The sequence below is a fragment of the Mytilus californianus genome, unplaced genomic scaffold (assembly GCF_021869535.1).
Source record: "Mytilus californianus isolate M0D057914Y unplaced genomic scaffold, xbMytCali1.0.p SCAF_2, whole genome shotgun sequence".
NCBI classification, from domain to species: Eukaryota; Metazoa; Mollusca; class Bivalvia; order Mytilida; family Mytilidae; genus Mytilus; species Mytilus californianus.
This window is the reverse complement of record NW_026262668.1, coordinates 42,404,736-42,476,824: the sequence shown is the minus strand read 5'-3', so window position 1 is coordinate 42,476,824 and position 72,089 is coordinate 42,404,736. Positions and strand designations below refer to the sequence as shown.

The 72,089-nt window shown below is 32.8% G+C and overlaps 1 protein-coding gene across 1 annotated transcript; it reads right to left on the bottom strand.

Moving 5' to 3' along the window:
- Positions 1 to 17,636: 17,636 nt before the first annotated feature.
- LOC127729859 (uncharacterized) lies at positions 17,637 to 70,977 on the bottom strand. The gene is made up of 7 exons (XM_052237770.1): positions 70,885 to 70,977; positions 56,223 to 56,400; positions 54,888 to 55,111; positions 54,008 to 54,112; positions 28,119 to 28,223; positions 26,873 to 26,942; positions 17,637 to 20,084 (listed from the first exon to the last, which is right to left on the bottom strand). The coding sequence occupies exons 1-7, from the start codon at positions 70,943 to 70,945 to the stop codon at positions 18,659 to 18,661; spliced, it is 2,169 nt and encodes a 722-aa protein (XP_052093730.1). The 5' UTR covers positions 70,946 to 70,977; the 3' UTR covers positions 17,637 to 18,658.
- Positions 70,978 to 72,089: the final 1,112 nt, after the last annotated feature.

The window sequence follows — 72,089 nt, the reverse complement described above, 5'->3', positions numbered from 1 at the left end:
TAATTCTTCTTCTTCAAGAAATTTAGAATCAATAAAAATATTTTAAAAACATGGCAACTGATTGTAAAAAAACATATACTTTGCAGTGTTCTGTTGTTATTTGGGGTGATAATTCAATTTGTCATGCCTGGCAAGGCAATAGTAACTCGCAACACATTCTATATATCAACGATTTATTCCCGGGGTCGTCATATTTTAATGACTTGGAACAGCCCTGAAATAAAATAGGTAATGAAATGTCCATCTACCGAGTGCAGAAAACCTCCAACAAATTTAATAAAATATGCAAATTGATAGATACAATATTTGTTTCCTTTCCATATTCAAAACATTTCGCATTATTTTAGAAATTTCTTTGTATTAGAGACAAATTTAATGATACATTTTGTAAGAAATTAAAATTATATTTTTAGGGTGAAGAAGATATTGTTTTTCCTTTATTGCACAAACCACCACTGGACTAGAGAGATTGACCTGTTAGTTACTGCTGGAAAAGATTCAACGTTTATGAATCGGCATGTCCAACACTTTCAAGAGTAATTTCGGCAGTGTTTTTGAAAATAATTTCATCTTTTGTGAAAAATCATAATTCGCTGTTGTCCGATAATTCACCTTACAATGATTTACAGTTCAGTTGCTTGCCATACAACTATTGCCAGCAAAACTATTGCACAGAGAGGAAGTATTGTGACTGATATTTTGGACATAGGTGACGTTACAATTATTAATTAAATTTTATGTTCACAAGAAAGGTAAAAATTTTGTGTATCATTATTTTCACCGTGGGTTACTGCAACGTGACAGTTCTCCGGTCAATTAAAGATTATTTATTATCACCAATGTCAAAGTGACCTCTCTATTTTATATGGGACATTTAATTATACAACATTTTGACCTTATTTCGGACAATAACCATATTTGGTAATTTCTAATTTTATGCTGACAAAGAAAGTCACGTTGGCATACCATCAATGAAATGATTGCTATATAAGTAGAAATTCTGCTTTGAGACGTCAAAGTTTGAATTTTGAAACTTATAGGTGTCAGTCGATCCCGTCCTGCCTTTACATCGGCAGCAATGCCATACACCATCCTAGGCATTGTCAACAGCTAGTTTCCCCCAGCATGTAAAAACCCAGAATCATGTCTCACAGAAGTAATTCTTCTGTTGAGAATCTGCAGAGAAACAACTGGAACCACATAAATCTCATACAACAACTAAATGGACAGTAACATCCTATTTTCGTATTACAATAATTGGTGGAGGACCTTTAATAACTGTTTGACGACCTTTAAAAGCTGACACCAAACATCGACATCCAGGTTTTACAGCATGCCAGTGTTTCGACAATTTGAACCGGAATATTTACAGTTAAACATTATTTATGTACCTTTCGGACTATTCAATTTTATATCTGTTTCCAGTTAATGATTTATTTGTGACTTAATCAGAATACACAATTGTACAACGATATCAACTATAGAAAGGAAATCAGAATCAAAGAACATTATAATGCAATATTTTCAAAGAACCAAGAACTATTATCAACATCAGTGACATTAAGAACTTTAAAGTTATATTGTTGTGTATTTTTATTGTAAACATATTTTCATGAAACTGTGAGTACATCAAATGCTTATTTAAAATCTATTTTTAAGATCAAAATTTTTAATTTTAAACTTTCAGCTATGAAACAAAATGTTTATTTTCATTTCACAAATCGTATTGTGTTTCATGTCTGTCAATTTTTAAGCAAAAGTTAACTAAAACACTGTTAAAATAAGTTATCAATTATTTTGATAAAATGTTGTAAAATGTTATTCATTTAAATAATCCATTGAATAACTTTTCAGAATGATGTTAATTAGAACTTTGTTTGTATTTCAAGCGCTTGTCAATATTAACATTTGCAATCAGTAATCTTGAAGATTAGGTTCAACTTTCATTTAGGGTTACATAAAGTAAATCTCCTTGTTTGTTAGTTACCTATTAGGAACAAGTTAGTCAAATTCTTGTTGCCGTTTACTATTAGATAATCTTTAAAAAAGTTATGATAATTTAATATATAGGCAAGCATATTGCATAGGCTACCTGAATAACAGGGACGCCACAAATATTTAGCATAATGGGTTACCTCAAAAGCAGGAACGCCATAAAACATATATACGCATGGGCTACCTCGGGAGCAGGGACGCCACAAATAATTAATATAATGGGTTACCTCAGGAGCAGGAACGCCATAAAAACGATTAAACAGTAACTTAGAGACTGAAGTAAGCAAAATCAAATTCTGTTTAAAGATTTATTCAAGTGTATTTATCCTTCATATATTTTTGCAACATTTTGTTTAAACACTTTGCATATATTTTCAAATTTCATCAACTGTAAAGATAAACGTTCAATTGCTAGCATGCGGATAACAAAAATTCAAAAACAACGATTTAAAATTAATACCATAGTATTGTAGCATCATAAACATCACTTAATTTAAAAAGAATAAAAATAAAACCACCATTTAACAGTATGTTTAACATGAAGTCTAAAAATGAAAAAAAAAAATGGAAAAATATTTTAAAAAAATAAGTTCAAGTTTTTTTTTAGCGTTTTAAAATCAAAAATTAAAAACTATACTTTTATATATTGTTTGGCATCGCAATATTCTCAATTGCTTGTTTTCTATATTATTTTGAGGTTTAAAATATGGATATTGATTATTTACTTACATTAATAATTAAAAGTTATATATCCATTCTACAAATTGATATAGTAAACATAAAATTGTACACAATCTCTTTAAATATTCTGTTTTATTTATTTAATTTTGGAGTCCAAAATTTCTAAGGAGAGTGATATATTGTGACTGATATTGACTGATATTTGGACATAGGTGACGTTACAATTATTAATTTAATTTTATGTTCACAAGAAAGGTAAAAATTTTGTGTATCATTATTTTCACCGTGGGTTACTGCAACGTGACAGTTCTCCGGTCAATTAAAGATTATTTATTATCACCAATGTCAAAGTGAACTCTCTATTTTATATGGGACATTTAATTATACAACATTTTGACCTTATTTCGGACAATAACCATATTTGGTAATTTCTAATTTTATGCTGACAAACAAAAGTCACGCTGGCATACCATCAATGACATGATTGCTATATAAATATAAATTCTGCTTTGAGACGTCAAAGTTTGAATTTTGAAACTTATAGGTGTCAATCGATCCCGGCCTGCCTTTACATCGGCAACTACGCCCGGCCTGCCTTTACATCGGCAGCAATGCCATACACCATCCTAGGAATTGTCAACAGCTAGTTTCCCCCAGCAAAAACCCAGAATCATGTCTCACAGAAGTAATTCTTCTGTTGAGAGTCGGCAGAGAAACAACTGGAACCACATAAATCTCATACAACAACTAAATGGACAGTAACATCCTATTTTCCTATTACAATAGAAGAATATGCTGTATTTCGGAACAGAAAAGGAACTTAAAATATTTTTTGAAAAAGTGATAATTGTTAAAGCCCGTAAAATACATGTGTACATCAAATTAATTTTATAATGAAAATAGAAAACTGTGCACTCAGAATTGTGCATAGCAAATAGTGATGTTATCAGAACTATTTATTGTTTAAAGACAAATTTTCTTATGGTCTGAAATCAGAAAGCGGCATTGGCGATAACTTGAAATACAATTTTAGATTTTGTATTTTCTTTAAGAGCAATTTAGCTAGTGTAATAATTCTGTTTAAAAAGTTGATTTGTATTGCAAATTGTTTTTCCATGAAAAAAAATAGTTTTGGAAAGGCGGAATCTTCAAAAGTCTACTTGATACTAAGAATACTGATCTGGAAATATATCATCACTATGAAGGTACACACCTCTTTATCACGCATAGGCAAATGAAAATATTCATTCTTATTCTGATTGACTGTTAACTTTCCTTGTTATATTTGTCATTGTCAATATTTTATTTTTGGTCTGCACGATTGCATTGCATAATTAAATAGCTGTTTCTTTTATCTGTTCTTTTTGTTGTTCTCAAAGGTTAATTTTAATTCCTTCAACATGTGACCTCATCATTCTACATTTGGGCGCCCACTAACATATTTAGCCCCGCCTCATTATTTATGTGCATGTCCCTAGTCAGGAGATTGTAGTTTAGTCATATTTGTTATTCGTTTGTTGTTTTGTACATAATTCAGGCTTTTGTTTTCTCGTTTGGTATGCTTTACATTTTGTTATGTCTGGACCTTTTATGGCTTGTTATGCGGTATGGGTTTTGTTTATTGGTGAAGGCCGTACGGTGACCTATAGTTGCTATAACATCTACGTCATTTGGTCCCTGCTGGAAAGTTGTCTCATTGGCAATCATACCACATTAATTCCTACATCCCAACATCTGTTTGACCGATGCGAGTCAAACATATTTTTGTGCGTTATAAATTACACCACAGACTTTCTTTGTGCAAAAAATAAGTTCAAAAGTACATAATTACTACCAATTCACCATGATAAAGAAGGTTTATAATGTATAATGTCTTTCGGATTCAAATTAATTAAATTTGGTTAGCGTTGCAAAATTTTACAAAAACATGTAAAATTTGCAGTTTTGTAACAAAATATGTCTTTATCGGCGACAGATAATAATTTAGATTGGGAAACAATATCTAAGAAAATGATAAAGACTGTTTAATAATCAGTGTCCAGTAGGATTTTGCAACTTTTCGATATTTACCTTGCAAGTTAAAAAAAATACAGGGAAATCACATTTTTGTTCATAAAGGACATCGTGAGTTTTTAGTAAAGATTGACATTGAAGACTGGTGTGTGAAATGCATTGCCTCTTTTACAAATGTATATTCACGCACGTAGCGAAAATGTATAAATTTCAATCGACAAAGAGAGTCACGTTTTTACTGAATTTTATGCAAAAGAGAACTTTCCCTTTATACACAATATTTTCAAGCAAGTACAATGTAATCTTACAATCATACGACTGCTGATCACTTCTCTGTTTTCATATTTAAATAAAATCAATTGATCTCGTAAAATTTACGACTCCAGAATATCTTTTACAGTTGATTAGTATTTGAAACATCGGTACTAAATATATCATGCTGAAATTTTCTTTCCTATGTACCGATTTTTTCCTTTTTTGGAAGAGGGATGCATTTTTTTTTAATAAAATGTTTGACTAAATGTATTGAAAAATGCATTGCTTGTTTTGAAATGGAATGGGAAAAGTAGTTTATTTCTACTGTTAATTATTTTCAATTTAATAAATTTATTTTCAAAATGTTTTCATTTAGGTTGTCCCGAGATGACGTTCAAAAGACGGTTGTCAATCAATTTAAGAAGGCGGGGCAAACGGTCATTGGTATCCAATGAATGGTCCACTGTACAACGTGTTGAAGAATAAATGAATGACAATGTTGTTTAAACAACAAAAGGGGCTACTACATAATCACGATTGTGTAATCCAATTCAAAATTCAAAATAAAGTTGAAATTGACAAGTAGCTTTGCAACCACTGTCATGATGATGGGTGTATTGATTAAATTGGATTATTTACTGACGTTGCATGTGTTTTCTCGATAAGATTTCCTTCACGATCCTAATGACAGCCGTGAAGTTGCAACACCATCAGGGAGTACTTCTGAAAATGTTACCAAAACTGCAGTTTGGTAGATTTTGGAATTTTTAGTAGTAATCGCAAAAATGAGATATAAGACATAAAGCTTTATCTAAACTCGGTATATGCAATGCAATTACAAACATAAGCTCTGGAGAGCTTTTAAAACCGACAAAACAAAAGCACAATAAACAAAACATACATATCAAGTCATGCACACATACAACTAAACACAGAAAGCAAGAGTTCATATGATGCAAACATACAACACAAAATTTCTATCAAGCAGCGTAAACACACACACTGAAGCATGCACTTTTGGGGTTAAAAACACAAAAGCAAAGGTAAAAGGGCTGCAACATAAAAAAGCACATAGAATACAAGTTAAGTAACTAAAATAAGCACAAAATAGTAGAAGCACTATAAGTTAACAAGAAATTGGCCATGCTGAAAACAAACAATTGACAGAAATAACTGGTTTTGCAGCCGAAACATTGACATGAGCTGCCAGACAAAGAATTTATCAACTTCTTGAATTGATTTAAAAATGATTGCTTACGCAGCTCATCTGACAGCTCATTCCAAAGTTTAGCACCCGCTAACCTTAAAGATTGTAGGCCATATGCAGTTGGTCTGGATTTATGCGTGTAGATATCGAAGAGTCATTGCTACAATTGAATAGTTTAAGCCTATTGTTACTCCTAAAAGTTCAACCTCATTTTCGCATTCTATTTCAATACCTTCTAAAGCATTTTTACCTACAGCTATCGCCTAATTTTTTTTCTGGATTAGCTTTTATTTTACATATTAAGAACCAATTATTTTGCTTTCATCTTCTAGAGTATTAATCAATTTATATAGGCAAGTATCTGCGTAGGAAAGGGTGTTGTCATCTGAATAATTATAGAGTTCACTTTTATAAAAGTAGAAATTGTCTATTAAAAAATATTAAATTATGACTGCCCCAATATCCCTTGTGGCACCTCTTTAAACATTGATTGCCAGAAGCTTGAATTAGAACCTACTGCAACACGAGGATTTCTTGTTGTCGAGTAGCAAGTATCGAGTCATTAAAGTAAGTATTGAGTTGCAAAAAGTGAGTATCGAGTAACAAAAATGAGTATCGAGTAGCAAAAAGATAGTATCAAGTTGAAAAAGTGAGTATCGAGTTGTAAAAATTGAGTGTCGAGTTGTATAAAGAGAGTATCGAGTTATATCATTATAATTTGAATAATTGTTTTGTGAAACAACTGTTACACCTACAAAGAGACAAAAAAAAATCAACATCAAATAGCATATGGAATGAAGTTCATAACAGCGTGGATATGGACACCTGGTTTTTAAATCATTAATGTTATCGTGTGTGTCATTGGCTGTCGACAACGCTCGTACTTATCATGAAGAAAGGGATAATCATTCTCTTACAAACTTAGAATTTTGTAAAGTGTTCAAGGCTCAAATGATCTCTTGAATGGTCGTATTTAAGAACTAGTTTCATTGTCAGTGCAATGTTTGTAATTAATGCATGACTTCCTTTTTATGCATTTCATTCATTGATTAGTTTAAGTGATGTAAGGACTTTCTTATGATTTTGGAAAATATAATAGATTGTGTTTTAGACATTAGATGACACAACAGTACAATGAAATGGTAAGAAATGTTTCCTGATTGTGAGTATGAATGTAAATCATGTAATATTTTAGCGAGGAATTATCTTTTTGTTTATTTCCAGCTCAAATCAATAAATTCAAAATTTGAGTTACAACTAAATTTTATTTTACAGCCAATATTTTAGTCCAGCCCTTTACATCAAATACTACTTCATTATGCCAGGGACATGTTCAAATACAATGCCTTTAAAAGTTTAAAATACATTCAAAAGTTCCTTTTCTTTTAAAATTTTATCAGAATATTGGATATTACTATTCTCACCAACCGCGGATCCAGTAATCTGAGTTTTTGAAAGAGTATAAGCTCTAAAGATTTACGTTTTATCTAATTTTAAAACTTTTGCATTGCTTTGATATTGTTTATTCTTTTAGTAATTTGAAGTTATTAGTATTTTTATAATAAAGTTAGCGGTACCAATGTTACTGCACCAGTAAACTTCATCTTATTTTGATTTTTCTGTTTGTTTCAAAATCCAACTTACAGTCAGCTTTAATCACAAATTCTCTCAAGCTGATGCATGTGCTTCAGGGTAGTTGTAACTCAATTATAGAAACTCACTGTTTTGAACTGTAAATAGGCCTAAACAAAAGGATAATCCTTTACTAAGAACTTGATTTCATTCATTCTTCACAATTAGGAAACACCAAATACTACCATTTCATTGGTCGAGAGCACTTTGCTATATTCTAAATTATCATAATCCGATTACACGGGCGGATTCAGGCGTGGCGGGCGTGCGCCCCCCACCCTAAAATTTGAAAAGCATGGGTTGTCCTCAGCTTAATAAAGAATATTTCGATAATTTTAGTTAAAATCCTACAAGTCGCCCATTTCCCCGGTGACATATTATGTGAACGTTTGAGGGGATGGACATGTTTCTGGGTGTTACATACATATTACTCCTGACTTGGAAGCACTCAATGTGCCCTTTACGATTCAAACATAATATGAAGGGAATAAAGCAATACAAAAATTATATCCAACCATAATTTATTTTGTATTTTAACCGAAATATCTTAACAACTTGGTTTTTTTTCAAAGTTTTTAACAAATTTGTTAATATCATATTTTCAAGGTGTTGCTTTATGCAGACTTATAGCTAGTATATGTGGATAATGATGTTGTGAGGACAAAGTTACATGGACGTATTAGGGTGAAATATTGTTATATTATTATAATTTGAATAATTGTTTTGTGAACTTTTAGTCTGATAGTTGGTGTCGGGTTGGGTTGGGGTGGGGGTCAAATACCACAAAGAATATCAATCAGCGTGTCTTAAAATCGTTTCATATCAATAGAATTATTCTAAGGACTCAAACGCATATTCATTTATGGACTGTCGATACTTTCTGCAATTAATAGGATCAATTTTAGAAACTTTCCTGGGCGTAGAATTTTAATTGCTGCTCAAACAGACTTTGCTCATTTTTAATCACGCTAAAATGGTTGTTTTAAAACGCCCTATTCATTGACCGTCACTTAATCTGCAATGTGAACCAAGCTTGTAATTTAGAAAACTTAACATATACGACGCTAATTTAATTAACTACTGAATGTGGATATCAGTCCGCCTCGATTAACACTTATCTCTTTAGCAACTGTAAAACGCTTATACATATTCATTAGATCAATTAATTACCTATTACGCAGGTGGCCATAGAAAAGAACAGATGTATTTCGAAAAGACAGTAGGCATTTCCGGTATTCCGAAAGACTACAACATCAAGGGGTTCACGCAATAATCAGTTTATTCTGAGACATAATATATTGGTATACTATTCCCAGATTTATTATCACAATGCACAATAGCACGTTGTATTAAATACTACACACACAACGCGCACAGGGGTCGTATCAAAGCATGAATTTTCATAATTACGTTTTCATTATACTTAATCGATATTTAATAAACATTCTGATTATTTCGCATTATTAAAAACGCATATGTTCTGCCAAAAGGTGCCTATATATAAATAATTTTTTATTGCAATAGAGTCTTTATTTTTTTTCAATTTTCCGATCTACAAATGAACTTCGATTGTTGAACTATACAATGTCACGTGGTAGCCTATCCATAGAGGGACCGTATCAAAGACATAAACAACTACCTGTATATATCATCGAAACTTTTCGAGACGTTCCGAGAATCTTGTTTCCGAGGATATCGAATGGCCCATAGAAGCTTCCAAAACTCGCCTCAGGAGGTTCACGCAAAAAGACATGTTAATGTTCTTATTGAACACAAATCGCGGTTCGTAATTTTTAATGTGTTTCGTTGCAGTAATAACTATACAGTTTAGGGAAAGAACTAGGGTTCTGATTACTGTAGAATACAACTGAGGGAGAATGATTGATTGGTTGTTGCTTGCTTTACGTCCAGTGGCAAATATTTAATTTTTTGCATGTTCAGGACGATATTAAAGGAGATGTCGGGTATATTATGTATTATAATGAGCATGACAGCATCCCAGCGAGAAAAAATAATCAAACGAAATTCCATGAGAAAAATAAACAGAAAAATGAAATGTAAAAATAGTTAAAATGAAAAGATTTTGCTTCAAAAATGTCGATACCACAAGAATTTTGACGTCAGAATACATTTGCATAGTAATTTGAAAAATACAATAAATATATGCTGTGATATCGATCATATCTGAATAAACTTATTCTTTCAAAAGAAACTTTTTGTTGTGATTATATAAATCTATTCAAAACAAATTCCTAGAAACTTGCATGCATAAACTTTTATCTTATGAATGGACATGTGTAAAGATAGTAATTATGTACATCCCCATTGAGATGCCCCTAACATACTGTTATTGCGTGACATCTTTGTTGTTGTCAGCCAGTGACAGACACGATAACATTTAAAAACCAGGTGTCCATATCCACACTGTTATGAATTGTATAATATATAATAATATTGATTTCACATGGTATGGAAAGTTCCGACACGTGTTCTGTTTGGTGCTCGTTTTTTTACAAATAATAATGTCAAATATGTATGTATTTAACCCCGCCGCATTTATGCGCCTGTCCCAAGTCAGGAGCCTCTAGCCTTTGTCAGTCTTGTATTATTTTTAATTTTAGTTTCTTGTGTACAATTTGGAGTTTAGTATGGCGTTCATTATCACTGAACTAGTATATATATTTGTTTAGGGGCCAGCTGAAGGACGCCTCCGGGTGCGGGAATTTCTCGCTGCATTGAAGACCTGTTGGTGACCTTCTGCTGTTGTCTGTTCTATGGTCGGGTTGTTGTCTCTTTGACACATTCCCCATTTCCATTCTCAATTTTATGTTCTGTATCTTCCTCCTTTGATAGGAGCACCAACATGGGTCATTGTGTAAAGGAGGACATTTAACACTACAGATTTAATGTGAGCATTTGCCTACCCAGTTTCCCAGCCTGGCCGTGACGGGTCTTACTACCAGAACGTTAACCTTCCCCCAAAACAATAAATACAATGCAATACAACAGACGAACACACTCACCCGATTCGTTCATTCTCAAAATATATAAAATGCAAAATATAAAAACAATTATATACAAAATAAAGGATAAGGTCACACCGGATGCTGCACAAATGTCATGGCAACGAACGGGAAACCGGTGAGGACATACTTAGAGTCCAAACCGATACCGCTAAATGCCCAGCTGTTTCCTGGTAGAGGAAAGCCGAAAGTCCTACGATAAAAGATCTCGGAACGAAACTAACGATCCATTAGGGGAACAGCTAAAATCCTCAGACATCAATTAATTCATAATTAATCTACGATGAAAAGTCATTCATGTATAGCATTTTATAGTGCATGGAAAGCCACGTACTATGAAAAACAGAAGGCAAAATACTGAGTTTCCAGTGGACGAGAATGGGTGGATATATTCTAATTTCTCAATTAGAGACCTTAAAATCAATTTTGAGAAACGATGACTGTTGATACAATAAATCAAAGGAAGTTTTAAAAAAAACATTACATTCACCAATAAAAAAAGAAAGCATCTGATGTTGAAACGATTGTAGTTTTAAAATTTATTGATCATTTTTTGTTATTATAAAAAATTATCCAATTTTAGAAAAGCTGATTTATATAACATTGTTTGCTTTTTAAAATGAAGGAATTTTAGATATATAAGTATTAAATTGTACATGAAGCAGAAGAAAACTCCATGTTTAACCCTGTCACATTCTGTATGTATGTGCCTGTCCCAAGTCAGGAGCCTGTAATTCAGTGGTTGTCGTTTGTTTATGTGTTACATATTTGTTTTTCGTTCATTTTTTGTACATAGATTAGGCCGTTAGTTTTCTCGTTTGAATTGTTTTACATTGTCATTTCGGGGCCTTTTATAGCTGACTGTGCGGTATGGGCTTTGTTCATTGTTGAAGGCCGTACGGTGACCTATAGTTGTTAATTTCTGTGTCATTTGGTCTCTTGTGGAGAGTTGTCTCATTGGCAATCATACCACATCTTCTTTTTTATATTCACGACGGTACACTGCTAGATACACTTATGTTGACCTATTTCTGTGACAGCGGTCCTGAACAAGGATCCTGTAGACATTTAATACAGTGTACACGATTCATCCATCAGTAAAACATATACGTGGTTAGAGGGATGCCCAGCTGATCGACCTGGCCATAGAAATAGCCGTTTAGAAGAGCAGTATATCATACCAAAACCAAAATAGTAAAAAAACTAAATCGACCATTTATTAAATGGTTTTCCTCCAACACACTTTTAAGTAAATAATTTCTTAAAAGGCAGTGGCTATTTTGCCGGCTCCGGCAAAATGGAGATATCTACAGAGTTTTGCTATTTTGCCGGTCTTATTTCAGATTTCTTTTCAGACTAAATGAAATAATTTATTTATTGAAATCATTGACGTTCGAAAATGAAAGACAACACTTCGTTGTCAAAAAAAACTTGAAATAAACGCTATGTTCGACTCATATGAAGAGCTTTTCTTTATTGAATTTTACTTTTAATATCAAAACTTATGGGATATTTTTATCATGATTTTTAATTACAATATCAATTTTTGAATGCATGCTTTGCTTATGTATTATATTTAAAAAAAAAAGACATATTTTTTTGTATGGAAAGTTACTTTTAATTTCAAAGCTTATGGGATATTTTGATTAGAGTGTTAAAGTTACTATGCATGTTTTACTCGTGTATACATTTTTAAAGAAAACATATTTTTTTTAGAGATTTTTTTTAACATGTTAAAGTGTATGTTTTTACATTTCTTTCGATTCGTAATTAATATACAGAAAAATCTTAATTAAGACCGGTGTCATATGGTATTTTGAATCCCATGGAAAATTTTGCTTAGCCATGGTATTTTGACCCCTCTGCATTGGTATATTGAACCCCCTACTATACACCTCCAATTTCAAAATTCTAGCTATTCTAACTCCTTCACATAGTAATAATACTCCAATAAGTAGTTGTAATGTATTTAACAAGCTGGAAAAGATGTTTGAAAAATTTTACTTAGCAATGGTATTTTGACCCCCCTGCCATGGTATATTGAACCCCTTACTATACACCTCCAATTTCAAAAACTCTAGCTATTCTAACTCCTTTACATAATCATAATACTCAAGTTAGTAGTAGATATGTATTTAACATGCTGGAAAAGATAATTGGAAAAATTTCCTTGGCCATGGTATTTTGACCCCCCCCCCCTGCCATGGTATATTGAACACCCTACTATACACCTCCAATTTCAAAATTCTAGCTATTCTAACTCCTTTACATAGTAATAATACTCCAATAAGTAGTTGTTATGTATTTAACATGCTGGAAAAGGTGTTTGGAAAATTTAACTTAGCCATGGTATCTTGACCCCCCTGCCATGATATATTGACACCCCCCCTAATACACCTCTAATTTAAAAAAAACTCTAGCTATTCTAACTCCTTTACATAGTAATTATACTCCAAAAAGTAGTTGGCATGTATTTAACATGCTTGAAAAGATGTTTGGAAAAATTTACTTAGCCATGGTATTTTGACTCCTCTGCCTAGGTATATTGAACCCTCTACTATACACCTCCAATTTCAAAATTCTAGCTATTCTAACTCCTTCACATAGTAATAATTCTCCAATAAGTAGTTGTCATGTATTTAACAAGCTGAAAAAGGTGTTTGGAAAATTTAACTTAGCCATGGTATTTTGACCCCCCTGCCATGGTATATTGACCCCCCCCCCCCCTATTACACCTCCAATTTCAAAAACTCTAGCTATTCTAACTCCTTTACATAGTAATTTTACTCCAATAAGTAGTTGGTATATATTTAACATGCTGGAAAAGATGTTTGAAAAATGTTACTTAGCCATGGTATTTTGACCCCCCTGCCATGGTATATTGAACCCCTTATTATACACCTCCAATTTCAAAATTCTAGCTATTCTAACTCCTTTACATAGTAATAATACTCCAATAAGTAGTTGTTATGTTTAGAAACATGTTCAGCACTACAGAGGATAAGAAGTAAGTTTTTAAACCTCATAGACGAAGTTTTAATAGAAAACCTGTGGGATCAGGACATTACATAGGAACTAATGACTAGCAATGAAAATCTATGTCAATTAATCGTCGAATGCTCAAAATGCAGGTTTATAGAACAAAACACAAAGAAAAGGATAGAAACAATATCAAAATGGAAAGTCCCTTATCAAATGGCAAACTCAAAAGCTCAAACACAACAAACGAATGGAAAACAACTGTCATATTCCTGAATTGGTACAGGCATAGACTTGGTACAGGAACATTAATAAAAAAACCACTTAGTTTTAAAATTTGTATGAAGAACGACTGGACTGTATATAGCGTGTGTTATCCTTTTAAAATGAAGAAGCAACTTTTATATATGAATGATGGATTTTTTTTTATGGTGTATCGTGGCAAACGTAAATAGTGAAGATAGGGTCACATACTCCAGAGAAGATGTTTAGCATCTCTAGTACAGTTTTAAAAGTTTTAACTCTTAAATTTTGACAGAATGAATGATTTGTAGCAGGTTTATAATATTGCTGGAGTCGGTTTCACAAAAAAAACTTACGACTAAGATTGGTCTCCTGACATAGGAGGGAGTTGCAGTATAGGTAAACAGATGAATAATTAATGCATTCAGTGTAAATAACAGTATATGAAATGAAAATTTACCAGTTTCAGTGTTTGTATATCCATTGTGAATGACAGTGATGGGTTTATGGGGGCGTAGCGAGTGTGCTCCCCCTAAAATCGTAAACATATAATTTTTTCGGTCATAAATTGTATAAAAATCGTCTCGGTCAGCTCCTACCAACTAGGTAACAGGTTCACTAAAAACGAAGTCGGTGATCATAATATGATTATTTTATTTCATTAAAACGGAAATTTATGATGATTTTAAGACAGATTTAAGAACGTTTTTTCGCCGATTTTATGTGCTTTCTATACAAATGTTCACCTTTTTTGGAATATTTCAATCAGTAATATTTTAGAAAATAAAAGAGATAAATGCATTGTTTTTTTTTTCGATTTTCAGTTTAGTTCAACGAGCCAAAGTTGTATGCAAATTTTTACCAAAAGGCCTTGAAAATATTTATGATCATAATTTCTTTATTATAAATAATTTCACTAATATGATCAATTTCAAGCATAAATGATGATGATCATATCTATACACAAAAGCATCAAGTCGGGCTCAGCAGCTTTGCACCTTTCCAGGCCATCTCGCACACCGAACAACGACATCCGATGATAACGTTTTAAACTGTTTTACTGAAAAGTGGGGTAAAGCAATGCGAGTTTCAGCCATACATTTTTTCATTTTTTTCTAAATTTTTCGATGTTTGACAATATTTGTCATTTTTTAGTTCGCAGTATAAAATCTGAGATGTACCGAAGGACCTTAAAAACGCGACACACATTTTTTTTTACCAAATCGTTCTTCATATAATTGCTATTTATGGTTACCACACTTCTTTCTGTTTAGATCAGTATGGATCAGTGATCAAGGTTAAAGTTACGTGATTATGTCCGTTTCTCAGATACTATAAGCAGAAGGTCAACTATATGTGGGGTATGGAATGATTGTAAGGGGAACATGTCAGTCTGGCAGGTTTCATCTGACCTTGACCTCATTTTCATGGTTCATTGCTCAATGTTAAGTTTTTGTGTTTTGATCTGTTTTTCAAGTACTATAAGTACATTTAATAGGTCAACTATATTTGGTGTATAGAATAATTTTAATGTATATGTGTCGGTCTAGACAGTATCATCTGATCTTGGCCTCATTTTCATGGTTCATAGGTCAACGTTATGTTTTTGTGTTTTGGTCTGTTTTTCATATACTAATAGCAATAATTCAGCTATATTTGTTGTATTGAATGATTGTAAGGTGTATATGTCGGTCTAGACAGTATCATCTGACCTTGACCCGATTTTAATGGTTCAGTGGTTACTGTTGAGTTTTTGGATGTTTGACAATATTTGTCATTTTTTAGTTCGCAGTCTAAAATCTGAGATGTACCGAAGGACCTTAAAAACGCGACACACATTTTTTTTTTACCAAATCGTTCTTCATATAATTGCTATTTATGGTTACCACACTTCTTCCTGTTTAGAAAATGCAAGATCTGACTTACCTGAGGTAATTGAACATACCGGATTAGTGACGTTTAATGAATTTCTCGAAGCGTGACTAGCAATAAATCTTCGAGAAGTCCGAAGGTGGCATGTGGCAAGGCTTTGTGCACCTATCCAATATACTCATTTTCTCAGTGACCGTCAAAATGTCCCTACCTTCGTCCGGTTTGACCTTTTTGCACAATCTATTTAATGTTTGTCTCGCCTGCAAGACATATAGGGATTATCATCCGGCGCTGGCGGCGTAAACTATTTGTATAAAACTTTATATTTCAGAAGGTAGAAGACCTTGTATGCAGATACCTTATGGTACGAAGTTTCCGTCTGTCATATGTCCATTGTCCTTGACCTCATTTTCATAGTTCAGCGACTGCTTGAAAATAAATTATAGTTTTTTTTTTCCCATGTGAATTTATCACGTATTATGAGTAATATGATAACTTTATTTGGTATACGGGTTCCTTGCAACGTCTACATGTCCGTCAGACAGGGTTCATACGACCTCGACCTCATTTCATGGATCAGTGATCAAGGTTAAATTAAGTTACGTGATTATGTCCGTTTCTCAGATACTATAAGCAGAAGGTCAACTATATGTGGGGTATGGAATGATTGTAAGGGGAACATGTCAGTCTGGCAGGTTTCATCTGACCTTGACCTCATTTTCATGGTGCATTGCTCAATGTTAAGTTTTTGTGTTTTGATCTGTTTTTCAAGTACTATAAGTAAATTTAATAGGTCAACTATGTTTGGTGTATAGAATAATTTTAATGTATATGTGTCGGTCTAGACAGTATCATCTGATCTTGACCTCATTTTCGTGGTTCATTGGTCAACGTTATGTTTTTGTGTTTTGGTCTGTTTTTCATATACTAATAGCAATAATTCAGCTATATTTGTTGTATTGAATGATTGTAAGGTGTATATGTCGGTCTAGACAGTATCATCTGACCTTGACCCCATTTTCATGATGTTACTGTTGAGTTTTTGTTTTATTACCATAAGCAATAGGTCAACTATGTTTGATGTATGGAATAATTTAAAGGTGTACATGTCTGTCTGACAGGATTTATCGGACTTTGATCTCATTGTCATGGATCTTTAAAAATGTTAAACTTATGTGATACTTGTAGTAAAACCTTTATCTATAAGATTTTCAACATAAAATCAATGGCCAGTAAAGCATGCGAGATATTTCAGCGTGTGCACTCTTGTTGTTAATTTGCATAGATATCAACGTGGTACCATAAATCGGTCACACAAGGCATTTCCACAATTTAGTTTTAAGACACCAAATATGAATAAATTACCGAAACTAAATTGATTTTCCCAATGAAATATCGACACGTTGCGCTTTTTTTTTAATTCATTTGTGTTTTTCAATGGCGCCAGATAATTTAAAACGTAACCTTAAATCGGTATCCCAGAAAAATCATCATATGACAAGCTTGCAGGCTATGCGAATGATTTTTTTTCGATCAAGAATTAGTTGGAAATTGTTTTATATTGTTTTTATATAAAAATGATAAAGCATGTTAATATTTCTAACAACTTCAACCAATTAATTCAATTCAATTCATTTCAAACTGTATAAATCAACTTATATGATTTGTGACTAAAACATACTACATATGTACATCGGAGAATACATAAATATAAATAGATTGACGAAGAATGCTGACTGGTTTCTTCCTTTTAATATGCATTTTACATAATTTAGCATGTGTTATTTGGTAAAGCTTTGTAAGAGTAAGTCTAATTAGCCCCAAAAACTGCAGTTAATCTTGCGTAGCTTGACACATGGAATTTAGGAAGCAAGCGCATTCCGTATATTTTCCCGCAAAAAAAAAAATTCCTTCGGAAAAACTTATCTGAGGTACGTAGCACTTTCAAAGTGTAAAAATTATATATTCCTGCACCACCATATTGCAAAAACGTGCAAAGAAATGTAAACAAGCGTACAATTAAAAGCTTTTCAATCCCAAGGTGACCGAATTTGGGTAATGACCAATTTTAGGGGACGGAAGGATATTTGTCGCTAAACGTTACAAAAATGGCAAAAAATCAATCAATCAAAAGAGATATTTTGCAACAAGATATCTATACAATGTTGAATTGAGAAAAATATTCTTTTTTAAAAGGGTGCTCTTAATATCCGATATGTTTACATGTTAATTGCCATTTTTGTAATCGTATATGCCAATTTCCATTTGCCAATGATTCCATAGGAACATCACAAACGGTTTTCTACCACCAAATAAGTGACTTGACTGCGCTATCCTATTTATTTATAAATAATTATATTATAATAATGATATTTATTAATAAAATTACCGCTGACACTTATGATAGTATTGGAGAATTTAACCGCTTTTGCGATTTTAGGGACACAATAATAACTATGAATAAAGCTAGGAGATGTGGGGTATAAGTCAATGAGATTGTAACCCAACGACAAAAGTAAATCAAAGACATCTAAATCTCGATCAGTAGATTTAAAAAAAATAAAATGAAAGAAGATACAATAAAAGTCAGTATAGGAAAAGCAATTAACTTTACAAGTACATCAATCAATGTATTACTCAATGGCTAGAGGTTCTAGCTGAGCTTACATCCTCAACAAGTAACCTATATTATTTTCTACATTTATTAACTAATTAATTAATTAACTACTAATCTTTTTAAATGAGATATACAACTTCATCACACACTACTTAATACTTCAAGTTCGTGTACATTGGGTCCTAACTTGTTGTCAGGAATATTGCCGTTTCCCATTTTTTGTCCATAGCACTTATTTTGAATAATCAAATTTTGATTGTCGTCATCAAGATGTGTTTCATGAACTGACAACTCATCACTTATAAGCGGCTGAAGTGAGTTTTTCATGTCTGGATCACTTGAACCACTAGAGTTTCCAGCATCGGATTTAACTGATGAAGAAACAAGAGAATCACTTGAGGCTGTTTTATGTTGTTGAACTAAATCTATAATTGTAAGTTCAATATCATTTCCCGTTTCTGAATTCTCGGGTTTATTCTCTAAAATGTTTCCATTAATCTCTTGCATGGATTGCTCATCATTTGACACGGTATTTTTGGAGGAACTAGTCTCATCACCACAACATGTTTGATTAGAACTTTCATTAGGGTCATTAGTCTGCACTAAAGAATCCATGTCTGAGTACAAATTACTTCGAGCACGTTCATGTTTTTCAAGAGCATCAAAATCGTCAATTTCTTGCTTCTTTTCTTTGTCCTTTTCATTTCGGTTTTCACCTCTTTCCCATGGTAATATTACACTGTCGTAATTTTCACTGGAGATAGTAAAACGAAACCTTGTTTTGTTCAACATATCATAATCTCCATCAAAACTCTCATTATATATATTTCCTTCAAGACAATTTTCTTCAATTGAGTTCGTTGTTGATAAATTCTCACGAAGACTTTGTGTCGATTTAGAACGGTGGATAGCTTCGATATGAGGTCGAGCGTTTCTAACCTTATCATAATCTAGGTCATCTGTTAGTTCATAAGTATGGTCCTCATCTTCACTATCATTGTTTTGTCCATAATTATAGGTTATGGGTTTATGGTCTCTAGGACTATTTACTGTATCGTATTCATCTTCTGGTGTATCTGCGTATGGGTCTTCATCTTCAACATCAAAAGCAGACGATCTTTGTAATTTCAATTTTCGCATACTTGGTCTCTTTATAGCTATATTATGAGGTGTGATATCATTTTTTGTCTCTCCGTCAGCCAAGCTGTACAAGTCCTCATCGGGTTCAGCTGTGGCATACTCGTCGTCCTCATCCTCAATAACTATCCGTTTCACACTTTTTATCGACTCTTTCGAAAATGGCATCCGTTCTGGCTCTGGGAGCGAAGGTCTTCTATCCGATTTTGGTGAAGATGGTTGCATTACATTTCTTTCAGCTTTGGTCTTAGAATCTTGCTTCAACCATTCCTCATTAATTTGTTCAATTCTTGATTTGTTAATATTTCTGGCTCTTGCAACTAAAACTTTGATATTGCTGGATCCTTCAATAGAACAAGACGTAGCTGCATCTTCAACCTCTTCATAAACAACGCCTTCATTTTTTCGTCGTCTTTTCTTGTAACATCGTCTGGAAAATCAAACAAACAATAATAACAAATATATACCAAAGTATACCACGACGAGAGGGTTTTTTAACGACCATGACTACCCATGAGGGTCTTGCACGGTCGGTCAAAGTATACGAAATGAATTTTAATTGGATTTTCTCTGGTCTAATGGTAGATAGTGTGTATATGTATAAAAGAAGAAATTTATGGATTGGAATAAGACAATCAGATAGCAAAAAAAAACCCACAAACAATAGATATTTATAGGCCAATACACGGTCACATTCTATACGTACCTATCCCAAGTCAGGGATAGTTTCTTTGGTAAACGGGATAGTTGGCAATCATACCATATCTCCTTATTTTTATATTCTATCTTTTGAACACCACTTTCGATTTTAGTTCAATCCCTATACTTTCTCATATGTAAAGACAAACTAATTTTATCGTAGATGGTGCAATGAGAACAGTTAACATAAATGTACACAGTGTAGGGAGTTAAATTAATGCATTTATTATTTTTGTTTTATCCAAAACAATAACACGGATTAATATAACATGAAAACAGGACGACAATATACTTTTAGTTAAATGTAAGGAAAAATTACAATTGAAACTAATATGTAATGTTTTTTTCAGCGTTTTCATTTATTTATCTTTAACAACAGACACAAATAGACAAATGTGGGGAAAGCAAATAAATTATAAATACACGGAGCTTTAATAGGACAGGTGGACTGACTCTTCTCTCCGTTTAATTATGTTTATGAAACACTGTGTCTAAATTGACAAAGACATCACAAACTTGAAACCAGTCATAACTCCTTTGATGCATAGACTACTTACTTGGAAACATATTGCAATAAAGAATACTAGTATACACTTATTTCTTACCAAAAAAATTAAAAGTTTATACCCCTACCACAGCTGGCAGATTTTCATAGTTTTTTTCATTTTTTCACGTTTACTTAAGGAGTGAACAAAAACCAAATATACAATGTTTCAAATCAGCACAGGAGTAAAACATGATAATTCAGGAGGAATTATAACATTTCCAACTCTATTTCTAGTTAATCTGACTGAAAGAAACAGTTTAAGTACCAAATCATGAAAAAAGATAGTAAAGTCCATTCCACATTTTACAGCATGCCTTACATTCATTTGAGCATTTCCAGATTATGTAGGCAACACACCAAGATTCATTAGATTGCAGTAAACTATTATTTTAAAATCTTTTTGACAATACATGTACTAGAATATATCTCTAAGTTGGCTATTTGTCTCTTTCTCATGTATGCATTTAGTTAAATAATGTCCCCTTACATAATCAATTTACCTTTTTTGTGCCACTCAGGGTCAGAAAAGTAAAACAATTCATGACATTTGCATAGAAAATAAATAAGCTAACATAACTTCTTGACACACAATGATAATCACATTCTTTGTCCAAAAAATTGTCTTATCAATGTTAAGAAACCCCTCATGCTATCTCTATTTCAGCTAAATATGGAGGCTTATTGAATAAGAATGGACCCCCTAACCACTTACTGGTCCCAAAAAAGCTCTCACAGGTGTCATGTTACCACAGAGCTACAAATTAAACCTATAGAAAACTAGTACAGCTATATTTTTGTGGAAAAAAATAAAAAACTATGCACTTCATTCATTTCGGTGAAAATTATTGGATGTACAGGCAAATAAAATATGTCGCGTCTTAAATTCCAGTGGTTGCACATGTGTCAGACACTGCGAAAAGTTAAAGCGAGCATTTATAATTAAAAATCTATTGCTAGTTACATTAAAATTATAAAGTTCTAATTTCTAGGTAAATTTTGACATTAGTACCCACAGATCAGGCAAAATTTGCTGAATCAGCAATTTCCACTCCCAGGGATGGAATTTAAGGGCTGTTCTTATTCTATTTGCCCTTAGTCAACTTTTTATTGATACACTTACAAATTGAATAGGTATAAAAATACCTTAATGAATTTAATGTACATCATATATATACCAGTTAAGGTGGCACGGTAGTATTTCCTGGCCCATAGGGATAATGATAGCCTTTTTAGAATTTTCACCACTTTCTAACACTGCCCAAAATTCTACATACTCAGTTAACTTAAGTACTTTCATTATCATATTAAAAAAATAATTTGAATATGTATAATGACCGTTTACTTTTTTTGCTATTTTAAAAAACCTAAGGCCACTAGTGCTTTTAGGTCTTTTATCATGCAGTGAATACAAAATTAAAAAAAATTCTCAAAAATTCATTTTCACCTGTATGTAAAACTATTTCATATTTTTCTACACCTGATTCATCCCTCAGAAAGTATGTTCAGCAGATATTGTATTTTTGGTCCAATCACACTGTTCAGATACATTGACTTAAGTAGGGTACACAAAAGAGCAACCTAAATTCCGGAATGTAAATACTACCGTGCCACCTAAACTACCCCGGCAAAAAATGTTTGGACTCAAAAGTATCTAATATCCGTTACGGTGACGGATCAACAACAGACAGAGAAAAGGTAGGATTTCTGTTTATTTATTTGTTGTTTTTATGATATTGAAGACTATACATTCACATATATCTATTTTCGATTGTGAGATGTAATATTTTCTACAAGCGTTCTAGATTAATGGAGAAATAAGTAAAAAGGCACATCATAATGGTGAATTGAGTGAACCTTGCCTCTAATTTGTTTAATTTCTCGTTAAATTGTGCACATTGTACGGAAAGAAAGGTACGAAAAGAAAGATCTTAACATAGTAGTTGTCGTTTGTTGATGTGGTTCATAAGTGTTTCTCGTTTCTCGTTTTTTATATAGATTAGACCGTTGGTTTTCCCGTTTGAATGGTTTAACACTAGTAATTTTTGGGGCCCTTTATAGCTTGATGTGCGGTGTGAGCCAAGGCTCCGCGTCGAAGACCGTACTTTGACCTATAATGGTTTACTTTTATAAATTGTGACTTGGATGGAGAGTTGTCTCATTGGCACTCATACCACATCTTCTTATATCTATATAGAGATTGCAAGACTAGTCACTTTTTATAGCACCTCACTATTTGTATTTCTGTGCATGGAACGAAAGAATTGGGTCATGTCAAAATGAAAGGATACCGTTTTGTCAATGTTGTTTACAACATAAGGACCCGGTTTTGTCTTTGTATAGGACCCGGTTTTGTTTTGTTTTGAAACTACAAATTTATAAAAAGCACCATTAATACGGATCTGAACATTGTCCGTCGAAGGAAATTCAATGTATGAGTCATATGTATTGTAAAACAAACCTGTCGTGTTAAAATTTATTTTAATCGGGAACTTTTCGAATTTGTAATTATCTTCGAACTAAGTTTAAATGGAATATATATACGTTATAGCATGCATTTACTTTAATTTTTATATAACATTATGATATAAAAAAGGAGATGTGGTATGATTGCCAATGAGACAACTATCCACCCAAGTTCAAGTGATGTGGATGTAAGCAATTATAGGCAACAGTACGGCCTTCAGTAATAAGAAAAACCCATACCGTATAGTCGTCTATAAAAAGCCCCGACATGAAAAATACGGAACAATTCAATTGAGAAAACTAACGGCCTAATTTATAACAAAACAATTTACGAAAAACAAATATGATAGACATAAACCAACGACAACCACTGAACTACAGGCTCCTGACTTGGGACTGGCACATAAAGAATGTGGCGGGGTTAAACATGTTTGTGAGCGCTCAACCCTCCTCTAACCTGAAACAGTGGTGGAACAGCACAACATAGGAACAAACTATAAAAAATCAGTTGAAAAAGGCTTAACTCATTCGATTACAGAGCCTGTAAAGTATATGCGCGATTTGCACCCAAAGTTGGCGGATGTGTCTGTTTTCTCGTTTCTTATTAAATTTTATGATGGTATACGATACAGCTATGTTATAACACTCGCGGATCCAGGGAGTGTAGTGGGTGTACCCCCCCCCCTCCCTCCTTACACCCCCCTTGATGGCCAGAAATAACTATATCATGGTTTTTTCAGGATTTATATATGATTTTTTAGCATAAAATCGTCAAAAAAGAAGATTCCCCTCGCTACGCTCGGCAGTATATAATCCGTTTTATGGAATTACGCCCGCTTTTTAAAAAATCTTCCATCCGCCCCTGCATTTTGACAATTATAAAATTGACCAACGTCACTAAAATGTAGAACAATTGTCAATGTACGATAATCATTACACAATGGAGAGATAAAAGAACCGTTTATTTATAAAATTATTAATAAAATAATCATTACTGCATTTTCTGGATGGCCTGAGACTATCATACTAGTTTATACTTAGTATAATAGTTATAAGGAGGCGTAATAAGATTTTAAACGCATGATTATTGTGATCCTTTGCGCCGCATGGAAATTCATTTTCTATGGCGATTCTGTATACATATACATTTGTCTTATTCTCTTGCTTTATAATGAACATTTAGTGTTCAGAATATTTATTTTCAAACGATCATACTGCCCTCTCCCCCCCTCTAAGTACAGTTGAATATTTATTAAGATAACCATCCTTTTGTCCAAGAAAATCACATATCAAATATGCCCTTCAATTTTCAAGGCCGTACACTATCCAACTTTGAACACTTAAATTTACATAATTCATATAAAAAACTTAAATTGCGTAACAACCTTCATTTCTTTATATTTCGCCTTTAAAGTATTCGTTTTTATACAAAGAAAAATTAAATTATTTTTGTTCCAATAAGCAGGAATTCAAGTGTTTACGGATTCAAATAAATAATAAGTTATCCTCTGAAAGGAATCGTTTTCCAACGAGCCATCAAACTCCTGTTTAAACCGCGGATTATAATTTACATTATCCGATTATGCATTATTTTCTATGACAAAATCGGGTCCTGCTTTGAGAAATTTTACACATTGACAAAACCGGGTCCTTCCATTTTGACATGACCAATTTCTTTCGTTCCATGCAGAGAAATACAAATAGTAAGGTGCTCAAAGTGACTAGTTCTGCAAGCTCTATGTTAATATCTTTCTTTTCGTACCTTTCTTTCCACACAATGTGCACAATTTAACGTGAAATTAAACAAATTAGAGGCAAGGTTCACTCAATTCACCATTATGATGTGCCTTTTTACTTATTTCTCAGTTAATCTAGAACGCTTGTAGTAAATATTACATCTCACAATCGAAAATAGTTATATGTGTATGTATATACAATATCATAAAAATAACAAATAAATAAACAGAAATCCTACCTTTTCTCTGTCTGTTGATGGTCCGTCACCGTACCGGATATTAGATACTATTGAGTCCAAACATTTTTTGCCGGGGTAGTTTAAACACAGTGTGAAAGTGTTTTGATCAATCAATTCCAATTAGTAAGTTGCCTGTAGTTATGTGAAAGGATGAATGAAAGTAGTCATATTGTATATATGTATTTGTTCACAGGCGCTTTGGGAATAGGTCCCCCTTTTTCCCCAAAAAAATTGTGTCTTCATTTTATTAGTAAATATTCTGTAATAATTTAATTTTTATGTTCACCTATTTAATGTGTTCTTGTTCCTTTCTATATGAAATACAATAACAATAGTATATAAATTTTAACCCTCTATTGTGGAAAATAATAATAGACAGTCAAAATTTATAAACTTCTGTTATTGTAATATCGTACGGAAAAGAGAAAGATGTTTAACCCCGCCATATTCTTTATGTGCTGGTCCCAAGTCAGGAACGAATAGTTCAGTGGTTGTCGTTGGTTCATGTCTGTCATATTTGTTTTTCGTAAATTGCTTTGTTATAAATTAGGCCCTTAGTTTTCTCAATTGAATTGTTTAATATTTTTCATGTCGGAGCCTTTTATAGCCGACTATACGGTATGGGTTTTTTCTCATTGTTAAAGGCCGTACGGTTACATATGATTGCTTACATCCACTTCATTTGAACTTTGGTGGATAGTTGTCTCAGTGGCAATCATACTACATCTCCTTATTTTTTTTTATTAAGAACACATTAAATTAGTGAAAATAAAGTTAAAATATTACAGAATATTTATTAAAAAAATTAAAACACATAAAAAAAAAAGAGGGGACCACTAGCCAAGAACCTGTGTATTTTTTTGTGATTTATATGCCCGTCTTTTGGCCTTGAGATTACCTAGGTTAAGAAGAGAATTTGAATTTAAAGTGAATAAGGCATAAAAATATATCCACCGCCACCAATAGACGTCAATATTGTCAGAAGGAGTTGCAACCTTAGTTTTAGAAAAAAAAACTTTTACAGGCTGAAAAATGTACGCAACAAAACATCGGAATGACGAAACAATGAGTTCTAATCTGATGATAGTGGTATTAATACAAAATTTCAAAATCATGAAAATTTAATCTCTTTCTGTATTATCTGGACAGCTGTTTGAAACTCCAAAGTAATATGAACACAGAGAGTTTTGCTAGCTAAATAAATACAAATAAACTATTAAATTTATAGGTAAAATCTCTTTATCTTATTCATTATATGAACACTCGAAGTGATTGACTTCATGTAATAGTCCTGACTAGCTGTGGAACCGTAACTCGTAGTGTTCTTGGAATATTTTTTAAAAATTTGCGAACCATCTATCAAGGACTATTTAAGCTACAATTCCGCTGGTAAGTACCGACCAGCCGTGTAATTTACTTTTTAACTAGTTAGCTTGAACAATATTTTCCAAATCATGATTTTGATTTCTTTAACCAGTCACGGGTATTTCAAATTTCAGGACAGAAAAATATTTCTTGAAAAAATAGATTTTACCTGATGACAACGATTACTATACAGGAAGCAAACGTTCCGATCACAAGTAAGGACATACCAGCCACTAATCCTGTGAAATAAAAATATCATGCTTTATTTGTTTGAAGAAAACAAGTATGGTTATATTTGCACATTGGAAGAGCTAAGCCGCTTTGAAATATCTTGCGTCTAATTTCTAAAATATACCTTCGCCTGGGCTGGTAATATTTAAGTATTCGAATGTCTGTACAAGTTTCAGGGTTAGACAATTAGCAAGACAGATGGTTTACGAAATTGGTGATGTCTTAGGGTTAGATAAGAGTAAATATACCAATCCGTTATTGCGTGATGCCTTATTATGTGATGTAATAAATTTAAAGAGTAACACGACGAGTGCCACACGTGGAGCAGGATCTGCTAATCATTCCGGAGCACCTGAAATCACCCCGGTGTTTGGTGGGTTTCATGTTGTTCCGTCTTCAATTTTGTATGTTGTGTTTTGTAGTATTAATTCCTTAACAAGCAAAAAATGTCAGTAAATGTTGACGAAAGTTTCGGTCCTGACATATTTCTTGAGCATTTTATTAGAATAATAAGTAATAAATATCATTTCTAAAGGAAGTATATTTATGTGTAAACTTGGCCGATTCACTCACAAACTTCATTAATAGTTTATAGATGTGTAAACTCGGCCTTTAAGTCATAATCCTAACATATAGCCTTAAGTATAAAAAAGAAGATGTGGTATGATTGCCAATGAGACAACTCTTCACAAGAGACCAAATGACACAGAAATTAACAACTATAGGTCACCGTACGGCCTTCAACAATGAACAAAGCCCATACCGCATAGTCAGCTATAAAAGGCCCCGAAATGACAAATGTAAAACAATTCAAACGAGAAAACTAATGGCCTAATTTATGTACAAAAAATGAACGAAAAACAAATATGTAACACATCAACAAGGACTTTATTCAGATTGTGTGTATGAGTCGACCGAGTTAACACACCAATAAACTACTTCAAAATAGCCCGTATTACTATAACATATAACAATCAACAAATGTAAAAATAGTATTCCATTATGGGTACGCCACTGTTTTTTACGTTCTGATTGACGCTAGTGTCATTTCAAAGGACGCTAAGAATTTCAAGGGCACTGAAGTTAAATTTCTTATTTAATCAGTAACTCATTCAAAATATATATTTTTCATAATAACTGGGCATTGGCGACCCCAAATAATGCTGTGAAAATCTTAGATTTACCTTCATCAATATCAGGAATAATATCGGGAAAGCTTGTTGCGTGAACAAAAGGTCTGTCAGCTGATGAAGTATTTTGGATTGATGCATTACTTCCATTGGTATTTTCTGGAAAAAATTAAAAAAATTAGAAGAATTTTGCTGCAAACAAACCGACAGCAAATTATCAATCAATTATTTAGAATGTACTAACTATCATTTCATATAGTTGTTGCATTACATTATTTTTCTCATGAGTTATGCAAACCATGATTAAGTTCAAAGCTAATTCACAAATATCTAGATATTTTTCCGTATCCCACAAAATTTAAATGGATTACGTATGTTAAATCCATATTTGACGAAAGTGGATTTAGTTTTATTTGGCAAGATCAACTTCAATTAGATAAACTGGGTTTAAAGAAAATAATTTCACGACAACTAAATGATCAGTTTATCCAACATTGGTTTTTCCAAATGAATAACTCTCCAAGAGGTGTATTTTATTCAGAACATAAACAGGACTTTCGTTTGGAAACCTAACAGGACAGGATTTTATATAGCAAAGTTCAGATGCTCAAATTTAAAATTTCCCATAGAAACGGGAAGATTGTCTCGGATACCAAAAAATGAAAGAATTTGTTATCTCTGTGGAAATGGAGTAGGAGACGAATTTCATTATCTATTTAAATGTCAAAAACAGGAAACAATAAACCTTAGAAATAAATATATAACACAATATTATACTACAAATCCAACGGAGTACAAATTAAAGCGGCTTTTAACATTTTGTCATGTTGAACTTTACAAAAACTTAGCTACATTTTTAAAAATACTTAATAGATATTTATGATTTTTGTTTGTCTTTTTGAGTTGAATGTTATGGTAATTTGTAAATTAATATTTTGCTGTATTTTACCATTCATTCAATATTATGTTTAATGTTAATGTATTGACAAGTAATAGCTTTTCTAAAAAGGTAGCCGTCTCATAGCTGATGAAAGTGGAAAATGTTTTCGCTTTGTAGTTTAATTCATTCAGAATAGCCTTGCATATAAATTGTAGTGGATTACAAAAATTATAAAAGGCTAATACATTTTTTTTTAGATTTACCAATTTCTTTTGGGGGGACTGTATTAACACTGGAAAGGAAGGGGTAATGTCTTAATCATCTGCGTTTGTACCTTTTTATCGATTTTATTTTTCAAACAGATATGTTTTTCGTTAATTTTTCTTTGATTGTTTGTTTATTTCTTTGTGTTAGAAAAGTATGGCCGATTCCACCGGAATGTTTTTCATTCATAATAGGCATCGAAAAGTGTAGAGAGTGAAACGTAGTAAAACTAAAACATATAAGAACACAAATAATATATTTCCAACGGTTTCTCACATATTTTCAAAATGATCCTTAAAATGTAAAGCTTTTAAATTACATATGTATGGTTATTTTTTGTTGTCGTGTTGAAGATCTTATCTATTCATTGTAGTTGGACTGCAATGTGGAATGCCCCACGCATCTTTTTCTATATTTGAATAATGGGCATCCTTACAATTAAATTTTTCTCTTTTGAGATTATTTGGTTTTATTGGACTTCTTAAATATACTTTTTTTGAGAAAAAATACTCAAAAGGGTAATTTGTTATGTAAGACCTATTGTAAGCGCCTGAAATTCAAAACATTGTAGTTTCGCCATTCTTATTAAAATTATAATAATGTCATTGGTTATAAAGAAGGTGATAAGTCCTGCAATGCTATTTTAGATTTCACTATGAGGCCATCAACATAATAGAATCAACAAATTTTATCAAAAATGTTATTAAGCATACAATTTAATACTGTATCGTTTGTTATTGTTATTGTTTTACTTGTACATGTCTTCATATTTATTTACTATACCATTTAATGTTGGGTGCGAATAAGGCCCTTATCGTACTTACCAATCAAAGCTTAACATGATCTTTTGTGGGAGACCGTTCGTATGTTGACATATATAAATGTCTTTTTTGTTTTATGATCATAGTATATGTATGTTTATACTTGTTTGACAATTCTTGTAGAAAAAATACAATTAAGAATAATCTTAAAATGCCAACAGTATTTTCGTCTTTTGAATTTATAATTTTCTTTTATTTCTCTTTCTCTCATATAGTATAGTTTAAAAAGTCAATAAACCTAAAAACAAATATTAGAAGTTTGTTGCTGAACCTGCTCATTGTTTTTAGTAATATATGAATTCATGTTTTGCTATTAAGATAAATTTTTACATGTATTAACAACTATTCTATATATTATAGCTAGACTTGGGAGGATTAAAAACTAAAAATATGTAATGACATGTCCATTGTAGAAGACTTTAGAAGTAAATTGTTTTGTTTGTTGTTTAATTGGGTTACTGTCTAAATTTATTATGTATACTTTACATCTCCTTTAAAATCATTCATAGCAATTAAGCATTGCATAAAATATGTTAGCATACATGTCTCTTGTGGAGAGTTGTCTCATTGGCAATCATGTCTCTTGTGGAGAGTTGTCTCATTGGCAATCATACCACATCTTCTTTTTTATATATATAATTGCTTTTATCGTCTGAGAGTAGTTTTTTATTCTTCTTATATTCTCCCGTTTGTCTTCTGTTTTTCAACGTCTGCTATCTTGATATGAAGAGCTAGGGAGAGCTAGACAACGTCCAACCCAGCCCAAACCCTTCCCTAAAGATCTTGGGGTGTGTGTGTGTAGAGGGGCGGAGGGGGGGGGGGGTTGCACGTATTATGAGATGAGTGGAAGGGATGAGCCACTGGAATAGGTCACTATTTTAAGCTTCATGATATTTGATGAGGTCAAGAAATTTAGGTGAAGTATAAGTCAAGGTTGATGATTGAATCTGAAACTAATCAGATTTCGATATTTTTTTTACAGATGCAATTAAAAATCGGCACTGTCGTAAATATGTAAATGGCATAAGATATTTGTCAAAACTATTTATCTCCCCATGAAATAGCGTAACAATGATAGCTATATGTAGGCATACTTATTGTAAAAAAAAATATCATAGCTATAGGGTATGTTCTTTTGTTATTCAAAATATATGAAAAGGGTGGGTATTGGATATCTCAGCTACTCATCCCTACCATGAAAAGGTCGAAGTGCCCCCCTCCTGTGATAAAGATTCCCGTGTAAATTAATATTAATCGACAATTACTGATTTGGATATCTCCGTTTTTCAATTTTGTTGTTGCCTTTGGATTATCTTACTTAGTAAAAATATTTATAACTCAAGAAAAAGCATGCGCGGTGTTTTCCTATGTTTTCATGTATAACATATTTACGTAACAGTGAGCGACAGGATAGAATGTAAAATAAGCACGTGTGCGTTTACAAAGTTTCAGGAGTTTCGGCTATTTATGGATAAGTGTTACCTGTGGACCGATAATTATACAAATGTGTTTATGTGTATAGTATGTCCTCTTGTGTCTGAGGTTTAATAATAAAGTATTGTCTATTGTCTATAGAATTTTTAAAACTGATGTTAGATTGGAAAGTTATTTTTCCAAATTGTCAATATATATATAATCAATTCTTATTGTGTAAATTTAGATGTGGAAGTCACCGATTACCTATTGAGACGGGAAGGAGATGGAACAACATATCAAGAAATGATAGGTTGTGCCATCTTTGCGAATCAAGAGACATCGGTGGTGAATATCATTATGTCATGTCATGTAATGCTCTAAATCAAGACAGAAAGTCTTAGAGATTCTTACCACAGTATTGTACTGTTTGTCAAAATGTATATAAATTATAACAATTAATGGGCTCGAGATACTATATTGTTCTTGAAAAACTATGTAGATTTATAAAAATTATAAATGTGAGAGTCACTCCTCCTGGTTAGTTTGTAATTCAATACTGTATGTCTGTTTTGTTCACGTGTGCATTAATATTAAATATTATTGTTTTTAATTGTAAGCTTATATAGTATTTGTTTTACAGTTCTCTGTTATTGTCGGCGAAATATCGTGCCACTCATTACAGTTATTATACTTTCTGTCTTTAATTTTTTATGCTGGTATAAAAAAAATGTCCACGTGTAACAGCAATACTTTACAATATTTAATTTGTGTGGGTGTAAAATGCTCAAGAACATTGTGTAGCCAATGAAAAGCTATAGACTGTCTGAAGCCCAAATTAAGTTCAACACTGATGCCCACACTAAATTTGTGAAATATATACTTGGGGTTAACAAAAGCAAGCAATTTTGCTGTTATGTCCGAATTAGGAAGATTGTCTAACGATTGTCTTTTACTGAGGAAAGAAGTTAGTTCTCTTGGTAAAAGATTGCAAAAAGACAACAATGATGTATACCTTTGTCAAACTTATTCAAATTGTGTAAAACATTAGAATAAGCAAACAAAAAAGAGGTTAAAAGCCGAGTTTTATAGGACTTTTATTAGTCAAATTAATAGTCTAGACTATAAAGACTCAAAGTCCTTTTGGAAATCAATAAACATTCTTAAAAATAACAATCAACAGACACCCAGTCCTATATCAAAGCAGTAATCATGGTAATAGGTGGAACACTACAAATCTTTGTTAAACTCAGATTTTTAGAACTTAAATTTTCTGGTGACTGACTTGAAAACAAGAAAAACACCCATTGTTCTCTGGATTACCCATTTACTTGTAATGAAGTTTAAAAAGGTATCGATAAACTGAAATCTGGCAAGTTTGGATGTCCTGATTTGATACTGGATGAGTTTATTAAATATAGTGCCTCTTCTATGGTTCTTGTTATTGTAAAACTATTTAATAAAATATTACAAAGTGGGAAATTTCCTAAAATACGGAATCTTTCTTATATTTCTTCGATTTTAATATAATAACTATAGAGGTATATGTGTTTCAAGTTGCTTAGGTACATTATTTACTTCTCTGCTGCAAAACAGATTGGCCATATTCATAGAGTCAAAAGATTTAATCAGTGTCAATCAGGGTAGTTTTAGAGAAGTATATTGAACAAGTGACTGACCACATATTCATTCTTAAAACTTTAATAAATAAATATTTGAATAAATGTAAAAAAAATCTTTACATCTGCTTTGTGGACTACAAAATAGCATTCGACAGTTAATAAAACATATGTAACCAAAGTTGGTTATCTTATCTTATTTGAAATCAACACTTCCATGTATGCAAACGTTTTTTAGATGTTACTGTGCCCAGTAGAGAGGAGTCCTTATTTTTGTTGTTGGAACGGGGACCCAATTATTTCCATCATTAATTCAATGCAATTTTATCCAAATTGAGGGGCAGATTTTTCAGTTATTCCCTATATATTAGACTGCAAAATTTCAATTACTTTCTCATACTAGTAGCCCCCTTCATGGTTTCTGGGAGAATTCCTGAAAGGTCATAACCGGCATTTAAGAGAGCAACACTGCTTTGAGTATTAATAGGGTCATTTTATTAACTTCCTTGTTAAAATCGAAAATAAAATTTGGACCATTTACTCTGACAATCATCCACCCTATACATTTCAGAATCATTTAAAATTTAACAGAAGTTGCAAGTTTAAAGAGTAACCCTTTAGATATACTACAATTTTAAGCATCTTTACATAGTTTTCATCTCGGTACAATATCCCATTTAAAAGATGGTAGATTTATTAAGATACTTCATTCGTGGGTTCTGGACAGGTATCCTGCAACTGGGATCCTATTCCTATCAGACCAGATAATCATCTCAAAAAGAAGAAAAATCATGTTATTTGCTGAAAAAAATCATTTATCTTTAATAAATCAAATTGTTTTTGGTCTAAGTCATTGTTTTGCGAATTTTATAGCCAGAAACAAGAGGCAACACCTTCACACCAAAAAGAGCATATTTTCAGTCAAAATTCAATTTTGACAAAAGAAGTCTCAAAATAATTTTCTTCAACCCATACAACTTTTCAGCTCTAAAATATAACTTATTGATGAAGGAAATGTTATACAAAAGCATTTTCTTTGTATTATAAGCACCAAAAACTTAAATTTTAGCTTCAGAGATATGCAAATAGAGGTAAATTGAGACATCTTTGATGTATGCATACAGTTGCTTAAATCTCTATTTCTCTTCACCTTCAACCAATGAAAAAGAAAATCATTCATAGATATGTGAAGAACTATAGTAAAATGCACACATGATTGGTGGCAGAATTCAACATTTATATAAAAACCTTATGAAAGAGTGCATTGGACTATGTTACAATATGATAAAATTTTGGTGCGTTTGATACGGTGCTTTTTGTCAGCAATTTGCTTTTTGTCCGCTTTTGCTTTTTGTCCGATAATTTTGCTTTTTGTCCGACACTTTTGCTTTTTGTCCGTTGCTTTTTGTCCGTTTTGCTTTTTGTCCGATAATTTGTTTTTTGTCCGACACTTTTGCTTTTTGTCCGTTGCTTTTTGTCTGTTTTGCTTTTTGTCCGTTTTGCTTTTTTAGCTCACCTGGCCCAGAGGGCTAAGTGAGCTTTTCTCATTACTTGGCATCCGTCGTCGTCCTTGATTTTTACATACATCTTCTCCTCTGAAACTACTGGCAAAATTTAAGCAAATATGGCCAAAATCATCCTTAGGGTATCTTGTTTCAAAAAAGTATCCGATGACCGCCCCCCCCCCCCCCCCCCCTCCCCATTAATCAAGATGGCCGCCATGTCTAAAATTAGAACATTGAGGTAAAATGTAGATTTTGGCTTATATCTCTGAAACTAAAGCATTTAGAGCTAATCTGACAGGGGTAAAAATGTTCATCAGTTCAAGATCTATCTGCCCGAAATTTTCAGACACATCAGACAACGCGTTTTGGTTTGCTGCCCCTGCATTGGTAATTTTTAGGAAAATTAGCAGTTTTTGGTTTTTATTTGATTGGAGTTTTATTTTTAAGTCGTTATAACTAACTTGTTTACTTAAAAACTACTTATTGTAAATATACAATTTTTTACCAGAGTTATGTTTGATTATAATATTTTTTTTCAAATTCATTGATATTTTCTACTTGTATCACATATTGATTTGTAAAATTCAACCGTCTGGGTAACCGAGACTATTTACAGATTCTATTTTATTTCTCTTTTCAAGAGTAATAACCCGGGATACAGTCATATTTCTTTGGTTGGTACATGAATACTCTATTGATAAGAAATATACCGAAAACTTAATCACATTTACGGATTAGTATTAAAAGTATCGCATTTCAGTGAGGAGAAAAAAAATAACAATAACTTCTACTTTTGCCGCCCTACAGACTTAACCAATTTATGTGTTTATTTCAAATGTTTCTATTAAAAAAGTGTTTTATATTTAGAAATGCACTATCTGTATCTAAAATATTGTGCACAACTATTTCGTTACAAAAATTAAGTAAAGGCTAAGTAGCCTTTTAATTACTTTCCACCCTCTTTTCGAGTTTGTCAAACAACAATTAACTACTTGGCTGACAATGCTGTTAACCAAAGTTTCCTTATTACTTGAATAGCCTCGAACGTCTTAACGGTACGCCATTTGGAAATAGTTGCTAGACAATTCCGAAATTTAAAAATTAATACAGTTTATCTCAGTAAATAGCTACACATGTCTTCCTTAAGCTTTGCAATAGTGTTCAAAAAGTTAAAGCATTGTTTGTTATATTTGTAATGTTTGTAATGTTTAAAAAAAAAAACAAAGATGTTGGAAATATCACGAAATTATTACCAGATTTAAAAGAAATTTTTAAACTAAAATGTTGCAAAATATTTTGGAGCGACGAACAGACGGCCGTTCGTATATCAGTGCAAATGGTGACTATATATCACTAGCGGAAAGAAGAAACTGTGCGTATAAGCTATAAAATGTCGTAAATGTATGCACTTCCACATGCAGCAAACGCCGACACCATTTACCATAATGGTAAAACAATTCAAACGAGAAAAACCAACGGCTTGATTGATTTACAAAACTGTATACGACAAACAAATATGATATACAGAAACAAACAACAACTACTAAATTACAGGTTGAACCCCCGTTCCTGACTTATTTGTATGATTGTCATATATAATATTTAGCGTGGTTAAACATATACAGAATTTCAATAGCGAAACCATCACACATGGCCGGATTATTTGATTTGATCAATTTATAATAGTTTAAACATGTTCGTCTAAATCTTTGAATATCCCATGTATTCTACATATTGGAGAAAGTAGACCATTGCTAACACGTTTGAGGATGACAGACTAACTTACGACCAGAATGAATAAGCGTTTGTCTATATAACACGATCTAAAATATTACTTGTTGTGTAAAACACTAAGAATGCCAACTCCTCGCACGTACAAATATCCTTATATCTTGCCTTCTATTTCTCCTGTTTATGTCCCCTTTTTTCTATTTCTTCATTTTCTTTTTTTCACTCATCTAATTATTATGTCTATTTAAATTCAACATTGTATCCATATAAATGCATATGAACGCTTACATATATATAATTATTGTGATATCATATATAAGAGCGAGGCGAAAGATACCAAAGGGGCAATCACACTAAAAAAAGGTCGAACAAACCAACAAAGCCACAGCTAAAATGAAAAACAACAAGACACACAACAGTTCACAAAACACAACATTGAAAAATAAAATCTGAGCAAGAAAAACCCTGTAAAAACCGTGATGATTTATAGTTTTCGGGAAGGGTAAGCAAATCCTGCTCCGTTTGTGTCGTATTATAATCATATTTTGGACAAGACTTCAGTGTGCCAGGTCCATTAATATTATGTTTAAAAAAGACATATGTTTAACTGAACTTTCGAACCCGTTGTCTTGGAAGATCTTTAATCCAAGGGGGTCCTAAATAGTTGCTTTTTGATGACCCTACAAGTAGTTATAATTTAATTCCTTGCGAACACATTCGTAAGGACCGAAAATTCCCATCTGCATCTTTTAAACATTCCGAATATTGTATAAATTGAATGAGATACCCCATTTCAAACCCAGCGTCTCGGAAAATCTCATCTAAGGGCACTAGATAATGATTAAATTTGTAGCTAAAGAATTATACATGGATTTCTGGCGAAAACATTTATAACGGCCGAATTTAAAGTTTGTCTTGGTTGATAGAAGAAATTTCACACAATAAAAACTGAAACGCAAAAACGCACAAACGCATAAAGATGTTTATTCAGGACAATAACTTATATACAAAAAAATAGCAGAAATATATATGAACTACCACCAATGAAGGTTGTAAAATACTATAGATGATACTTAATGCTTTACGTAATGTTCTTTTTATCTTTTTTTTTTGTCGTTAAGAGCAAAAATTGCACAAAAATAAAAGAATCATCCTTTGACGAAAACGACTCTTGAAAAGTCATCGGCTATTCGTTGACGGCTAAAGGCTATTTATTTCTGAAATCTCAATTTTGTTTCGCTGTTCTGAGTGTTCAAAATGTTACATGCAGCTAAAATATTGGTAAAAACAATTGACAAAAATACTGGTCTGTATAAAATGTACACAAAAGTAAACGAATGAAAGCCGCTGGAACGCAGTCCAGGACTCGGATAAGCACATTTAAAAATGACAGCTTATATGAACTGAGTGCTAATAAAAGTCCAACACTTGCTTTTTCAGAAATAAAATCTTTAAAAAAAAATTGAATATGAAAATTTACAATTCAAACAATAGATCGATATCAAACAAAAATGTTTCATTATCATTTTTCGGCTACAATGGGTATATGAAACATCCAATGTCGAATTATCAACATAGAGTCCTAATAAAGAATGTTTCTGTCATGTTGTGCAACGAAATCTCTACAGCACATGGTAGTGACAACACTAAATGTTTAATAGGATCCCGCGAAAAGCCAGACTTTGTTCCACGAAGGTAGCAAATTGTCTGTGTGACCATCGCTGACGGCTTTTGGTACACATAAGATGGTTGTTGGTTAACAGATATTTTTTACGCCGGACGGCCATTAAAATATCACCGAGGAAAGGTCGCCGTGCTCTTTATTAATTTCCACGCAAACTGATATAGCTCCAAAGGTTTTATCATGAACACCAATGAATACTCGTGTCAATTAGAAAGCCACGCGGAATCAATATCGGAGATGTTTAAGACAAATGCATCGGTTGTTGCTTTATGTCTCCCTGGACATGGCCTATCATTAAAAGATACCTTTTGCGCAATTCAATAATGTAATTAAAATATACCTTCATGTGCTACTTTAAGAGATAAAATGGGTAAAAATTTCGTTTTTTTTTTACATTTCTATCCTTTTGATAGACACACCTAACCTTTTTATTTCAACAGATAAACACAAGCGGATTTTTGTACAAAAATTATGAAAATCTTCTTTACTCATCTCTAAGTATATTTAACAATTCTTTGAATATAGTTAATGATTAACAAAGTTTCGGAATCTTAGGAAAAACGGCATTTTTGAGGTATATTTATCAAATTTAAAAAAAAAATCAATGTTGATTTTTTCATTAAAATTGGTACCAATAAACTTCATACGTAATCAAACATAATGCAATTTTAAAAGAGAGGGGTCCATGTACTCGTTTTCAAGTTAAATCAGTTTAAATCACAAAAAAAAAAAACAGTCATTTCCCGATATGTCACAGTTTGACCTCGCGAAAATTACGTTTTACGTTAGCAACGCCATTACTTCCCCTGTAATTGTATTGTATGCCCTTAATGACTGACAGAGGGTAGTCGTGAAAGTATGGATTACTTGTACAATTCATTCAAACGTTTATAACATTTAAAACAATAAGAGGGATTTGTATGTTTAAGAACACATATTAATGTCATATAATTTTCACAATTCTTTTCTTCAGGCCAATTTGACTATACGTTTTGACATTTAAGGAAAGATTCCTATGAAAGTGGTACAAAAGACACTTTTCTAAATGTATTCACCGTGTTTTTACACATCAGGAAGATGTATTTTTCTTTCATTAAAACTTTTTTATCAGAACTTTTTATTTCTTATGTTTTGTATTTTAATCTATACAGTAATGCAAATACCGTATAGCGGAAAGTTTTACTTCTTATTGACTAAAAAATCAGAAGACATCAGAAATTTCATGCCAATCCAATGGTTTCGTGTAAAACTTGTGTGGTATATTTGTACATTAGATGACTATCCAGTAAAGCCAATAATCAAAAGTGTGATCATTATAAACCAGTTTTCGCTCGGCTTTTAACAGTGAATAAACCCCATACCACAGAAAAAAGCTCGCTCAAGCCCTGGAATGTTCGATATTTAACGCTGATGGCATTATCTGAATTTGCAACTACGAGTTCGTTAGTTTATGCAAGCAAATCGTAACAATACTTGTATCTACATATTTTCAAAGTTTCTTTTTTCAAGGGCCAAAACTAAGGGAACAAATCACTGGTCTGAAACGAATTCAAAAATAAATTAAACAACTCAAATTAATTAATAATAATAATGCCTCGATACAAAAAAGATGTAAAATTGACATTTCAAAGCAATTATTTATTTCAAGTCCTTCAACTTTGGCAAAAATTTCTTAATCTGAATGAAATTGAAGGATGCTATGCATTTTCTCAGGATAAAACCATACATAATGTTTCAAGCTTACAGATAGATAAGGAAAATGGAAAATCTAAGGTTTCAAGCAGAAATGTTCCATCTAAAGAGGGAGGCGAAGGATACCACTGGGGCATTGAAACTCAGAAGTCGAAAATGAACTGACAACGCCATGGCTAAAAAAGAAAAAGACAAACACACAAACAATTAAAGTACAAAAAACATAACATACTGAACAAAACTGGGGGTGATCTCAGGTGCTCAGGAAGGGTAACATGTATAACCCCGCCACATTCTGTATGTATGTTTTCTGTCCAAAGTCAGGAGCCTGTAATTCAGTGGTTGGTGTTTGTTGCTGTTGTTTTTCGTTATTTTTTTTGTACGATAATTATGCCGTTAGTTTTTCGTTTGAATTGTTTTACATTTGTGATTTCGGGGCCTTTTATAACTGACTATGCGGTATGGGCTTCGTTCACTGTTGAAGGCCGTACGGTGACCTATAGCTGTTAATTTATGATTCATTTGGTCTCTTGTGGAGAGTTGTCTCATTGGCAATCATAACACATCTTCCTTTTTAAAAGAAGTTCCTGCTACACACGTGGCACTCAATGTGTTGCTCATGTTAGTACAAACCTGGTAACAATAATTCGGTAGGCCATATGCAGGGAAAAGGGGACGGGATTGTAGTTAAGACATTTGAAACCTATCCGCTATCATCTGTGATACAGATATTCAATAACGGTCAACCAACTCTTGATGGCGTCCATAAAACTTACGAGGGTGTGATTTCAACTTCACCACTTGGAACTCTTGGTTTAACAGCTTCTTTGTGAGTAGCAACCCTCTATCAAAGAAATCATGATTGGAAAATTGGTATTATTGTCGGCAAACAGTCTTGAAGAAAATGGGTCAACAAAATAAGTCAAGTTGACCAATTAGTAAAAGTATCTGAAAAACTTGACTATCACAATATTGATCAAGGTCAAACAGACGTCTGATGTTCAGTCGTTTGTTGATGTGGTTCATATGTGTTTCTTGTTTCTCGTTTAATATATAGATTAGACCGTTCGTTTTCCCCTTTGAATGGTTTTACACGCGTCATTTTTTGGGCCCTTTATAGCTTGCTGCTCGGTGTGAGCCAAGGCTCCGTGTTGAAGACTGTACTTTGACCTATAATGGTTTACTTTTACAAACTGTGACTTGGATGAGAGAGTCGTCTCATTAGCACTCACACCACATCTTCTTATATCTATTCTAACGCTATCTTTACGGTTTTTAGGTTTATGCATTATAAATGATGCCGATGATTTTCACGTTTTTGATTGTCTATGAGGTGAAGATTTCTGCTCCGAGTTGAGTGTCGTACGGTGTCATGTAGTCTCTATCATCAAAGACATTTGGTCTCTTGTAGAGAGTGGTTTCATTGGCAATCTTACCAATAATTCTAAGTTCCATATTTTATTTTTAATCGACCGTCACTGATGAATCCTTTGTAGGTAAACGCGAGTTTGGAGAATACAGTTATACATCTGCATGGTATCTTTCATGAATGTTTTAATTATTATCCGAGATACAGACCTATAACCACCAATACTAAAAATTGATCAATGAACTATGAAACTGAGGTCAAGGTCAGATTGCGACTTCTTGTCGGATATGTAAATCGAGAACTCATGATTGATCGATGAATGACGAAAGTAAGGGCAGTGTCAGTTTACATGCAATTAGACAATTATGTATTGCAATCATCCAATACAATCAATATTGTCCACCTATTGTATTTATTATCTAAGATACCACACTCATTAAAACAAACAAATAAACCATAAAAATGTATTAAATTTCAGACATACATGTACTATTTGCGAATAGTATGTTCACATTACAACCATTTCAGAAAATATACTTGGTCTACTATGAGATTATTAAAAAAACCCACCAAAATCTCATGAAAAATAAGCATCGACCAATAGCACATGAAAATAAGGTCAATGTTAAATGAACCCCGTTCAATATTCTAGTAAAAATAACAAGCCCTGAATACGCTAATTGTTATTGACCCATTGCTTAAAAAGCATCAGAAAAAAAAACCGAACCATAAAAATAGAACATTGACAAAAAGTTAGTTGAATGAAACCTACCGGTCGGACATGTGCACCCTACAATCAGCCTATACACAAACGAAACAACGAAAATTAAATCAAGGACAATTGAAAATTATGTCATTGAAACATAAAGCTTAAGTATGCAAAATTTGAAGCATTCGGATCTTCTTCACATCTGAAATAAAAGAAATATATACCAAAAGATAATGACGTCGAACTTGTATTTTGTATTATGTTGCGCTCTTCTCAGGCGAAAATAAATGTATGTCAAAATTATAAATGCTCATAATAACGATCTTCTAAAACTTTTCCAATGAATCATTTTAAACGTAAGTGAGCGGTAAATTCAGAACATATTGATTATACTAGATGGAGAGTTGTTTCATTGGCACTCATACCACATCTTCTTATATCTAGTGAAAGAAACGAATATTTCATGTACAAATCATTTATAAAGTGAGTATGGTCTGTATTTAACTCCAAAAAGGGCATGGTCAAGTTCAAGGTGAAACCTGCAAAAAATATACCCATTTTTATATCGGACATAAAGCAAAATCAGCGGACAAAAAGCAAAACGGACAAAAAGCAACGGACAAAAAGCAAAAGTGTCGGACAAAAAGCAAAATTATCGGACAAAAAGCAAAACGGACAAAAAGCAACGGACAAAAAGCAAAAGTGTCGGACAAAAAGCAAAATTATCGGACAAAAAGCAAAACGGACAAAAAGCAACGGACAAAAAGCAAAAGTGTCGGACAAAAAGCAAAATTATCGGACAAAAAGCAAAAGCGGACAAAAAGCAAATTGCGGACAAAAAGCACCGTATCATGCGTTGCTGTAGAAACAATAAATATGATATAGATTGCCAAATTTTTTGCAAACATTGAATATATTATGAAGGAAAGAGTCAGATCTGCAAGTCTCGCAACACACAAGCTTATTTTCATAATTAGAAAATGGATCACTCTCTCTAAATAATGGATATTTTGATGAAAATTGTCAAAATTTAGCTGATTTTTCAATGACCGTCTCATATAAAATTGTAAATTATAGACAAACTATGACTTAAAAGTACAAAACTAAGAGTGTTTGTCCCTAACTAAATATCAAGATGGATATATTGCATTGTCCAAAATTGCCTTTTTGCATCATTTTGTTGATTCAGTATCAAATTACGCACACTTTATACAGTAAAAATGATAATAAATGAAGGGTAAACTGTACTTTTAATGAAAAAAATGGAATAAAACTGCACAATCTAACACTGTCTGTCATATGAAACATCTTTGAAGCCAATATTGTGAAGTTTAAACTAGATATCTACTCAAACTAAGAAAAATCACGTATTTTTTTAGATATAATTACATAATAGCCTGTAACATGACACCAATATTATAAATATAAAAAAATCTTTGTAATTCTCCAACATTTTGTCAATGTCTATCAAATAAACCCCAATTTGAAAATTTTTGTTGCGTAATTCCTTCAGGTGTACCTTACCCTTGACAGTCAGGAACGGGCACCCAATTATTTCCCCCATTAATTCAATGCAATTTTATCCAAATTGAGGGGCAGATTTTTTATTCCCTATATTAGACTGCAAAATTTCAATTAATTTCTCATACTATTAGCCCCCTTTATGGTTTCTGGGAGAATTTCTGAAAGGTCATGACCGCCATTTAAGAGATCAATACTGCTTTGAGTATTAATGGGGTCATTTTATTAACTTCCTTGTTAAAATCGAAAATAAAATTTGGACCATTTACTCAGACAATCATCCACTCTATACATTTCAGAATCATTTAAAATTTAACAGAAGTTGAAAGTTTAATGAATACCCTTTAGATATACTACAATTTTATGCATCTTTACATAGTTTTCATTTCGGTACAATATCCCATTTAAAAGATGGTAGATTTATTAAGGAATTTCATTCGTGTGTACTGGACTGGTATCCTGTAACTGGGATCGTATTCCTGTTATCGAATGAGGTTGAAGCTAATTTTGAAGTCATACTTTTTTGAAGCTATATTAGAATACCAAGGTCAACCAATAAAGTTTGTTTGTAATATATGAGTCAAAGAATATGTGCATTAATAGAAGTTTCTTGGTAAACTATAATAAGAGTATTTTGACCATTTATGTATGCCGTAAATTTTGAATAGAGAAAACATCGAAATGTTTAATATGGATACATATAGACCTGGTGTAAGACATATATTTTGTTGTCTGTGTTCAATAAATGATATATAATCACATACATACTATAAGAGTACGATTCTGTCAATGTGTGTATTATGTTATGGTAAAGTGTTGATATTTTTGTTTATTTTTGTATTTCGGTCAATCCTTTTATGTGTATTAACAAGAATAAAGAACATATGAACTGATATTCGTATCTGATGGTATATTTTGTTCCCACAACCCTACATTACGTATTGTCTCTAAGATATGGATAAAGAAGCTAGTGAACTTGGTGAAGAAATGATAGAAATGGAGGAAGCTATAGACACAGCGTCTGCAGAAATGGAAAACACTGAAAGAAAAAGAACTTTTACAAAAAAAGGTTAATTATACGAAAAGAAAACAATTGATGATATGTTTGAGACTATAAAGAGACTAAGTGAAAACATTTTGTCATTTATATCAAGAAATGCACTACATGAAGTCATAAGAAGTACATATTAACTATGGATGGATAAATATGATCATTATTTGGAGCAACATCAGAACTTTATGGCAAGAATACGGGAACAGAAGAAGGAAGAGTACATTTATATTTATGAAGACAGAGAAGCTTTTTTTATGTGATTTCAAAAAGACAGCTGAAAAGTACTTTTCTGATACTCAGAGCCAGACGAGTTCTCGACATAGAAGTGGCAATTATACCAGCCGTCACGATCCTGTATCAACTCATGGTGACAGAATAAGCGTACATAGCAGTCGTTCCTCTATATTAATTAACATATCATCAAAGAAGCTGGCTGAAGAGCAACAAAAATTCGAGTTAGAATTAAAGAAGAAAGCTTTGAAAAAGAAGAGACAATTTCGAATTGGCAAAAATTAATATTAAGATGAATGAAGAAGAACTAGACTTATCAACAGGCATTGCTGTAGCAGATGCTAAGACAAGAGTGTTAAACAAGTACGAACAGTTAGAATATGTGAAATCAGAGACAAATAGCATGCATAGTAAGATATCGTTTAAAGAACAAAGACAAGAGAAAGTTGTTGGAGTAAAGTTAAATCCGCATGCACCGCATTTTGAACCAAAAGTGGAGAGACTGGAAAAGTCAACAAATAAAGGAACTACAAATATCGGTACAGCTACTGTTAGTTCAACTAATTACCATAGTCCAACAACAGAGGAAAAAGAACATGTGAAGAATGAAAACTCGAGACGAAACTTTCGAACAGGAAACAATGCATTTGTAACCAATTTAAATCGGGAAGTAAGAAAACCACAGTACACTAGTGAATGTTCATACTGCAAATCTAAGTCACATGAGTTGGAACAGCCAGCATGCACCGCATTTTGAACCAAAAGTGGAGAGACTGGAAAAGACAACAAATAAAGGAACTACAAATATCGGTACAGCTACTGTTAGTTCAACTAATTACCATAGTCCAACAACAGAGGAAAAAGAACATGTGAAGAATGAAAACTCGAGACAACACTTTCGAACAGGAAACAATGCATTTGTAACCAATTTAAATCGGGAAGTAAGAAAACCACAGTACACTAGTGAATGTTCATACTGCAAATCTAAGTCACATGAGTTGGAACAGTGTACCTCATTTAAAAAGTTACCTACTCAAGACAAATACAATCATATGAAAAGTCAAGCACTGTGTTTCGGATGTTTGAAAAAAGGACACATGGCAAGAGAGTGTAAGTACAGATTAACATGTTCTGTATGTCAAAGAAGACACCCATCAAGTTTGCATGACGAATCAAAATGTGGCAATAAGGAGAACACAGAGAATCAGTCTTTAGACCAGGAAACTCCTAGTGCGCGTCATGTCTCAGATATTGTAAATCAATTAGGGACCGGTGACTCATATACCTTCTGTGCGATGGCTATTGTTCCTGTTAAAGTGAAACTGAAAAGCAGATCGCATGCTGTTGAAACATATTCATTTTTCGACACCGGAAGAAGTATATCGTTTTGTACTGAAGAGATTATGCACCAGATAGATTCATTGAACACTATGGGCACTCCTCATAAGATGTATACATATGCATTGAATGGACTACAAGCATATGATATAGACAAGAACTCGGTTATTGACTTACCTACTGTTTATACTAAGGATAAAATGCCAGTTGCCAAAACGCATATTCCTACAAATGCAGAACTTGTAAATTGGCCTCACCTGAACAACATAGTACTCCCAGATATTAGTGGTACTATCGGCCGGATGATTGTTAATAATGTACCTGATGCATACACGACATTTGACATTGCAACCAGGAGTAGATTAGGTTGGATAATATGGAACTTAATTAGAAATGAAGCAAATACAGAAACGAATGATGTGGTGAATCGGGCACAGCTCACAGCAATCCACGAAGTACAGGATCATAATAACCCTGACTATCTTGTGAGAAAATCTATAAATTGGGATTTTCCGGAACTATTTATTGGCGACAAAAAAGAAAACTCCATTCAAGACAACTACTTTTTGAGACAAGTAAATGAGTCTATTAAATTTGAGGATAGACAATATCATGTTGCATTACTATTTCGAAACAAAGAAGTGGAATTTCTGAACAATGTGTTTCAGGGGTTAAATCGTTTTAAATGACTTAGAATCAAGATGACAAAAAATCAGAAGTTTAAAGACGACTACGTGTCCTTCATGAACAATCTTTTCTCGAAAGGATATGCTGAAAAAGTTCCAGTAAATGAGTTAAACCGAGATGATGGAAGAGTGTGGTACATTCCTCACCACGGAATTTATCACCACAAAAAACCAAACAAGATTAGAGTAGTTTTCGATCGTTCAGCATCGTACATGGGATTCTCATTGAATGCACTGGTATTGCAAGGACCAGACCTTTCTAATAACTTATTAGGAATACTTTATCAATTCCGTTCTGAAAAAATTGCTTTACAAGGTGACATATGTTCTACCAAGTGAATGTTTCACTGCAAGATAGAAACTTGTTGCGATTTTTGTGGTGGCCAAACGATAACATGAACAGTGAGCTAGATGTCTACAGGATGACAGTTCATATTTTTGGAGCTACATCTTCTCCAAGTGTTTGTTATTTTGCGTTGAGACGAACTGCACAGGAATATGGAAACCAATTCAATCCACAAGTTGCAGAAATAATATTGAACTATATGTATGTAGACGATTGTTTAGTATCAACTGAATCAGATGACAAAGTAATAACGTTAGTCGATGGTGTAAGTTCAACTGTAGTAGAATCAATACCAGATCAAAATCATGCAAATGACACAAATCAGCTTAATTTTGAGAACGAATCATCCGTTGAACGAGCTCTAGGAGTATCTTAGTATATCGATAGAGACATATTTGGATTTAAAATACCAATGATCATCCTCATACTAAGCGAGGATTGTTATCAGTTGTTAGTTCTGTGTATGATCCGCTAGGAATGGCATCACCTTTTGTACTTATAGGAAGATCAATTCTGCAAAACTTATGCAAACAACAAGAAGATTGGGACGATGAAATTGACGAGAACGACAAGAAAAAATGGAACTCGGTTAAATCAGTTATCACCGGGTTTTTACTTACATGAGCAATACGACGGGTGTATGTGGAGCAGGATCTGCTTACCCTTCCGGAGCACCTGATATCACCCCCAGTATTTGGTGGGGTTCGTGTTGCTCATTCTTTGGTTTTCTATGTTGTGTTTTGTGTACTGTTTGTCTTTTTCTTTTTTAGCCATGGCGTTGTCAGTTTATTTTCGACTTATGAGTTTGAATGTCCCTTTGGTATCCTTCGCCTCTCTTTTAAACGAGTTGGACAATGTGAAGATTGACAGGTGTTACAAGCCGCCAAATTTTGAAAAATGTAATGCATCACAGATAATGACTCGGAAGTCAAACGAGTGGTTAATGTATAAATTGTGGACAATGCAAATCACAGTTTTGAAACCTTGATTTATGATTTTTCTGACTTTGACAAGATGAAAAGAATCGTAGCTTGGATATTGAAGGCTGTACGCAATTTTAAGCAAAGTATCCGAGGAAATAACACGAATAACGACTTAGCCAGTGAGAATGAAGAAGATAACATTTCTTCGAAAGAATAAGTTACCTTCACAAGTAAGACATAAGCGACTAAATGAATCGAAGCATCTAGTTAAAACTTTGCATCTAAAAGTATACGATATACACGACGGCGAAATGACTATCATTCGTTTTGTTCAAAACCAACATTTCAATGATGAAGTACAGAGATTAAAAGCTAAGTTGAATGTTAAGCGAACATCAAAATTGTTCAAGCTTGGTCCATATATTGTTGAAGAAGGGATCCTACGTGTTGGTGGGAGATTAGCGAGATCAAATCTAACTGACACAATGAAAAATCCAATATTACTGCCAAAACAATCCCGAATATCATATCTTATTATACAAGGAATTCATAAATCTATCGGAAATTTAGGAAAAATGCTATTTTGACTGAACTTAGACAAAAGTACTGGATCATAGGTGCCAACGGTATCATAAAGAATATTGTCTCTAATTGTGTCATATGTAGAAAATATCAAGCACCCATCATGCAACAGAAAATGGCGAATTTGCCCAGCGAAAGGGTGACTCAAGATACTGCACCGTTTACAATGGTTACTAGTAGTATGGATTACGTTGGACCTTTTGCAATTAAATAGAGAAGGTGTACTGTAAAGCGTTATGGTGTGATATTTACATGTCTATAAATTAGAGCGGTACATTTGGAAGAAGCAAATTTTCTAGACACGAGTTCTTGCATCAATGTGATCCGGCGATTCATTGCACGCAGAGGAGTATTAAAATTCATTCGATCAGACAATGGAACTAATCTCGTAGGTGCACAAAGGGAACTTAGAGACGAAATTGTTAAATGGAATATGAATCAGATAAACAATTGTGTGCTTCAAAAGAGCATTGATTGAAAATTTAATCCTCCAGCAGCATCTAATTTTGGTGGAGTATGAGAGAGATTCATTCGGTCTGTGAGAAAGGTTTTTGTATTCTATTTTGCTGGAACCAAAGTTGCGTTTGGATGACGAAAACTTACAAACATTGTTTTGTGAAGTTGAAGCTATATTAAATGGTCGTCGTATCACAGGAGTACCCAACAGTGTGAATGACTTGAACGTTTTAACGCCGAATGATCTTCTGCTTCTTCGTTCAGGAGAATGTGCACCTCCCAGTACGTTCGTTAAATCGGACAATTATGTTCGAAGAAGTGGGCGCCAAGTGCAATATTTATCAGACTTGTTCTGGAATCGATGGACTTAAGAATACTTACATTTATTACAACAGAGAACGAGCCAAATGGAATAAGAAAGAAAGGAATCTTAAAATCAATGATTTTGTTTTTATTGTTGAAAACACTCCGAGAAATTCATGGACAATGGGACGAGTTTTGGAAAAGAGAAGCGAAAGATACCAAAGGGACATTCAAACTCATAATCAAAAATAAACTCACAACGCCATGGCTAAAAAAGAAAAAAGACCAACAGACAAACAGACAAACAACAGTACACAAAACACAACATAGAAAACTAAAGACAGAGCAACACGAACCCCCCAAAAAACTGGGGGTGATCTCAGGTGCTCCGGAAGGGTAAGCAGATCCTGCTCCATATGTGGCACCCGTCGTGTTGCTCGTGTTAGTACAAACCCGGTAATAAGTCTAATTCGGTAGGTCACATTCGAGGAAAGGGGGACGGGATTGTTACGACAATTGGAACATATCCGCTATCATCAGTGAAACGGATATTACATAACGGTCAACCAACTCGTGATGGCGTCCGTAAAATTTACGAAGGGATGACTTCAACTTCACCACTTGGAACCCTTGGTTTAATAGCTGCCTTGTGAGCAGCAACCCTCTATCAAGGAAATCATAACAGGAAATACAAGCCCTGAAATATCGCATCAACTGGGAGATATAAACTCCGTATGCAGGCGCTGCTTAAATGTTGCTACATAGAAATGAAAAGTTCACAATTGGGAAGTTGAAATCATTACTTTTGTCGTAAAGTTTCGGCTCTCATTGTCAATTTCTAGATGTAAGTCAAGATATGAGGCAGACTTCACTGTATCTGTTGTATCCTTTATCATAAGTTCGATGGGTTCAACAAAGTCACCAAATTTTGAGTTATTTAGTGAAAGGACATCATCTATATAGCGGAAAGTGAAGTTAAAGGATAGTGCTAACTTCTTTTCTTTCTTTCTAAGAAGCTCTTGTATTAAGTCAGCCTCATATGAATAAAGGAACAAGTCGGCAAGAAGAGAATCACAGTTGGTTGCTAAAGGAATGCCGATTGTTTGTTGAAAAACACGTCCTCCAAACGTAACAAATATGTTGTCAATTAAGAAATCAAGCATCTTGATAATGTCAGTTTCAGAGAATTTTTTGTTTGAATCAGAGTGAATTTTTACAAAGTACGATTTATCCCTCCCTAAGACAAGATACTTGTATCTACGTTGGCCATTCTTTTTTTTTTTTGGAAGTCATTACGGACAAATTTGGAACAGTACGAGAAGCGAAGGTGAAAACTGCTTCTACTGTATTGACCAGATCATTTGGAAAACTGTGTTTAATTCTGGAAGCTGATATGGACATTGATTATTAATTAATTCATAACATTGATAAGACAGACTTGTAAATGTGTGTATATATATATTTTTTGAAAATTTTGACATTTTTTTAAATCACTTAGGTCCACCGGTATGTTACGACCAAAGTTGGTTATCTTGTCTTATTTGAAATCGACATTTTCATGTATGCAAGCGTTTTTTACTATCCACAGTAGAGGGGGGGCCCTTATTTTTGTTGTTATCGAATGTGGTTGAAGCTAATTTTATATTAGAATACAAAGGTCAGCCAATACGGTATGTTTGCAATAATAAAATTATATGAGTCAAAGAATATGTGTATTTAATAGAAGTTTCTTAGTAAACTATAATAAGAGTATTTTGACTGTAAATTTTGAATAGAGAAAACATAAAAATGTTTAATATAGATACATATAGACCTGGTGTAAGACATATATTTTGTTGTCTGTGTTAAATAAATAAAATATAATCACATGTTTACTATAAGAAAGTATTATTAAAAGTACGATTCAAGATTTTATGTTTATGTGTTTTTGCTGTCAATGTGTCTATTATGTTATGGTGAAGTGTTGATGTTTCGTTTATTTTTGTATTTCAGTCAAATCCTTTTATGTGTATTAACAAGAATAAAGAACATATGAACTGATATTCGTATCTGATGGTATATTTTGGACCCACAACCCTACAACATATGTATAGTAATACATTATATTGTTGTAAAACTGATGGTTTCATAAGTGAATCATTCCAGGATAATTTGGGGGTCAAACAGGGGGATAGCCTTAGCCCTACCCTATTTAATACTATTGTTGCTGACATATATATCTTTTTTCTCATCCATGGTACAGAGATAATATAAACATTTATAGTATAACAAATGGTCAGTAAATAAGACAAATGTACGATCTACAGTTGTTGAAAAAGAATGAAATTCCAGCTTATTTAAAAAAAAAACATAATGTATGAATACAATATAATATAAATGTTATTTAACAAGGTTACCCCTAAAAGTCCAGTCGTTTGTTAATCAGTCTGATAAATTTGCACAAATTGTTCAGCATACTGATGTTTCTAGTTAAATCATGAAATTTCAATATGTTTGGTCTATTTCGATAATAAGGTTTCAAAAATTTTCATCATTAAATTGCGAACATTTTAAAATATAGTGAAATTCATCACCAATATCTCCTGAATTGCAAAGTTTACAATATCGATTTTCTCTTGGTACATTATTCTACCTCCCAGATTCAATAGGAAGTTCATGAGAGAGAAAAAGAGAGGCGAGTATACCAAAAGGACATTCAAACTCATATGTCGAAAATAAACTGACAACGCCATGGCTAAAAAAGAAAAAGACAAACAGACAAACAACATAGAAAACCAAAGACTGAGCAACACGAATCCCACCAAAAACTAGGGGTGGTCTCAGGTGCTCCGGAAGGGTAAGCAGATCCTGCTCCACATGTGGCACCCGTCGTGTTGCTCATGTAAGTATAAACCGGTGATTTTGTAGTTACGACAATTTGAACATATCCGTTGTCATCTCTGAAACAGATATTCCATAACGGTCAACCAACTCGTGATGGCGTCCGCAAAATGACTGAGGATCCTGAATGTACAAAAAGTAATAATGTTTCCCTAGATTCCTATTTTTAACCCCATTTTAACTGATCCAGTTAATCTGGATCAAATAAATTTTAATCACCTTCTTTATGCAGATGAATTGGTCTTAATCTCAGAGACACCTACTGGCTTGCAGCACTGTGTGGATGCCTTACAGTCCTTTTGTAGTGATTGGGGTCTTAGCGTGAACACCAAGAAAACTAAGATTATGATTTTATCTAATAGCGAAAATAGATCTCAAATAGACAGAATTTGTTTTTATTTTGGACATCAACCATTAAAATCTGCTACAGAATTACATAGGTATTCTTCAACAATAAAGTTAAACTAAATATAGCAGCTGAAAATCTTGCTGATAAAGCACACAAGGCATATTTTGCGTTAAAATCAAAATTACCATACTCTAACTGTATTGCAGTGGAAAAATGGGTTAGACTTTTGAACTTATTTATTTCACCTATAATGATTTATGGATCTGAAATTTGGATCTCAGATTTTAATATAAACCATAACACTGCAGGTAAACTCAGATTTCATTGTAAAATTTTCTCATCATTTGACTTAAAAGCTTAGGTAAGCTTTTATATACCAAAATATGAGAGATCACTTCTCACAAAAATTAGAATTGGTGCACATTCATTTGCCAATGAAACTGGGAGATACAGTAAACCAAAAACTTTAGCAACGGAAAGATTCTGCAAATCTTGCGGAGATAAATTAAAAGATGGAGTGCACTTCATTTTATATAGTCCCCTATATAAAAACCTTCGAGAGAAGTTTAGTATTTTCCAAAATTTGATTAAAGATGATGATATCAAATCAGTAATATATTTACTTAATCCAATAAAATATTTGAATTTGAATATATATGCTCACAGGTTAGAGAACACAAATGATGGGTTATTACATGATGCCAATATTTGTAATAAAGAGTAATATGTAAAAAATATTAATACATGGTTTTCTAGAATTTTTTTTTTAATAAAAGAACCAGACTTATCAAACTTAAATGTAAGTGTTGGCCCATTATGTAATATAGTGAAGGATAAATTATGTAAAAGTTTTCTGAATTATAGGAAAGATTTTAGCGAAAATACTGTTCAATCAGATAAAAGTAAACTCTTTAATTATTTTTCAATTAATTTCTTTTTTGGTACAGAAAATTATTTGGAATTAAAAGAATTTAAAGATAGACAAGCACTATGCAAGATCATAATAAGTGCACAACCCCTAAAAATGAGACGGATAGATATAAAAAAAAAAACTATATAGATAAATCACAAAGGTTATGTAAAAATGCACGTTGGATAAAGTTGAAGATGAAGAACATTTTATATGTGAATGTCCCCTTTATAATCTCTTGAGAAAAGAGTTCTATGATAACATTTAGATAATTTGTAAAAATTTCGGAATGTTAAACACAAGTGCCAAATTCAGTTGGCTTTGTGTATTCAAGAAAACTTAGAGGTATTGAAAATTATTGGAATTATATATTCATAAATGTTTTTAACCCAGAAAACTATCAATATAGTACAGATATGGTTATACTTAACCCATTAAGAATATTTATCTGTTAATATTATATATAATCTGTTTTATTACTGCTTTTTGACACATATGATTATGGCTCTGGTCTGGGTGTGGCTTTATATTTTAAAAAGTTTTGATTATATTCATATTTATATGATTGTCAAAAATTTTTTGTGTTAATTATAAAAAATCATTGTAATAAATTACTTTGCTCTTCATGAGTCCTTTAATTTGATTACAAATATCTGATCTTATCTGTACGTAGTTACCTATAAGCCAGGTGGTATGCATGCCTTCAATGGATGTACTTGTATAAAAATTATTATCATTTGCTGTTTGATTCCAACTTGCTTCTGTTATTGTCTCGTTTATATCTGTAAAATACGAAGAAAGATGTGCAATTTACTTTACCCGTGAAAAGGTGTAATTTTATATATCCCGCAAAATAAAAATTTATAAACAAGTAGAGAAAAATGTGTGGTACAATTAAACTCATCATAGATACCAGGATTGAAATTGTGTGCGCCAATCGATCGTCATTGCCACAATAGCAAAATTAGATCAATTTACAAAATACTGTTCTGGGTATTTTTTGTATATTAACTCTTATCTGAGTTTTACCATTTTTATTTTTCCCTTTTTCTGCATACTATCAAATGTAGCCCTTGTTGCATTTTCTAATTATATTCTCGGCAACAGATGTAAAATAAATAACTGTTTTGTCCTGATATTCGTTTTTTTATGTGCCTTTTTCATATAAAATTGTTATTAAAAATAATTTTAAAAATCGAGAGCTTTTAAATGCATCCGATGTTATTTGTGACAAAAAGTTTAAAAAATGTACAAAATAATATATTTAGAAAAGTAGTATGATTACGAGGAGTCAACTTTAAATTTAATGTTCTACAGGCGAGGTAAAGACATACATATGGTAAGCTAAAAAATGCATACAGAAAACAAAATGAAACGATTAAAAACGACAATAACCAATAACATACAACATAAAACATAACAAAAAAAAAAAAAAAAAAAAACCAAATACACCAATCATGCTCGGGATAGGCATACTTCAAATGTGTGATGGTGTCGTCGGTCCTCCCCATAAATTGGGACAGCAGAATAACAGCAAAACAACGATATACATAATACCTATAAACTTTTCGCAAAGCATCTCAAGATTTGTGTTATTTTCATGTCTTTCCCGCCAATTAAAGTTCTCCTTTGGTATTATTGCCAAAGCATTTGTATCATTCCAACAACCATCATTCCTTACATCGACCATAAAGTCAAAAAACGTAAGGTTACTTCCGTCATAGTTTTTCCAACATCTGTCACAATCAAAGTCGTGTATTCCTAACCATACTTCATATGCACTGTGAAATAGATAAGTTATATGTTTAGGAGGAAATTAATACCTTTTTTTTTAAGTTTTGTTTAGTTCACCATTATTTTGAAAGGAAATATTTCTCACCATGCGGTGTTGTTTAATTTTACGAAGGGTCGTGTATCAAACTGTGGTAATCTAATTAAAACATTGACGGATATAGAATGTTTATTATTAGCATATCATTGTAATGGAAGTGGAAAAAATGAAATAAAAAAATAACCATCGAAAAAGGAACGACGTAGAAGGACACTCTTGTCAACAAGTAGAAGTGGAAAATATTATAATTACACAGACCGAGGTAAATTTACATCTTGTGGGTTTTTATTAAACTTGTATCCACCGAATCTATGTTCTTTTTATGAGACAATCTTAAAAATAGAATTGAGAATGGAAATGGGGAATATGTCAAAGAGACAACAACCCTACCAAAGAGCAGACAACAGCCGAAGGCCACCAATGGGTCTTCAATCTTCTTGACTATTTTTCGTATCTTTGTTTTAATGCTCAAAAAAGGTTCCACTGGCAACATTTTTTATTAATTTGTGTGCAAGGCTTTGAAAAAATGTTTTCTGTTGATCGTGAGTTCAGATTTGCTCGAGGTATAAACACCGAATGTTATTAGACCAGGGTCTTCAACCAATTAGAATTCTCAGTATCTGGAATTATATAAATTATCCCACGACGAAGGGCAACATTAAGCTCTTGGGAACCGATCTGAATTCCTCATATTATACTATATTTAAAGCTTTTAAAGGATATCAAACATGACAAAAATGCAAGATAAAAATCATTGTTCTACTGTTCCTATTCTCTCAGAATCTCATAATAACACAGGATGAATGTGAAGGTGTGCAGCAAAGTAAATGTTTCCTTTAATTACTAAAAAGACCATGATGTATATTGATTTATATTATCACTGTTTTTCTCGGCAAAATTTGAATACTAAATGTGATAGAAGAGTATCCATATGAAGAAGTGATACATTATCTTGTCAAAGAGATTTCCAGCATCTTATGTATTTCCATTAGTACAATTATTTTTTCAAAATAATAAAAATTTCACTGGAAACGTTTTTATATATATTTTAGTATGTGTACCTTCCATTTATACCAACACCATTGATAACGGCTTTATATGTGTCAGTATCATTAAATGAAGACGGTTGGCCGCCATCTATAAAACAAGTTGAATTTCCCATATACCATGACCCGTTTGTTTGCGTCAACCAGTAACATTTGTTCAAAACTTGAACAGATTCTTTAAGACAAAGTGTACCTAAAATGATAAAGATATAATAGTAAAGACTTGGTATATGTCAGTGCAAAGATAAATTAACATCAGAAAACAGAAACACTAGTGGTCAAACTAAAACGAAAACAACCCAAGTATTAGGCACATCTACGTTTTACGTAAGAGTCTTGACCAATCCCCATTATGATTTCATTAGAAGACTATTTTTTTTCAAATAGTCCTTAAATCTATACTCCTATTTACAGTATGTCAGCTTTATGTGCGTACTTTTTGAATCTGACATGTAATCGCATTCAGGATCTTCAGTCATATGGCTTAAATGAAAGGGGTTTCACATATTGTCAAACCAAAGACATAGAGTACCTTTTGCAACTGTTGCTTTTTTCTGTGGCATTTAATAATTTCAGTGATGTTTTTATACTGCTTATACTTATCTTAAAAGGCAAAACATGACTTTTACGTTCGATGATTGGTTCGTTGTTTTTTTTTTGTTTTGCTTAACGTTCAACGATATTAATTCAATCATATTCAGTACGAATGTTCGATGGAACAACTGCGTTCTCCTTGCAACTGCAATGTTTATTGATCGCTAAGGTTACAAATACGAAGAATCTTATTGTTTAAAGATACATGCTTGAGAAAGCGTTACGCAGAAATAGACGTTTGGCGGGAAAGTTAGTGGCCGGGTCAAAGGTTATAGGAGTGTTTTTGAGGGATTCTCGTGTTCAGTTAGGGGAACACGCCTATCCAGGAAATATTGTATTCGCCCTTGTGTGTATAAGTGAACGAGAACGCCACTCGGGGCTGTCAATGAGCTGTCAATGTTCATAAATCAACAAAGCGTACGGCGGTTATATTAAGTGCTAGAAGAGCTATAATATTCGGAGGACACCAGTACAAAGTGAACGTACAAGTTGATCGAATGGACAGATCAGACTGTACCAGCCCGCACTGTCTGGAACTGACAGACTGTCCCACTCGGAGGACAGGTTATACCAGCCCGCACTGTCTTGTAGTGACAGACCGTCCCATCTGGAGGGCAGGCTGTTAGATTGTATAATACTTGTATGTATTATTGTTCATTGTTACTTTATATCGACAGAGTCAGTGTTGTGTACATTTTAGTTCGTTGTACATATCATAGATATATATATATATATATATATATATATATAGTTATAGGTTTTTGGTATTGCCGTATTGTTTATGGACAGCTTGAATCCAAGTATTTACTGGAACGTTCGTTTAAGATATTAACGCCTTACTGGTTACACGTTACACAACAATGAGATAAATCTGGAGGGCGATCAGTAACTCTATCCATAGAGCAACCAATCATGCCCCCATATGTAAGATATGGAGATGCCATCGTGCCGAGTGTATTCAGTATCTTAAATGAAAATCCTGGGCGGTGATTCGAACATAGTTGGTAAAATGTAGAGATTGTGTCATGCTTCATGCAATGGTAAAGACCAAATTTTTACATTTCAATATCAAACAAAGTTTTGGTGGTATATAGAAATAAGCCTGACTGTTTGCCCATCTGTACGACTTAACTTTTGAGTCAATTGTCCAATTTCAACCAAACTTTGTGCAATAAACAGTGTGTCAATTTTGCATCATGAAGTTTTTTCTCCAGTAAGTATTTTGGAAATTATCCACCCTGAACTTCTATACTGTTCGGGATCCACTTCGTGGACTCAACTTCTCCTACAGGCTTCATTAAATGTTCTTGAAAGTTTGTACATTGTTACATACTTACATTCAGATGCGCGTATTAATACTAGTATGTTATAACTTAGTTAACTACTCTTATAACAAAAAGAAAATTTACTGGCTCATGGCGGGCGGAAGTGTTTTATTTGAAAACTTAATTTGTTATAGGGGTTGACACGAAACACATAATCATACATATAAATTAGGCCTGTATCGCTGAACTGATGTTTTTAACTTTACACCGTTGCTTTGTGTGGGACACCTGAGAAATTTTCCGGAACGTTCGATTTAAATAATCCGGAAATTCAGCTCCGTGAAATTTGATGGAGTTGTCTATTTATTTTCTCCCAAAATTGGAGGCTCAAAATTGGGCCATCGTATCTCAGCTAGACATTTTATCATTTCTTTTGGATATTTTGCATCAAAGAAAAGGTAAGAATTAGTACATATGCAAACATTTCTAGCCGTCAGTGAAGTCGTGTCTCAGTGGACCGACCAGTGGAATAACCTGTCCGGCTGTCAGATTTAACTGTTTAACAGTGACCTGGTGACTTTTTGATATGTTTTAAGGTAGATCTAAATTAAAATCCATGGAATTTTTTAATAATTTGTCAAAATGTAGTTTATGTCATGCTTTTTTCAAAAATATATTCAAAAGTATGGGTCACTGGGCTTTTTAACACGCTACAGGTTGTGCAAATTTGTCACATTTTGTATAGATTATGCATGGAAAATCCAATTTTGTGTGATAAAAAGAAAACTACACCATAGAATTTTAAGATAAAATATGAGAAGATAGCTGTAATAATATGCTTTTAGATAAGAAAAAGAAAAAATGGGGTCACCGGACTCGTTTTCTTGGTACATAATAAAATGGGTAACTTCACAACACATTATATTATAAAAGTTACTTTATCTGAGTTATGTCCCCTTATATCTGAGTTATCTACCCTTATGTGGCAAATTTGGAAAAAAGTGATTCAAACAAAAATATTCTGTTTTTTGTAAAATACAGCCGAAAATATGATAAAACACATAATTTTCTATATTAACATGACTAGTCTTACACATGAATTACATACTACTCTCGAAATTTGCACATTTCATTAAAGATCTAGACCGATTGCTATCTGCTATTTCAAAATCGAAGATGGAGGAAGACACCCCAGCTACCTTAAGTCGGATTTATCCTCGTCTCATGGGTTTTCGTGCTATTAAGAATGCATTGTGACGTCACAATTTCCATTGAAAAAACATGCATAGTACGAATTCATATGACGTACGAAAACATATGATCTGACCATAAATAATGATAACAAAAGTTTGTTGGCACCCCCCACCCCCCTAACTTTATGAACGACATACATGATAATGACCTCCCTTAGAACATACTGTTTAAAAAGTTTGAACCCCCAAACAAAAATCCCTATCAATTGTGAGGAGAAATTCTCACTATAGTAGGACATTTCCCAGATCCCATATGAGGGGTCTGCAGAAGCTTAACTTAATATATGTGCTTGAGAGCAACAAAAACAGGGGGCAAAAGGATTAGACCTGAAGACAAAGGTACAGAGGTAGTACATGTAGGTATAAAGTTGAAAGGAAAGGGGATTACCATTTGATTTTGAGGAGGAGGATTTTGAAAATGAATATCGTATCCACTAAATAAAATAAACATGCGTATAGCAACAGATGAAAGTGAATAGTCAATCTGCAAAATTTCCTTCTGGCCCCCCCCCAAAATATCAGATGGTCATCTAGGCCAAATAGTTATGACGTCTTGAACATGTTGAAATGCTATTTTTTTTTTCTGTGACGCCTTCCTTTGGACTAATGGTCATCTAATTATTTGTCAATTTGTTATACCTTGCATAAATGGTGAGACCTGCAATTACTTCACAATTAATAAGCTAATTTAATTTTTTTGCTGTGACGCCTTCTTTTGGACTAATGGTCATCTACATGTAATTATTTGTCAATTTGTTATACCTTGCATAAATTGGGAGACCTGCAATTACTTCACAATTAATAAGTACAAAAATGGCAGAACAAATTTATTAAAGGCAGACTTTATTGGTGGCTTAACACAAAATTGGTCTGCAGGGGGTGTCGAGTCTGCTCAAGGCATTCAGCAGTGTGTTCAGGGCATCTCTTTCTGAACAAATGAAATTGTTTAATAATATGTGTGGAAGTTAATATAAGGATATATCAACATACACGAAAAACTGTGACGGAAATATTTATTGGACGAACGGACAAACCCACAGACAAACCAGGTCAATGCAATATATTCCAACTCTAGGTATAATAATCAAAGTACTGAACATCGGATGACAGCAAGTTATGGTGGATGGTCACAGGCACTTGTCTCAGAAAAAAATCATATCTCTTTACCTGAAAGTTAGGTTAAGGTACATAGATATTTTTTTTCTGAGACAAGTTCCTGTATGGATGATGACTAAATGACAGGGAATTCAACCTCACCGTAATAATTATTATATTGTAGTGATATAATCATTTGTTATCAGTATAATCTGGTTTGTTGTTATATATTATATTAATATTTGTATAATAGTTATATATATAGCAAATCATCTCTCGAGATATTCTTCCACATGCGTTAACACAAATTTTCGGTATTCATGATTTGTTACTGATATATATATTTCTCACGACAAAACTTTTTCATATCATTTATCTATGTTCTTAAAAAATATTTTCACGCTGTTGTTGGAATGCGTTTTCGAGATATTCATCCGCAAATACAATTTTTCGGTACGTGTGCATAGATATTAATGATTTTTTTACTTATATATATATATTTCTCACAACAAAACATTTTCATATTATTTATTTATGTTCTTAAAAAATATTTTCATGAGTATTCATTGAAGAAATGAATTTATAACCAGCGATAAGGAATGTTATTTTGCACTCGATAATATCCGCGTATTTATACGAAATACGTTCGGTTATCAGTCATAAGCGCAAAGGACGTGAGCAGAATTTCTGCGGCAACATAACACCGGTATGACCTCTCAAGGTCACATCCGGTTTAAACACATAATTACATAATTTTACATTTTATCTATGTTTGACGTTCTTTTCGAAAATAAATCATTCATTAAATAAGGAATTAAAAGCATGAAAAGCAACGAGGCTTTTATTTTTGTATTTGACAGAAATGTACATGTCTGCTTCAGTGACTGCACTGTTCTAATTTGCTTGGCTCTGAAACTCCTAATGAGCAAATGATGAGTTTAGATAATGATTAAATTGTATATAGTTGTTGACAATAAAGTACAGCAGAAAATATTATATGTTAGTCTTTGACATTATATGCACTAAGCGGGCATGTAGAAATTAAGAAAAAGGGGGTTTAGTGGATGTGCCATCTAGAATGGTTTCAACCTGGAAAGAAAGAGGATTTCAAGCTTATTTACTTCGATTTTTGTACAAATATTATGACGGGTTCCAATCACGACACCTCATTTTGATAAGCAATGCCCTTTGGATATGATTCTAGTTTGAATCAAAAGAATAAGCAATGCTGACAATCAGTTACAGGCTCCAGACTAAGAACAGAAACATTATTCATTATATTGTAAGTGTGCTTGATGTTTAAATTGAATAACTCACTATGGAAAGATGCAAATTAATCATTTCCGTTAAAAAAATATCTAACATAAACTTTATAGAATTTTTATATTTCATAAGTTTTCTTGAAAAGAGGTAGGGTCAATTTCCCCTGAATTAATTTCACATCAGAGCCATTTAAAAATATCTCAATATTTATCTTAATCAGAAGTATCACAGGCCAATGTGTGTACTTAAAGGTTCTGGTAATATTATGGTTTCTAAACAGATCACCAACGTATAAACGCTTGGAGATCGCCCCAAACCTAAATTTTAACAGATTATGTTGGACGTAAAGATTTTTCGAATACAAATTAATTCATTTTGGTTATCGAAGCCCTTCGATGCAAAATTTGACAAAAGCATGTAAAATTTGTGATTTACTATCAAATTGCCTTCAACAACATGTTACGCTTCCACAAAGAGATTTGACGACTTTCAGATTTTGACCCTGTGAGTGAAACAAATACAGGAAAATTGTTCTTACCTCTTAAAAAGATCATTTCAAATGCTCAATATACCTTTCGTTGATAAAACAAATTCCTGTACCAGATTATTTTTAAACAAAGTTTAAACACTGATCAGTATGCATGTATAAACGAATATAATTGAAAACGAAAAATGTCACAAATTATCAGGGAATTCATCTTTAAAAACAAAACTTAAAATGTCACAAATTACTAACACATAACATCCACTTATGGAACGCCACAGCTGTCTTATGTGGAACTCTGATATTACGTTTTATTATACTTCACGTAAAAACTCAATATTTTGATTGGCTTATACGAGGTTGTTAATTTACTCTATTCTATGGTAAATACTCTATTACTCTTCACGAAGACGCTTGATCAAGTGTGCGCTTTATTAAATACGACTCTATCCTATGGCAAATACTCTATTACCCTTCACGGAGACGCTTGATCAAGTGTGCGCTTTATTAAATACGGATGGCTGTTATGTACAAGACGTCATAGTTTATTACTTTGAATTTGAAATTTAATCGACAGTATTACCAGAACATTCAGTATAATAAATTAAGTAACACATATCTGAGAGGGTGATAGAGCAGATTGTTACCCCTCGAAAAGACATTGTCAACCTTGGCTTCGCCTCAGTTGACAATGTTTTCTCAGGGTAACAATCTGCTCTATCACCCTCTCAGCTATGTGTTATTTATATAATGTTGTTTTATCATTACTTGATGATATTTTGTCTTTACATAATATGGTTTTGACATTACGTAATGATGTTTTGATATAACTCAATATGGAATAGTCATTACTTAATGATATTTCGATATTACACAATATGGTTTCGTATTGACTTGATATAGTTTTGTCATTACTTAATATAGTTTTGTCATTACTCGATGTGGTTTCATCATTATTTAATGTGGTTGTGTCATGAGGCAATGTGGTTTTAAAAGAACTTGATGTGTATGGGACTTTACGTAATGTAGTTGTTTCATTACATGATGTGGTTTTGTTATTTCGTAATGATGATTTGCCAATTCTTTATATGGCTTTAACATTACGTAATGACGTTTCAAAATTTGACGATTTTACACTACATGATGTGTTTGTTTCAGTATTTGATGTGGTCCTGTCATTCTTTGATGTTATTATCACATTACTTGATGAGGTAAAACCACGTGACCATTTCGGAAAAACATATGTTCTATTTTTAAACCGATTTCCATATGTCGTTCGTATAATTTGCTTTGGATGAATATCACTATCCATTGAGGTTAAAGAGTTGTTGTTCAGACGTATTTGATATGAAAAAGGGGAACGACAGACAAAAATAAGAAAAAAGTACTAAAAATTAACAGTATTTCGGACATAAGGGGGTTATCCCCAAACCACTTGGTCCTGCCGTTTTTTTCCTTAGTTCCCAAATGAAAGCAGTATTATAATAAATTCGTAAAAGAGTCGTAAAAGATTCCACGGAACCCTGTGTCTCGCCTGATATTGCTGCTGTCAGTGTAAAAGCGTAATGTTGACTGTTCATTTATCGATACAAACAAAATTTAAAAAAAAATGTTTTTCTGAAGATGCTTTATCTTGATCTTGAAGAATAACTCCTATACAAATTTAATAACAATTCATGTAGGTTTACAAATTTATCATGTCAAGTTTAATCATTCGGTAATATTCAATGCAAAAAAAAAAATATGAAAATGTGGTATGATTGCCAATGAGACAACTCTCAACCACATACCAAATGACGTAGAAGTTAACAACTATATGTGACTGTATGGTCCTCAACAATGAGCAAAAGCCATACCACATAGTAAGCTATAAAAGGTCCCGAAATGAAAAATGTAAAAACAATTCAAACGAAAAACCTAACGATCTAAATAATGAAGACGCCAACGCCACTACCGATGACGGAATATAGGTTTGTTGTGTCTCACTGCCGCTAAATTAATGTCGCAGGCTCGACACAAATCAAAAGACTTGTACTTTATTGTCAACAAATGAGTCACTTTAAATCAACTCACACTAAAGTTACAGGGAAATGGGGGCATCGGACTAAGCGACAAAGCATCAATTCTTTAAATTAAGAATTCTCCGATTTTTTTTAGCGTGTATGATCATTTGAACATATACGAATATCAATCTTTTATTTTTATAAATTGCATTCTCTGATATACCTCGCACTAATTGAAAAAACAAACTTTTTGGAATATCTGTTTCACAGGTGACGACGGATATGTTCCAGTTGTCGTAACCACAATCCCGTCATCTTTTCCTCGAATGTGAACTACCAAATAAAACCAAATCACTGGGTTTGTACTTTCACGAATAACACGACGGGTGCCACACGTTGAGCAGAATCTGCTAACCCTTCCGGAGCACCCGAGATCATCCCCGATGGATTTATATTACCCAGTCATACCGATCTATTGAGTTAAGCCAATTGAAACTGTTTTTTTTTACATTTTTATCTTATGTTGTGCTGTTACACTACAGTCCGAGGTTAGGTTAGGGTATAGCGCTCACATACATGTTAAACTCCGCCATGTGCACTTTCTTTATGTGCCTGCCCCAAGTCAGGAGATTGTAGTTCAATGGTTGTCGTTGTTTCATGTGTGTCATATTTGTTTTTCGTAGATTGTTTAGTTATAAATTAGACCGTTAGTTTTCTCGTTTGAATTGTTTCACATTTTCACGCGGTGGCCTTTTGTATCCGACTATACGGTGTGTTGAAGGATGTACGGTTGTCTTTGATTGCTTACATCCACTGCATTTAAACTCTGGTAGATTGTTGCCTCATTGGCAATCACACCACATCTAACTTTATTTCAATTTCTATGTTGTGTTTTGTATACTGTAACATTGTTTATCTTTTGTACGCATACCCCTAAGCCCTCTTTTCGGAAGCCCTAGCAAAAGCCCTTAATCCGCGATAGAAAATTTAAATATGAACTCATATTAGATAACTCGAATTTCAACTCGAATTCTTAATCTAAATGCGACTCAAATTCGAGTCTAATTCGAATTCTACCTCAAAAGGTGACTCAAAAGTTGAAGTCGAATTGTAACTCGAACTCTACCTTTAAATGTGACTCAAACTCGAAGTTCAACTCGAAACTCAATGCTAACTAGAACTTTAATTCTAATAATGGCTTGAATTCTAACTCGAAATCGAAGACTAACTCAAAGTTTAACTCGAACAGTAACCCTAACTTTAATTTGAACTCTAACTCGATGGATGGCCACACTCATCCAAGGCACATAAAACATGGAAATCTATTTAAAAATAGAACTAGTTTTTCCGAATTGGTCACGTGGTTTTACCTCATCAAGTAATGTGATAACCACATCAAAGAATGACATGACCACATCGAGTAATGTGATAACCAGATCAAAGAATGACAGGACCACATCAAATATTGAAACAAACACATCATGTAGTGTAAAATCGACAAATTTTGAAAGATCAGTACGTAATGTTAAAGCCATATAAAGAATTGGCAAATCATCATTACGAAATAACAAAACCACATCATGTAATGAAACAACTACATTACGTTAAGTCATATACACATCCAGTAACGTTAAAACCACATTGCCTAAAGACTCAACCACATTAAAATAAATAATGGTGAAACCATATCGAGTAATGACAGAACCATATTAAGTAATGACAAAACTATATCAAGTCAATACGAAACCATATATAATATTATCTTACCTCCTTTACATTTCTAGGAATATGATTGGTTGAGAGCGTCCGCGTGGAGACCGTGTATATTCCATATTAGGTTAGTAGGGAGGCGGGGCTTATTTCAATACACGGTTAGTAGTGGTGTTACGTCCCTTTATAAAAACAAAACGGTACTGAGAAAAAATCTTAAAGGTTTCAACAGACGAAGAAATTGATGATGAAGATTGAATTAAATTCATAAAACACATTTAAAGCTAACAAGTTGTTATTGTTGGCATCTGTTTTTTTATGATCAATGGAAGTAGTTTCTTAATGCTAACGGTATTGAAGACTTGCTCATTTTGATAGGTCACAAGTCTAAATATCACACGTTAAGATAGTCGGTAAGATAAATTCGTTACATAGTGTGCTAGTGACGTAATACGGTATATATGGGGTCATTAAATTCCAAATAGGGATTCGAGCTTCGCTCTCACCCCATATGGAATTTACTGACCCCATATATACCGTATTAGGTCACTAGCACACTATGTAACTAATATTATGTAAAGACAAAGTATCATCAAGTAATTATAATAAAACAACATAATGTAATATCAGAGTTCCACATAAGACAGCTCTGGCGTTCCATATCCACTGTTAATATAAACTGTACGACGTGCAAGTGCCAATGTACCGTCATCTAAATGTGACATAATGTTATACTTGTAAATGGAAAAAGCTTGAGATGGAAATAGGAAATTCGTAGTACTTGAAAAATTGCCACAATATAATTTTTTTTTTATAGAAAATACTTGAAATATACCATGCAAGTCAAACTTACCTAATGCATTAAAGACAGTTAAAATTCTCAAGGGAAAACAAGCTTTATAAAAACGAGGAGATGTGGTATGATTGCCAATTAGACAACTCTTCACCAGAGTTCAAATGAAGTGGATATAAGCAATTAAAGGCAACCGTACGGCCTTCAACAATTAGGAAAACCTATAACGTATAGTCGGCTATAAAAGGCCCCGACATGAAAAATATGAAACAATTCAAACGAGAAAACCAACGGCCAAATTGAAAAACAACAATTTACGAAATACAAATATGACAGACATGAACTAACGACAACCGCTGAACTACAGGCTCCTGACTTGTGACAGGCACATAAAGAATGTGGCGGGTTAAACCTGTTTGTGAGCGCTCAACCCTCCACTAACCCTGTACAGTGGTATAAAAGTTCAGAAAAATAACAAACTGTAAAAATCAGTAGCAATTGGCTTAACTCAAAAGATCAGTACCAGTCACAAAAACAACTTCGGTCTGTGTTTATGTTTGATGTTTTTCTGCTTTGTATCGATCTGATGAGTTAATAGATATAAGAAGATGTGGTATGAGTGCCAATGAGACAACTCTCCATCGAAGTCAAAATTGATAAAAGTAAACCATTATAGGTCACAGTACGGTCTTCAACACGGAGCCTTGGCTCACACCGAACAGTAAGCTATAAAGGGCCCCCAAAATTACTAGTGTAAAACCATTCAAACGGGAAAACCAACGGTCTAATCTATATAAAAAAAAGCAATACAATTAGTATCAACAGGTCAAATAAACAAGAAAGTACGATTTGAGAGTACTCGCAGTTACTGACAGCTAGTTAAAAGCCAAACAATTAATAATAAAAAATCATGCATCAGAGACTAAAATCAACTAAAACACATCCCAGGGATTTAGTATTTTAACGTCATGGACAGTCAAAGAAGACATGACTAGTGCAATGCCAAAAATAAATGTATCGACAGACAGTAGGATAGTTAGGAGTTTAACCTCTTTATAGACCAAAACGAACGTGGGTGTGTCTTTATACATCCCGTTTGAAAAGAATACAAATTTAGTTATGTTTTAATTTGCTGATGACAAAATCGATATTAGTGCCAATGTAAACTATATTCAAAGATCTAATTACAACATTGGTAAGATAACCTTTACTTATAAGTTTGTTTAAAGGTTCGATGAGTTTACACGGATCACATAGTGATTTCCGCGCTTTAAGTACAATATTACCGTAAAATTTAGGATGTGAAATACCGTTTTTAATCAGTTTTCTACAAGAACAGCCAAATTTACTAATCAAATCTTTGTATCTATGAAAGAACTTAGCAAAAGTTTTACGTAATTTATGGTAACGAAATCCCTGATTTAATAATTTACCAGTGATGCATTGATTACGTTCGTTAAAATCTATGACATCACTACACACACGGGCATAACAAACGAGTTGGGATACATTAACACCGTATGATGGAGCCAAAGGAACATCGCCGTCTAAAAAAGGAAAATTAACAATAGGGAATGAAAAATCGTCTCTTTTTTCGTAAGTTTTGGTATGGAGTTTTCCTTTAGAGATTGAAATGTCCAAATCCAGAAAAGGACAACTACTGCTGTTTATGTTAGATTTAGTTAAAGTAAGTTCTATTGGGTAAATTTCGGTAGTATATTTAGAGAACTCTGGATTGTTTAACGAAAATATATCATCTAGACAACGGAAGGTGTTGTTGAATGTATCAACCAAATGTTACAATGACGTGTCTTTACTGAGTTTGGTCATAAACTGAGATTCATAGCAATACAGGATTAAATCTGCTATTAAAGGGGCGCAGTTAGTGCCCATAGGAATACCTACTACTTGTCGATACACTTTATCGCCGAAACGTACATATATGTTGTCCAGGAGAAAATTTAAAGCTTCAATCATATATTCACATTTCCAGTAAGTGTATCTAGCATACTTTCCTTTTTCGTTACAGAAAAAAAAGCCTTTTTTTCAACTGATCTTTATAGTTTGTTTTTATGTTGTGCTGTTACACCACTGTCCCAGGTTAGGGGGAGGGTTGAGCGCTCACAAACAGGTTTAACCCCGCCACAATCTTTAAGTGCCTGTCCCAAGTCAGGAGCCTGTAGTTCAGTGGTTGTCTTTGGTTCATGTCTGTCATATTTGTTTTTCGTTAACTGTTTTGTTATAAATTAGGCCGTTAGTTTTCTCAATTGAATTGTTTCATATTTTTCATGTCGGGGCCTTTTATAGCCGACTATACGGTATGGGTCTTTCTCATTGTTGAAGGCCGTACGATTGCCTATAATTGCTTACATCCACTTTATTTGAACTTTGGTGGATAGTTGTCTTATTTGCAATCATACCTCATCTCCTTATTTTTATAACCTAAAAACAATAGAAACAAAGCACCGAAATAAGAGTACTCGCAGTTACTAAAAGCTTGTTCAGAGCCAATTGCAACTAATAAATAAATCGTGTTCTCCCAGACTAAAGTATCTATCAGTACAAATCCGACGGATTTAGTGTAAAGACGTCATAAATAGTCTGAGAAACGCATGACCTTGTGCAATGCCAAAATATAAGTAAACAATATCGATAAGATATAGGATAATGAGTTCTCATAACTGTACATATATAGCAATATATATTTAGTTGTGTTTTAATTTTTCAAATACAAAATCAATGTTAGTACCAATAAAAATAATATTTAAATATTTTACTACTGTGTTAAATTGATAACCTTTAAGAATAAGTTTGTTCAAAAGATGAATTATTTTACATGGATCGTATCTAATATTACGGGCCTTATAAACAACATCACCGTAAAAATAAGAATGTTATATCCCGTTTTTGATAAAAACAGCCAAACTTCCTAACCAATTATTTATATCTATGAAATAATTCGGTAAAAGTATTTTATTAGTCTGTGGTGACGAAATCCCTGTCTTAATAATTCACCAGTTGAAACTGAAATATCCAAATCTAGAAAAGGACAATTATTGCTGTTGGTATTAGATTTATTTAAAGTAATTTCCTTTGGGTAAATTTCTGCAGTAAAATTCGAATTTTTTTGATTATTTAAAGCAAAAATATCATCAAGGTAATGGTAAGTGTTTTTAAATTTATCAATAAAATTTAATTTAGACGGATATTTACTGAGTTTAGCCATAAACTGTTATTCATAACAATACAGGAACAAGTCTGCTATTAAAGGGGCGCAATTGGTGCACATAGGAATACCTACACCCTGTCAATAAACTTCATTGCCGAAACGTACATAAATGTTTTCAAAAAGAAAATTTAAAGCTTTGATCAGCTCATCACAGTTCCAGTAAGTATATCTAGCATATTTCCCTTTTTCATTACAGAAAAGGGCTTTATATGAGTTTCAGCAAATAAATCTGCAACCAGATTTTTCAAAGTACCATTCAAAAAAATAAGCGAACATTGTGAGTTAGTCTACAGAGTCGAAAAATCTCAACTGTCAACTCAATTGAACGAACCACCAAGAGCACGTAATTTATCCAAAACATCCAAAGAGTATTGAAACTCCAAAAATAGTTAATTCCATTATTTCATATGCTTTATTACAAAAATTAATAACTATAGTTCTTTAATAGAAGTAAGGGATCTAGTTAACAGTTCCGAAAGATTATAGTCGTAGAACACTTACTAGAAGCTGAGATGAAATAAAATTTGTTTACTAAAGTTACTATTTTTTTTTTTTAATACCGGTTTGACTATTGTGAAATTTACCAGAACTTCTAAGGCAATGGATACCCAAGTAGAAGCCAGTTTGAAATTCATTGCAAATATAATGGCTTTATTTTGTTCAGTAAATACAACAATAAAAACTTCGTTTTCCATTATAATTTTAACATTGTCAATCTACGTTGTGTTAACTTGATCACCACTTGTGTTTGTTTTGTCCGATTAAAAGTATTTCAATTCATGTACATCCGGATTAACTGTTGTCATGTGTATATACATATACATGTATTTATAAATACGTTATATAAAATTTGGTGCTAAGATTTTCACAAACTTTTTGAGTTTATGTCAATATCCACTAAGACTGATAAAATATACATCTTTTTCTTTAACTATTCAGAATAAAAGGCATACGACGAAAAACACACGTGGTAGATATTTTTACTTACCGAAACATTTAGTAATACAACAAAACAAAGCGCAAAGAACCAGCAACATATTCGTATACATGTGTAGTTGACTTATCTAACGGCCATTTTGTTGATGAGGAAGTGTAATTTACGTAGAAATCACAAGAGAGCATCGTATTGCCGGTTTCCGCCCTCTCTTAAAAATGTACTTGTCTTATAAACTTGGATATCATTCATTAACGGAAAGGATATATCGTGTGTACAAAATACCCAAGTTAATCCATTTATAAGTTCATTTATATCTCTTCACTTCTCTCAAGTGTAAAAAGGATTTTTTTTAAAAGGGTAATATATGTAAACAATTATAGGTTTATATAAATCGCTTTTAAAAATCAATATTTTTATTACATGTAGCATAAAGCTTTTCTCATAATCTGGGCTTCTACAAATCTTTAAAAAATGAAGTTTGATAAAGATAAAGAAGTTATACGTGTATCAGATGGACCGTGGTCACAGTAGGTATAGTGTCCTGCTGAGATCGTGTTTTTTTCGAGTGAATCGGTCCACTTTTTTCAAGTGAAGATCAGGTTTTTTCGAGGGATATTACAATGCAATCAGATCAACTTACTGTTATTTCGTGAGTATAATAGTTTTATTCATGACTGTTCAAAAGACATCTTATTCTGAATACTATACATGTTTTGAGCACAAACGACGCACAATTTCCTTGTAGTTCACTTGCAATTAGTGTTTTACATTGTCCGTGTTTTTTCGAGAGCAAAATTTCAAACGTCCGGGTTTTGTAACAATTGTTTTTTTTTTTTTTTAAATGTGAATAAGAGAGAAGGCGTTCTTCGGCTTAAAACTGACTTTTTCCAGTTTGTAACAATCAAGGACAATATAATTTATTCCTAATAAGTCACAAACACATATTACTATGTTGATCAAATTAAACCTTTTCAATTTAATGATAACTTTCTGTTCTGAAAACATTTTACCATATCCTTTCAGTTCTAAGATATATTATTGGATTCTTTGTAAAAATGTCTTTAGAACCGAGAACAGGTGACTCATAATCTTTTCAATATTATTTCATGCTACATTTTGTTTTTACAGTAAATAATATTTTATGATTTATATACAATACAGTGGCGAACCCTGGAGTTTTAAAATAGGAGTAACAAAACTAAGGGACAGCAGTAATACATCAGTAAAATGCAATATAAACACAAATATTCTTCTAA

Coding starts and splice junctions, on each gene's coding strand:
- LOC127729859 (XM_052237770.1), bottom strand. CDS start 70,945: ATGTATACGAATATGTTGCTGGTTCTTTGCGCTTTGTTTTGTTGTATT. Junction 56,401..70,884: donor TTGTATTACTAAATGTTTCG/GTAAGTAAAAAT, acceptor TTATCATTTTAG/GTACACTTTGTCTTAAAGAA. Junction 55,112..56,222: donor GGTGTTGGTATAAATGGAAG/GTACACATACTA, acceptor TCTATTTCACAG/TGCATATGAAGTATGGTTAG.